The sequence below is a fragment of the Bos grunniens genome, chromosome 5 (genome assembly GCF_055505025.1).
Source record: "Bos grunniens cultivar Pamir isolate PY7600 chromosome 5, Bosgru_T2T1.0, whole genome shotgun sequence".
In the NCBI taxonomy this organism is placed as follows: Eukaryota; Metazoa; Chordata; class Mammalia; order Artiodactyla; family Bovidae; genus Bos; species Bos grunniens.
The window spans coordinates 102,877,799-102,949,887 of record NC_141169.1 but is presented as its reverse complement, the minus strand read 5'-3'; the positions used below and the strand labels follow the sequence as shown (position 1 = coordinate 102,949,887).

The window sequence follows — 72,089 nt, the reverse complement described above, 5'->3', positions numbered from 1 at the left end:
AGCAGATGAAAACATGGATCCTCTCAAAGCTATAGAGACTGTGGTAAATGTTGATCCTCTATTAGAAGATTTAAGGCAAAAATATTAGCAACAAACTATAAGATTCACAATAAATTTATAAACAGAATGTATGACAATGACAGCACCAAAGACAGGAAGAGGAAAGTGGAAGAAAAGTATAGTGACTGACATTGCAAGTTGTGACATAATATCATTTCAAGGTAAAATGTAATTGAAGATTAATAATTCAACATTGAGCTTTCCCGGTGGTTCAGTGGTGAAGACTCCACCTGACAATGCAGGAGACGTGGGTTCAATCCATTGTCTAGGAAAATCCCACATACCACAGAGCCACTAAGCCTGTGCACCACAACTAGTGAGCCTGCACTCTAGAGCCCAGGGGCCACGACTACTGAAGCTTGTGCACCATAGAGCCTGTGCACTACAGCAAGAGAGGCCACTGCAATGAGAAACTCATGCCTTCAACTAAAGAGTAGCCTCTGATCTCCACAACTAGAGAAAAGCCCATGCAGCAATGAAGACCCAGCCAGCAAAAAATAAAAATTACTTCAAAAATTAATAAAATTAAACATTATAATCACCTAAAACTCTTATACAATTAATAAACCAATACAGTATTTAAATTAAAATGATAAAATATACTCGAAGATTAAAATAAGAACAAAAATATAAAACATAGCAGCAGCTGCTGCTGCTACTGCTGCAAAGTCACTTCAGTCATGTCCGACTCTGTGAGACCCCATAGACGGCAGCCCACCAGGCTCCCCTGTCCCTGGAATTCTCAAGGCAAGAACACTGGAGTGGGTTGCCATTTCCTTCTCCAATGTATAAAAGTGAAAAGTGAAAGTGAAGTCGCTCAGTCGTGTCCGACTCTTAGCGACCCGATGGACTGCAGCCTAGCAAGCTCCTCCGTCCATGGGATTTTCCAGGCAAGAGTACTGGAGTGGGTTGCCATTGCCTTCTCTGACAAATAGCAGGCAAGTACACTTATACCCAATTATATCAATAATTACATTAAATAAATAACTTAAGTACTCCAAATAAAAAACAAGATAATCAGACCACATAAAATAAGACAAAACAATATACTGTCTACAAACTTATATGTGTTTAAATATAAACATAGAAACATATTAAAGAGGTAAAAATTACATACCATGCAAACACAAATCAGAGAAAACTCTATGTAATATCTAAATTAATATCATACAAAGTCAGACTATAAGACAAAGAATTCATTCAGAGAAAAAGAAACATTTTATGATAATAAAATACAAAAGAAATTATATAGTATTGAAACTGGTGGGTTAAAAATAAAGTGATGCTTAGAAGAAAATTTAGAACCTTGATGCTTCTTTGATGATTACATTAGAATAAAAATAGAAACAGAAGAAAATGATCCAAGACTCCACCTTAAGAATCTACAAAAGCAACCACAATCATAACTGAAAAAGAGGAATGAAAACTGAGCATAGAAATCAATTAAGAAGAAAGCAAATACATGATCAAGAAAATCAATACAGTCCATTAGTGATTCTCTTAAAAAGAACATTAACACTGATAATCTTCTAGCAAACCAATTAAGAAAAAAGAGGAACACATTAACAGCACCAGTAGCAAAAGGAGAAATATCATTGTAGATCTTCCCAACGTGTAAAGATATGAGATATGAACCATTGTCACTAATTTGAAAATTTTTTGTAAAATGGGCCAAGTCCTTTAAAACACATTACTTGTGAAACACAACTCACCAAAATGTGATACAAAAAAAGAGAAAAATATGAGTAAACTTATTTGTTAAATAAACAGAATCCATATTAAAAAATTTTTCCACTAAGAAAACTGCCAGCTACAAATGCTAGTACTTCCACAGAGCTGAGAAATGACTCCCACAACAGGATAAAGGAAGAGAAGGAGGGAAGGAATGAGGGCAGGAAGGAAGTGTAGCACAGAGGCTGTGGTGAATGTACGAACTGACCTGCATCTTTCCAACCCTCCCCTCCTGCAATCCTTGCATCTTCATCCCCTCACCATTTTGCACTTCAGTACTGTAGTCCCTGGTGGCTTAGAAGATAATCAAGACTCTGCCTCCAATGTGGGAGACCCAGGTTTGATCCCTGGGTGAGGAAGATCCCCTGGAGAAGGAAATGGCCACCCACTCCAGTATTTGTGCCTGGAGAATCCTATGGTCCATCGGGTCACAAAGAGTAGGACAGGACTGAAGGAACTTGGAACGCTTGCACCACAGTCCTTCACAATTTGTGTGTTCCCTCCCAGATCTTCCACCTGAACTCCATGAAATCTCATTTTTCCAAACAAGCTTCTCTACATTCTCCTCTGGTCTTTGTTTCCACTCTAGATTTCTCTTAAACACGGTACTTCACTTCCAGCAGTCCACTACTGAAGCTGGAATTTCTCTTCCATACCTGACTGCTAAGGTTGAGCAGAAGAAACTCCAAGAGTTTTGATTAAGATAATCAAAACACATGCTATTCTAATCTTATTTCTGCTATATCACCACCATTTTGACTTATCTTCACATCATTAAAATATGTCTGAAAATACAGAAAAAACAGACCAGGAGGAGGAAACTAGTGACAAAAAGAGAAATAGAAGGAACCCGGAACCGTTCATAAAAATGTGAGAGTCTAAGTTAGAGCAATGGTAGTCAGGGTGTACAAACCACAATCAGGGTTTAAATATTAGTTCAGTTCAGTTCAGTTGCTCAGTCGTGTCCGACTCCTTGTGACCCCATGAATCGCAGCACGCCAGGCCTCCCTGTCCATCACCAACTCCCGGAGTTCATTCAAACTCATGTCCATCGAGTCGGTCATTCCATCCAGCCATCTCATCCTCTGTCATCCCCTTCTCTTCCTGCTCCCAATCCCTCCCAGCATCAGAGTCTTTTCCAATGAGTCAACTCTTCACATGAGGTGGCCAAAGTATTGGAGTTTCAGCTTTAGCATCAGTCCTTCCAATGAACACCCAGGACTGATCTCCTTCAGAATGGACTGGTTGGATCTCCAAGGGACTCTCAAGAGTCTTCTCTAACACCACAGTTCAAAAGCATCAATTCTTTGGTGCTCAGCTTTCTTCACAGTCCAACTCTCGCATCCATACATAACCACTGGAAAACCATAGCCTTAACTAGACAGACCTTTGTTAAATATCAGAGCACTTCCAATTCTCTACTTCTAAGTATATCTTAACTGGAATTAATAACAAGACATCAGTTTTCTTAGGATAACATTGGGAGTTCTAATTTAACACAAAGTTTGAACATCACACACTCTATTTTCACTCAGATGCTGATTTATCAAAATATGGTAGCGACACCTGTAGTATTTCCACAAATTTATCTTCAGTTGGAACCATGATTATGACATTGTGACAATGAGGAAGGTTGCTTGAGATGCCAGAAAACAGGTTTGTTTAAAACAAAAGTTTCTAACTAAAATTCAAATTCACCTTGAAAATAATTATTTTTAATGAGAATGATAAAGAAAATGGAAGAAAACATTTTGAAGAGATGAATAGATTTATGACATAAGTGCTGTAGTGGTTTCACAAATGCATACTTATCAAGCAGTTTTGTATGTCAGACATACCTCAATAAAGTACTTTTTAAAAAGGAAAAGAATTTTTTCCTTAAGGGCATCAACTAGAATCATCAAAAATCTGCTGAAGGTGAGATTAGAAAAGATCACTTTTCCAATGATCTTCCTATACATAAATACCCAACAGCTAATTGTCTGTGGCTGTTAAGGACCTACTGCAGATGTCTTCAGGGCTCGCCTGTCCCACCATCCCATTAGATGGGGTGGTACTATCCTAAGACCAGCCTTCTACCTTAGGGAATTCACTGTGATAACTGACAATATCTTCCTCCAGTCCAGTTGTTCTGATGTGATTAATAACCTGGACATCCAATCTGCAATTGTGATAACAACTAGAAGCATCTCTGCCAAATACTGTGAGCACCCATTCACGCCCTGGTTTCACTTCTTTCCTGCATCCACCTTGGCATAGGTCAAACACACTTAGATAGCACTGAGTACTTCTTAGGAGTCACATCAGGTCCTCTTAGCTTCAATTCAGTTCAGTTCAGTTCCTCAGTCATGTCTGACTCTTTGCAACACCATGGACTGCAGCATGCCAGGTTTCCCTGTCCATCACCAACTCCTGGGGTTTACTCTAATTCATGTCCATTCAGTCGGTGATGCCATCCAACCACCTCATCCTCTGTCATCCCTTTATCCTCCCACCTTCAATCTTTCCCAGCATCAGGGTCTTTTCCAATGAGTCGGTTCTTCGCATGAGGTGGCCAAAGTACTGGAGGTTCAGCTTCAGCATCAGTCCTTCCAATGAACATCCAGGACTGGTTTCCTTTAGGATGGACTGGTTGGATCTCCTTGCAGTCCAAGGGACTCTCAAGAGTCTTCTCCAACACCACAGTTCAAAAGCATCAATTCTTCAGTGCTCAGCTTTCTTTATAGTCCAACTCTCACATCTATATAGGACTACTGGAAAAACCATAGCTTTGACTAGACCAGTCTTTTTTGGCAAAGAAATGTCTCTGCTTTTTAATATGCTGTCTAGGTTGGTCATAGCTTTTCTTACAAGGATCAAGCGTCTTTTAATTTCATGGCTGCAGTCACCATCTGCAGTAATTTTGGAGCCAAAAAAAAAAAAGTCCTTCACCATTTCCACTGTTTCCCCATTTGCCAGGAAGTGATGGGACCAGATGCTATGATCATAGTTTCTGAATGTTGAGTTTTAAGCCAACTTTTTCACTCTCCTCTTTCACTATCATCAAGAGGCTCTTTAGTTCTTTGCTTTCGGCCATAAGTGTGATGTAATCTGCATCTAAGGTTATTGATATTTCTCCTGACAATCTTGATTCCAACTTGTGCTTCATCCAGTCCAACATTTCCCATGATGTACTCTGCATATAAGTTAAATAAGCAGGGTGACAATATACAGCCTTGACGTACTCCTTCCCCAATTTGGAACCAGTCTTTTGTTCCATGTCCAGTTCTAACTGTTGCTTCTTGACCTACATACAGATTTCTCAGGATGCAGGTCAGATGGTCTGGTATTCCCATCTCTTGAAGAATTTTCCAGTTTGTTGTGATCCACACAGTTAAAGGCTTTGTCATAGTCAGTAAAGTAGAAGTAGATGTTTTTCCTGAACTGTCTTGCATTTTCAGTGATCAAACAGATGTTGGCAATTTGACCTCTGGTTCCTGTTTTTTCTAAATCCAGCTTGAACATCTGGAAGTTCACAGTGCATGGGCCACAGCCTTGTCTAACTCAATGAAACTATGAGCAATGCCATGTAGGGCCACCCAAGACAGACGGGTCTTAGTGGACAGTTCTGACAAGATGTGGTCCACTGGAGAAGGAAAGGCAAACCACTTCAGTATTCTTGCCTTGAGAACCCCATGAACTCTTAGCTTCACTGCCTCTTATATGTGGTGCGCTTCAGCTACTGTGTAGTAAATTAAAGACTTGATTTTCCTGCTCCCTCAACATCCCTGCAAATGTGGTGTGAGCTCCCCACTCAATTCATCAGGTACACCATTGTGATGAGATTTTCCCTGCCACAAGTCCCACTTCTGGCCTCCTCTGACTGTGACCTAGGGACATTTAAATGCACCACTGAATTTCTTTCACAGCTTTTCCTTGTGTAACTGCACCATGACTTCGGGTATGGTGACTTGTCCATGGGTCTTCACATGCCCTTTTGGGGTCACCATTGCTTGGTTGAGCCTGTTCTATTGGCACATCACCCACATATCAACCTGATGGAGTATGGTGACTCTGACTTTTAGGACCAATGAGGATAATAAACCTTGTTGCCTACAACTCTCCTATGACACCACCCTCCCATCAATGTAGCCACACCCTACTGACCATTATGTCAAAGAATACAGAACAATTACCATGCTGAGACTGTGTCACAGAGGTCAAATCCAGAAGCTAAATCTGTATGAAACTTTTGACATCACCTCTGCCTCCTGTCAGAGAAGGCAATGGCACCCCACTCCAGTACTCTGGCCTGGAAAATCCCACGGACGGAGGAGCCTGGTGGGCTGCAGTCCATGAGGTCTCGAAGAGTCGGACACGACTCAGCGACTTCACTTTCACTTTTCATTTTCATGCATTGGAGAAGAAAATGGCACCCCCTCCAGTACTCTAGCCTCGAAAATTCCATGGACGGAGGAGCCTGGTGGGCTGCAGTCCATGAGGTCTCGAAGAGTCGGACACGACTCAGCGACTTCACTTTCACTTTTCACTTTCATGCATTGGAGAAGGAAATGGCAACCCCCTTCAGTGTTCTTGCCTGGAGAATCCCAGGGGTGGTGGAGCCTGGTGGGCTGCCATCTGTGGGGTCGCACAGAGTCGGACACGACTGAAGCAACTTAGCTGCCTCCTGTGACACATCACAAAGACCCTTCACCCAAGTATCTTCTAAAGACTGTATCCATAATCTCAAATAATTATGGTAATAAGACAGAGGCTTTTCCTGCTAGAGATCCCCACACAAACCAGACAGGACTTACCTGAGCAGACTACTCCAGCATCCTCGTCGTGCGAATAGCTAGCATTACAATAGTCTTTAATATTAGAATGCCTACAGTCACTGACAGTTGACTCTACCCCTTCACATGAAGTATACGAAAGCCAAATGGGGCCAAGTCCTGGTCCAAAATAAGCCCCTCCAGGAAAACCAATGGCAGCTCCACACCCCAGCTGTCTGCACACTACAGATGCATCCTTCAAGGTCCATTCCAGATCATCCACTGTGCCCCATTCTCCTTGGTGCTTCACTTCCACTCTCCCCTCACAGCGGTGGGCTCCATCCTTCAGCCTCAGCTCCAGTACTGCAAAAGAGACACGCGACAGGAAAGATTTTAGGAGACTTAGAGTGGTATAATATTTAAAACATTAGCTCTCTGAGGAGCAAAACAGTGCATGGGATATAGTATTTCTTGACCTCTGTGGTATAAGCATTCCCAGCGTGGCTAACTCTAAGCCCCCAATGTGCCATCACTGAATACGGAGCAGGAAGGGAGACACCAGGTATTTCTCAGGAGCCTGTAGAGCCAGCTCCAGGGACACCATCGAGGACAGGTCTTCAGAGACTCTGGATGCTGCCCTCCCTGTAGATGTGCCCAAGGCTACTAGGGCCCAGCTTCTCCATCTCAGTTGCAGCTCATGGCCCGGGATCCAGGGAGGAATCCTCCCTCTCCTTCCCTGTGTATAGGAAGTATCTAATCCAGCTCAGGAACAGAGGACTGGGGTAACAGGCTCTAAAATGTCCTGGTTATTCCTGCCATCTGGTGTTCATGTCTTTGTGTAATTCCACACTCCAATATACCTGTAACACGCATCTAACAAATGGAATTTGATGAAAGTGATCAGATGTCACTTTAGCAATTAAGTCATAAGATGAATCTGGTTCTGCACATAAAAAGAAGTTCATTAGTAGGAACATCATAGATGGAGACATTCCCAGTGTTCAGTTCAGTTCAGTCACTCAGTCATGTCTGATTCTTTGAGACCCCATGGAGTACAGTACGCCAGGCCTCCCTGTCCATCACCAACTCCCAAAGTTTACTCAGACTCATATCCATTCAGTCAGTGATGCCATGCAAGCATCTCATCCTCTGTCGTCCCCTTCTCCTACCACCTTCAATCTTTCCCAGCATCAGAAGATTATTTAGGAAAAAAAAAAAAAGAACTAACCAGATATTTTGCAATTCTCTGATAACTCAGTTGGTAAAGAATCCATCTGCAATGAAGGAGACTCCGGTTCAATTCCTGCATCAGGAATATCTGCTGGAGAAGGAATAGGCTACCCACTCCAGTCTTCTCTTGTGGCTCAGCTGGTAAAGTATCAGTCTGCAATGCTGGAGACCTGGGTTTGATCCTTGGGTTGGGAAGACCCCCTGGAGAAGAGAAAGACTACCCACTCCAGTAAGGCCTAGAGAATTCAATGGACTGTGTACCCATGGGGTCACAAAGAGTCAAACATGACTGAGTGACTTTCACTTCTTCAATTCTTCAACAGATATTTTGAAGCTGAATAATAAATGAATGGGCTTCCCAGGTGGCACTAGTGGTAAAGAACCTGTCTGCAAGTGCAGGAAATGTAAGAGACTTGGGTTTGATCCCTGGGTCCAGAAGATCCCCTGGAGGAGTGCATGGCAACCCACTTCAGTATTCTTGCCTGGAGAATCCTATGGACAGAGGAGCCTGGTGGGCTACAGTCCATAGGGTCACAAAGAGTCAGATATGACTGAGGCGACATAATATGCACAATACAACGAGTAAACTGAAGAATTCAACACAGATTCAACAACCGACTTGACCAAGGGAAATAAAAAGAAAAAGGAATCAATGTGTTAGAAGAAAGATTAGTTGAAAGCATCCAAATAGAGGAGCCAAAAGAGAATGAAAGGAATATAGAAAGCCAGTGGACACCATAAAGAGAAACAATGTATGGACTGGAGTCATAACAGAAGAAGTGAAGGAGAAAAGAATTAAGGGCTGAGGAGGACTTAGGAGGACTTCCCTGGTGGTGTAGTGGTTAAGAATCCACCTGCCAATGTAGGGGACATGGGTTCAATCCCTGGTCCAGGAAGATTCCACATGCTGCAGAGCAACTAAGCCAGTGCTCCACAGCTGCTGAAACCTGTGCACCTAGAGTCTGTGGGCTCCAGCAAGAGAAGCCACTGCAGTGAGAAGCCCATGCACTGCAGCGAGGAGTAGCCCCTGCTTACCACAGCTAGAGAAAGCCCACATGCAGCAAGGAGACCCAGAACAGCCAAAAATAAATAATTAGAAAGAAAGACAAGCTGCGAATTTCCAAACCTGGGGAAAGATCTGGACACCTAAGTTCACGAAGCTAATAAGTCACCCCAAAATTTCAACCCAAAACAACCTTCTCCAAGACTCACAGAGTAAACTGTTCAAATGCAAAGAGAAAGAGAGAATTCTGAAAGTCTAAAGAGAAGAAAAAAATTCTGTCACCCAAGAAAACTCCCATAAGGAGATCAGCGGATTTGTCCAAAGAAACCTTGCAGACCACAACAGAACGACTGGTAACATACTCCACCCTCACTCAGTGGAAAGCAGCCCCCAGGGAGGGACAAGAGAGGGCATGAGAGAAAATGCTCCCTACAGAGTCACAGCAGATCCTGGGAGGGGAAAGGACCATCCCAGGCCCCCAGCACATCAGGAAATGAGTCACGGGGACTGGGGCAGGGACTTGGGAACTTATACACATGGGGCTGCACATCAACTGATCTTTACAAACAGATGGACAAGTCGTTCATTGGAAGGACTGATGTGGAAGCTGAAACTCCAATACTTTGGCCACCTGATGTGAAGAGCTGACACATCTGAAAAGACTCTGAAGCTGGGAAAGAGAGAAGGTGGGAGGAGAAGGGGACAACAGACGATGAGATGGTTGGATGGCATCACTGACTCAATGGACATGAGTTTGGGTAGACTCTGGGAGTTGGTGGTGGACAGGAAGGCCTGGCATGCTGCGGTCCATGGGATCGCAAAGAGTCAGACATCAGTGAGCAACTGAACTGAACTGAACTGAACAGACAAGAGGTCCCCTCTCCTGGATGCAGGCTTCTCTGCTCCCTAATGGACACCTGGTGGGAACAGGTAAGACCAGCAGGCAGAGCCTCTCACAGAGCCCAGTGCTTGACAGACATGGCAACAAGCAGAGGGGAGCCCGAGAGATGGGGGAGAGGAGCCAGAGAGAGGCCGGCGGGTGTATGATTATCTCTGATCCAGTTACATGCAGCGGCCATGACAACCAGCCCTGTGGACACCCCGTGTGCTTTACAGACCAACGGACTCACTCCCTGCTCAGCAGCTCTGTTCCTCTCACACAGGCAGGTTCCACCTCCCCTCACACACATACACACACACACACACACAGGCTCACACAGCCTCACACACCCTCCCACACTCCTCACACACTCCTCACTCACCCACACTCACCCACATATACTCTTCACACAACTTAATACATCATTTGCACACTCCTCACACACTCCACAAACACATACACTCTTCACACCCACATACACCCTCACACATACACACGCTCACACACTCACACACACATACTCTTCATACCCTCACATACACACACCCTTACACACTCCTCACCTACACACATACACACACATAACACACACATAATCACAGAGCCTGCAGGAGCGAAGACACAGGAAACACAGGGACCCAGGGGCAGTGCTCACACACCAGGCACGTGGAGCGTGTGGGAACAGCCCAGAGTCCCAGCTGAGGTCAGTCACTGGAACTTCCATACACTGGGAGCCACTGGGACTCCTAGAAGCTCCCTGAAAACAAGGGAGACCGTGGAGGGGACTCAGGCTGACCCAGCTTGGTCCAGACCAAACCTCACTGCTCTGTAAAATCTGCCACTATGACCAATGGACCCCCCATAGGAGATGGACCAGTATTCACATCAGCATGGTTCTTTTTTGGTCAAAAACACTGAGGCTCTGCTCCAGAACTCCAGACACCTTTCCCTTCACCAAGGCATGCACTGCCTGGTTTGGACCCAGGACAGAGGGGCAGCTCTTACCTTGACCACCCACCATGGTGCCGAGGAGGAGGACACAGAGTCCCCGCAGGGAGAGATGTCTGCCCAGAGCCATCCTGACCCTATGTCCTCAAGGTCACAGTCCCAGATGCAGGATCAGCCTGTGAGGAGGCATCAGAGTGCCGACTGGGGTCTATATAGACCACCCTTTACACCCTCTCCTCCTGAGAGCCAATAGCAACACATTTCACCATTTCAGGCACTATCGGAGGCTGCATCTGCCCCTTTCTGAAGCTCAGACACCAATGAGCTTCTGAATCTTCAAAATGTCCTTATATGAGCAACACGGTCCTTTGAGCTCCTGCTTCCATAGTCCTGAGAGCTGGGTCCCACCACTGGGACTGGGGTAGAAACGGTTCATCAAAAATCATGAGTGCCTTTCTCTCCCCTGATCACCCTGGTCAATATCTGCAGACTGTGAGATCTCACAGGGTCTGGGTGTGGGATCTGTTGACCCTTGGAGAATAACTTTTGTAGAATCGAGCATTGATCTTCCCCGGCACTGAGCTCAGGGTGAAAGCAGAGAACTACAAGAAGTCTCGAAATACAAGAGTATTTATCAGGTCAGTATAAAATGAGGACCAGGAGTACAGGAATTCACAGGTGACTGTGAAAGCATGAAGTGAGACCCATCAAGTTGGGAGGATGAGATTACAGGGTTTTCCCCTTTCTCAGAATGAACTGGAGACTTGGTCCTGGAGCAAGTGCCTGCATGCTCAGTCGTGTCTGACTCTTTGCAACCCATGGACTGTAGCTCGCCAGCCTCCTCTGTCCAACGGATTTCCCAGGCAAGAATACTGGAGGGGGTTGCCATTTCCTTCTAAAGGGATCTTTATGACTCAAGGATCAAATCTGCTTCTCCTGCATTGGCAAGTGGGTTCCCTATAGGGACATTCAGACGTGTTAAATAACTTTCCCTTTACTGCATTTCATTTTATGTGAAGTATCTCTTTCAGCTAGTCACTAAACGAGGCTGACAGAGAGAAAGAGATTGCTATTAAAGGAAACAAAGAGAAAGTAGGAGTCCTCATTCAACTCTAGCCCACCAAAATAGGAGCAGGGATCTCTAGAAGAAAACATGGGGCTTCACTGATGGCTCAGTAGAAAGGATCCGCGCACAAAGCAGGAGATGTGGATTCGATCCCTGTGTCAGGAAGATCCCCTGGAGAAGGAAATGGCAACCCACTCCAGTATTCTTGCCTGGAGAATTCCGTGGACAGAATGGCCTGGGCAGCTACAGTCCATTTGTCGAAATGAGTTGGGCACGACTAAGTGACTAAACAATGAAAACAAGAAGAAAATGATACTTTAGAAAGACTAAAGTTTTCTAAACTTCACATGTACCTCCTTTATATGCTGAGAGTATGGTTTGATAAGACTCAGAATACATTTGTATTATAAAACCATAACTAAAGAAGACACAAAATATAATTTAAGGGAGGAGATCCAGAGAGATGGGGAAATAGAAAGTCTGCTACATGATAGCTGCAGGCAGGGGGCAAAGAAGGGGTGAGTGAAGCAGATGAGAGAAAGGGGTTCATGCTGCCTGAAACCACCAATGAACCCACTTCCTCTGTTCTGCATTTAAGAGGAAAGTTGGTGGCAAGAATGGAATCCCAGTGGGTTAAGGGGACAGATCCAAGCAGAAAGGATGATGTCCGATGTAGTCATTGCTGCCTTGTTCTGTTTCCACTCATCACAGAAGCTCCCAGAGGCTCCCCTAGAAGGTACCCCAGGGATGAATAGAGAGACTGAGAAGGGCCATAAGTGATGCAAGATAGAGCTCCCCCATCGAAATTCAAGGTCACTAAAGTGCTGCCCCCTTTCCTCATGCCCCCCTCGGGCTCAAGATTCCCATGATGAAGCCCTGCGGTCCACACAAGCCCACCCTGATGCCCCCTCACCCTGACTCCATCTTTTCAGCACAGACGTGGAAGGAAGCATCTGTGACACACAGGCCCCAGGGTCCCCACCGGAGCTCAGAGACAGCTTCAAGAGCCACCCACGGCCCACCTTAAGGTCTCAGTAGGGCCAACACTGAGGGCAGCTGCAGGTTAGTCCACAGCCCTGCCACATCCCACACCAGAGGGACCCCTCATCCCAGTCAGCAGACACAACTTCTCTGTCCCGCCATGCCTGTTCTTCCTACTTGAGACGGGAGAAAAGACAGTTGAACACATGCTTTTCTTCCTCTAAATATGCTAATATATATCCATTATTTATAGAAGAATCACTTCCTTGTCATCTGGTCCTGTCACTCTCAAGCCCCGTGACTGTACCTGACCCCGTCTCCTTCTATATCTGGCCTTTAACACGCTAATGATAAAAACTTATTATAAATATCAAAACCAAAATTTACACTCAGTTGCTGAAGTAAGACCAGGATCTGCTCAGTCACTTAGAATTGACGCTCTACTCCCTCTGGGCCCAGAGTCATCATTCCTCACCCAGTTATGGAGTCCACACCATCACCAGAAACCACCAGCCAGACACCGAGAACACAGGACGTGCTTCCTGAGGTCCAGTCATCCCTCCCACAGGATGACACAGGGATGTGTTTACTGAACCAGCTACATATACACATGGTCTCAACTTGGGATGGAGATCTCACAGGTAAGATGCTGTTAGCAGCTCCAGACCCTTTATAGAAAGGGATAGGCTATAAGGAGCAAACTCAGGGCTGGCACCCTGTCCCCACAGCACCCTCTACCCCAGAGCTGGGGGTGCAGGATCAACATGGACCAACTCACCCTTGGATGAAGCTACATCTTTCTGACACATAAAGAAATCTCAGTATCCAATCTCATCAAAGATTTGAAGGAGGAAAGTTTTAGGGAGGACACTAACCCAGCTGTGTCCACAATGAACATGAGAGAGTGCAGTACAGGGTCAGGAAAACAGGCTCGAGAGCCAGACTGCCTGGTCTTGACTCACAGTTTAGCCACACGTCAAGTGTGGGCCTTGAACAGGGTTCTTACACTCTCTGATTAGTAAAAGGAGGGTTATGATCCCACCAAGATGACTGATTTTGGTGAGGATTAGGTGAGTTGGCATTAGCGTGTGATATTACAACACCAGTTAACAGTAGTACGTGTGCTGATGCTGATGTGCTCAGTCGTGGCCAGCACCTTGCGAACCAATGCCAGGTTCCTCTGTCCATGGAACTTTCCAGGCAACAGCAGTAGTGCATAGTCGTAGTATTATGTACTACTGTTAACTTGCTTTCCTGATGGCTCAGATGATAAAGAGTCTGCCTGCAATGCAGGAGATCTGAGTTCGATCCCTGGGTCAGGAAGATTCTCTGGAGAAGGAAATGACAACCCACTTTGGTATTCTTTCCTGGGAAATCCCATGGACAGAGGAGCCTGGAGGGGCTACAGTCCACGAAGTCACAATGAGTTGGTCACAGCTGAGCGACTAACACGCACACATACTTACACACGTAGTAGTAGTAGAGAAGCAGTGTTAGGGCATCTCCCACCATCTCATCCCAGGAATCCCAGGACTCTAGAGCAGGAATTCAATTCTGTGACCTGGAGCCTTGACTGAGGCTGTCAGAACTCTCCCAGGAACCACATGCTGTGATGGTCATTGATACCAATCAGAGTTGTGAGTCTTCCACACATCACTCCTTCTCTCTGTGCCCCATGTAACTGCTCAAGAACCTCGACCTTACCATTGGTGAGCTTTTGTGAATTAAGTTGTTTACTTAATCATTTTACTTTATAAACTCAAATATACTTGGTAAAACATTTTGTGTCTAATTCACCTCCATATCCCCAGTGCTTGGCTAACTAAAAATTGTAATGATGTCTCTTGTATACCTGAATGAATGAATGTCAGCCTGGTATTTTATAAAAATCATTTCAATCAAAAAGAAATCCTTTGAGAAATAATTTAACTTGTTATGAGGATGTAACAGCACAATGCAAGCTGTATCATTTGTTTTAATGATATTTCAATACTGTTAAATGGTATGAGCTATATATGGTTCACTTCAACACCTTTATGCAATGAATGCAGTAAATTTCAATAACTAGAAACAACCTAGCCCCAGTACAAGAGCAGTGCTGAGACAGCCAGTTCTAAACACGTAAAAATGCTGCAAATTTCTTCGTATATCTGAAGATAAAGAAGACAAACCACAGAACACTGACAGGTGAAGACCATGAAGCCTCCTGTTCTGGTCTTAATCAGATATGGCCAAGTGGTCAGGATGTTTATGTATTTATCATTTGGCATATTTTCAATTCAAACCACACACAACTGTAACAGGAAGAAATTTGGTTATAAAAAGATTTAAACATCTTCCATGTTGAATTAGAAGTACAGAAGAAAAGAGCAGAAAGAATCTTGTTCTTTTACTTAGGCTAACTATTTGTCCTTATGGATTCTAAAGCAATACAATATGTAGCATTATTATTCCCAAATCACCATGAGAAAATGGTGGTCAGAGGTTCACTAATCTCTTTGCTAGGCAAATTAATAATTAAACCTGCTTGCTTGAGGAAAATTTCCTCAGGACCAATAAGACAGACTAAAATACAAAATATTTGTAAATTAAAAAAGAGGTATACAACTCTAAAGGAAAATGATTAACTGAGTTGTTACACCAAAGCGTTGGAGACCCCCTTCACCATCTGCGTTCCTTGCATGGATAGGACCAAGGTTAGTAAAGACTCCTTTACCAAAGACCAGTTCATCACAAGAGCATGAAGGAGAGAGCAAGGTCATGAGCTGGCTGAGGTCCAGCCCATCACCTCTGTTCAGCCCTTTACAGTCTGTACCCATCAAACAAAGAGTGTGGCACTGAATTGGCCTCATTGCACTATGGAGGAATCTCCATAGTGCAACATCAGATACCCAGAGACAAGAGCAGATCAAAGCTAAGAAATCAAAGACAAGCAGATTCTAAGTGGAGAGCATGCAGACAAAGGGTATTCCCTGCTGCTGTTGGAAAGAAGCCCTCCCACCCCAGGCACCACCTGTGGGAGGAGAGACAAGAAGATGCCTCCTGAAATAGAGGAAAACCAGTCTCAGCAGGGAGCTTGAACTAGAAATGACAAGACAGTTATTACCATGAACCCGAGCTAAGTTGAGGGATAAATTTTAAATGGGAGAGTCTGTGTTAACTTTATGGAACTTTCAGTCCACATAAATATCCCTTGCTAGTGCACAAGATGAAATCGGTGATAAAAATAGAGAATATTACATTTATGCATATTTCAATTCTAGAGGACACACTTTTAAGTCCATTACAGAAAGAAAATTCATAAATCTTCTCTTGTTTTTAAAAGCACAAAGTTGTCACATCTGTGAACTCTTTCTAATTCCTTCAGCTCAAAATTACTGCTGTGTTTATTTAATCTGTAAAACCTTGCTCACTGTCTCTAAAGTGGGGGCTTCTTAAGAGGAAGTATTGTGTCTTACTCTTCAATATCTCTTTAAAGTCAAGTAAAGACACATAGAGAGAGCTTAACAAATAGCGGATAAAGAAATGAATGCATAAACAAATGCTGAAAATCACCCTGCACTTAGTGATACTGAGTGGGGAGGGTGGTGGGGGCAGGGGAGACACGAATCTGACTATTCCCACTCAGCACAGACAGAAGCTGAGTAAGGAGCCAGAGACACACCAGATGAGGGAACCAGATACAGAAAGTCTTCTTCAGATCCCATTCTGGGGATGGTCTAATGACATTTAATTTCCACACAAAATTGTACCTCAGAAACTTCACCAAGGCAAGAAAAAAAAACTGACAGCCTTGCTACCAAGGACGTGGCATCAATAGTAATATTCATCAAATAGCTGTTTTTCTGTCTCCCAGTGACTCATTCTGGCCAATAAAACGTGGGTGTTGTCACCTGTGTCACTTCTGAGTAGAGGCATGAAAACCCCATGCGACTCTCTGGTTTCTCTCTTTCCTGCCCCAGAAGCTGCGTGTTCCACTTGGTACACGTGTAAGCTAGGGGAGCCCCACTGACCACAGCACGTTTGCAGGTTGGTAATGAATGTGTGTATGCATGTGTGTGTTCCTTCTGAGATTTGGGAGTCAGTTGTTCCAGCATCAGAACAGAGCCTATTCTGAAGATATGAAAGGAAGACAAAATCTGCCACATGAAGCAGGTACTTTTCTGGATCTCCTCTTCCTTCTGTGTCTTCATCCCAAGCTGCTCCCTCAGGTCTCAACTTGATGCCTCTCTGGGGCTTAGTTGATTCCTAGTCACTATCACTGATTGACCAACAACTGGATCCAAGCTTCTGCTTAAGAGCATCCACACCTGGTGCAGCTCCTCCTCCCTTTGCATCAGTCTGTGCTGACACTTGTGCTTCTATTTCCCCATTTTTGTCTCTGAGCATCAGGACCTTCATCCTTAAACAGCTCTCCTTTGCTCTGAGTTAGTCAGTTCATCTTTGATCTTATTTTTACATTCCACCAATCCTGTACTAATGAAAAAGCAGCATGTACTTTCCAAACCTCTTCTGTTTCTTCTTGATTTCTGGAACAAATCTGATTCCTGGATTTAGTCCTCCATGTAGTTAATTAAATTCCTCACCTTTGGATAAGAAATAATTTTGCTGAATTTTTTTTTCCCTCAACTGAAGCAAATGGCACATTCAAAACCTCTCTCCTTGTGACCATGTAATCGAAAGGTATGTGTGAGGGGTCCGGCTACTAACCACTCAAAAGCCAGTATACAGGGCAAGTTGGTGGAAAGGAAAGTTTGGTTTATTTCAGATGCCAGCAACTGGCGGGGATGGTGGTGGACATCTATACAAGGGCCGATTCCACCCACCCCATGACAAGAAGAGGGTGAGAACTTCTATAGACAGAGCTGGAGTGGGGGGAGGTTATATGCAGAAACAGCACAGGCATCTCTAACAGTCATCTTCAAATTGGTCATCAGTGGTCTGATTAGCATCATCTTGGCTGTTTTCAGTTCATTTCAGTCGCTCAGTCGAGTCTGACTCTTTGCGACCCCATGGGCTGCAGCACGCCAGGCTTCCCTGTCCATCACCAACTCCCAGAGCTTGCTCATACTCATGTCCATCAAGCTGGTGATGCCATCCAAAACATCCACTGGTTGTTTTAGGTACAGTTGATCTTTTTTGCTTGGGTGTACTTGTTCCTATGTCCTTGTGGTCAGTTCTCAGAATTGTGGATGCTCAAGTCCTGGGTACAGTGTGGTCATCATGTAGTTCACTGCTCCGCCTGGTGTTTTGTATCTATAAGACAGCTCACAGGACATGGCTCAGAATATCATCTATAACCCTTGAGAAAGAACTAAAGGTTCTTGACTGTGCTTAATGACTACATTATTATTTAGTCTCCTCTGACTGTTTTCCTTTGTTTCCACATTTCTCGCTTCTCCAATTAAACATATTCTTTGACTAAAGTTTTCCACAGGCAAAAGGCAGGCAGAAGACACGGTGAGGGGACAAGAATCATAGAGTCCTCTCTGCTTCAACCACAACCCTAGGGACCCCCTCGGGACTTGGAAGGGGCTGGTGCAAGGAGAGGCTCTGAAAAACATGTTTCATTAACTTCATGATTAACCCACCTCTGCTCAGAGATGATGTAATTACCAACTGCAGAGCTATTGAGTTCTTGTGGGTGGTGATTCTTAAACCACTGCAACTGAAGGTTAGTGCCTCTGGGGTGGCACTCAGAGTTCAAAGCCTGAGTGATTGCTCAAAGTCTATGAACTGAGACTCTATTGCACATGGAGCTTTGGTGCAGCTGAGTCCTGTCCGAGACCAGCCTAAGAACACTGGAAATACAGCAAAATGTGTTCCTCCTTTAACATCAAAGACTCTGTGAACAGATTCTCTTCCTTATCATCAAATTCTTCCCAATCTGGGCATGCTAACCAAGGCTCCTGCAGTCTGCAGGCATCTTCTGAGGCCTGCCAGGGCCCAGGATTGGAGTGAGGCCTATACCTGTGTATAAGCTCTGTATTTCCCCTCTGTATAACTTAATAGATGCTCAGCTAATATTTATTGAATGGCTGAGTGGCATTGTACTAAATGTTGAAGAGAAATTGTCTTAAATATAAAGAAATGTTTCTGAAAACATCATTTAGCTAATATTTTTGTTTTAAAGGCAAATGTTTCTGGCAATTAGCAAGGCAAAATTTGATTTTCAAAAGCAAGCAGCTTATCACCAACAAATACGTCACAACTAACACCGCAAATCTCTATCTCTAAGGATACACGAGATAAACCACAACATACTAACATGTGGATTCTTACTAAGTCTTAATCAAACGCGATTGAGGAAACAGGATATTCATTCATATGATTTATCATTGACAGTTTTTTCATTAAAATCACACAGCAATATCACAGAAAGAAAATTGGGGGTTAAAAACGTACAGTTACACCAACTATATGATATAAGAAAGGAGATGAGGTGCAGAAAGAGTTCTTTTGCTTAAAATAACAAACAGCTTAATTAGTCTTTCACTTTGCAAAGGAGAATCTTTGCAGGATTCTCCTCTGGGGCTAATCTTGAAAGATGATGTGGAGACCAGGACAGCTCAACTGTTCTACACAACAGTTAGAATTGTGAACTGATAATTTTGGATAATGTTGCACTTTGATTCCCTTCTCTTTACTTTTTGTGAATCTACTGTAGGTTTTTACATTTTTGTTGCCACATGGGTCACATAAGACATCTTACAGAGACAACAGTATATACCACACTGATAACAAATTAATTTCCATGACATACAAAAGCTCTACCTTTTTATCCCTTTCTACACTTTTTGTTTTTGATGTCAGAATTTACCTCTCTTTATATTGTATATCCACTAACAAAATATTTTTCTCTATAGCTGTTTTAATACTTCCTTTAGACTAGAGCTAACTGGTTAGCACACTACCATACTACAGTTTAGAGTATGCTGAATTGGATTCAATATTTACATTTACAAGTCTGTTATATATTTTCACTTCTTTCATATAAAAATTAGCATCCTTCATTTAGTTTGAAGAACTCCCCTCAGCAATTTTGTAAGCCAAGCCTAATGTTGGTGAATTCCTGCAATTGGGAAAGTCTTTATATCATCTTCATTTATGAAAAACAGCCTTCCTGAGAAAACGTATTCTTGGTTGGTAGGCTTTTTTTTTTCATAAGTTTGAATATATCATGCCTTTCTCTCTTGGCCTGTTGGGTTTCTTCTAAAAAGTTCACTGACATTTTTAAGGGAATTTCTTTTTTGTGAGCATTTACTTTTCTCTTGCTGCTTATAAAATTCTCTCTTTTTCTTGATTACAAGCAATGTGTCTTGGGGATGATCATTTTGAATGAACTCTGAGGAGTGAGCTATTAGCTACATGAACTTGGATGTCTAAATCTCATCAGATTTGGGACTTATCTGCTATTGCTTCTTTAAGTACAGTCTCTGTCCCTTTCTCCCTCTCTTCTCCTTCCGGGACTCCAATAATGTACGAGTTGTTTCTGTAAATGTTACCCCATCTTTCACACAGGTTATTTCACACTTGTTCAATAATTTTCTTCTTTGTCCCCTGGCTAGATAACCTCAATAGTCCTGCCTTTTAAGTTACAAAGTCTTCTGCTGTTGTTGATGTTCTCTGCAGCATTTTTCATTTTGCTGCATTTCAATCATTGTAATCTTAAGCAACTGATCCAACCAGTCAATCCTAAAGGAAATCAGTCCTGAATATTCATTGGAAGGACTGATGCTGAAGCTGAAACTCCAATACTTTGACCACCTAATCCAAAGAACTGACTCATTGGAAAAGACCCTGATGCTGGTAAAGATTGAGGGCAGGAGAAGAAGGGGATGACAGAGGATGAGATGGTTGGATGGCATCACTGACTGAATGGACATGAGTTTGAGCAAGCTCCAGGAGTTGGTGAAGGACAGGGTAGCCTGGTATGCTGCAGTCCATGGGGTCACAAAAAGTCAGACACGACTGAGCCACTGGACTGAACTGAACTGAATCTTAAGCAACTAAATTTGTTTGGTTCATTTTTCTGTTTGGTTCCTTCTGTTATTCTCTTTGCCTCACTGCAAAGCTTGAGGGATCTCAGTTCCTTACCGGGATTAAATCCAGACCACAGCAGTAAATACATCAAATCCTAACCACCAAACCATCAACAAACTCCCTGTTTACTTCCTTTTTTATGATTTCTATCTCCTTAAAAAAAAAAAATCTGAATTTATTCTAAAGAATAACTCACCCTAGCTCAACAATTACTGAGCCTGAGCTCTAGGACCTGCAAACCACAAATAGGAGGCAGCCTGCTGCAACCCCTGAAGCCCAGGTACCTAGAGCCTATTCTCCACAATAAGAGAAGCCTGTGCATAGAGAAGCCTGCTCTCCACAAATAAGAGTGGTGCTTGCTTGCTGCAACTAGAGAAAGCCCATATGCAGCAACAAAGACCCAATGCAACCAAAAATTAGAAAGAATAATAATGATGATGAGAAATATTTTTTAATCTTATTTTGTTCATATATTTTCTTCCTGAACTTGTTTTGTAGTTTATCTGAGTTTTCTTGGAGTTCAGTGAGCTCCTTGGTGTGTATGCTTTATTTCATCATATGTCATTTATTTCACCATTTCCCAATGGTGAATAGCCATGTAAGCTGCCCTGGGAGAAGCCCTGGGCATCTTCCCATCCCCAGGCACAGCCTAAAACTACGAACCTGCAAGCATGAGTGTAGTTTGGAGCCTTCCAGAGTCATCAACCAAGTAACCAGGTGGGTCCAGCTCACAACCAGCCCAGCACTCTCAGGTCTTATATTAGTTCAGCAGCTTCTCCATGATCTCCACAATGGAATTGGTGTTGGTAGGGGTTGGGGTGTGGTGTATACGTAATCTTTACTTGGCCACTCCCACATGACAGCTCTCTTTACCCTGAGGAATCATGGCAGGATCACGATTACATTTTCAGTAGTAAACAGATTAAAACAACCTTGAAACAATCTTGAAACATCTGAAAATAGATGTTTTCAAAGAAGCCCATTGGTCTGAAATTCTTCCTCTAAGAGATCAGTTATATCAGACCCCTCCATCCACATTTCTGAAACATAAATAACCAACTGTTCCTGATCTTTCTGTCTACATCCATTCTTCTAGATCCCCTCTGCCTAGGTCTCCACTTTTTCCCTCTTGTCCCACCTGAATACAGGGTGTGGGTGAGCATCAATTTGCCCTCCATCAACTTGAAGATATATATGAGCTGATATAATTCACTTAGAAGGAGAGATATTGGAGAGACAGCAGCATACCTGAAGAAATAGCAGCATCCTGAAGAAATAGTAGGAAGGGATGGAGAGGAAATGAAGGATTTATAAAGATTGGATAATCAACTAGACGAGGGAGAAGAGCAAAGAGGTGTCTGTATCCACTTAAGGAATAAATGAGAGATGAAAAAGGAAGATGTGGCTGTGTACAGTTAGATTTTAAACTGGCCTGTGCACATTTAGGCAGGATAAGGAAAGTTGTATCCATTCTCTCCTACCAGCCAACCTTCCACTTTGAAACTCACACCCAGTCTGGTGCCCGATAACAGGTTACAAACAGGTGATGTGACGTCTCAGGGAGAGCACCCAGGAAAGTTCAGGATTGGGTTTTTTCCCATGAGTTCATCTTGTTAGGAAGGAGTGTGTGAATGTGGACCAAGTTTACATCCTTTTCTAAATAAGAGTGACCTGGAGCATTTGTGATCCAGGGTAAAATCATGCTCTCATTAGCCTCTAAGACAGGTGAGAGAGCAGGTCAGCTCATTCATCTTGTATTTCCTGTAAGGAAAATGGTGTTTGAGGACCAATCCTCTAAAAGCATTTGACATGGAACTTGCTAAATTATCAACACAGCAAAAAGTTACTTTATTCAGAATATTTCATTTTGGACAATTTCCATATAAAACAGTTACAGGTCAGCACTACTCTACTGAAATACAGGCAATTAGAATATCTGAGGCTTCATCTCATATTTAATACAAGATCATGGGAAAGTTACTGGGGGTGTTCCCAGGGTGCTTAGTTCAACGTCATCATACTCAGGGTCCCCTTTCTTCCCCTGGAGCAGCCAGGGGCTCTCTTCTCCTTCCCCAGGATCAGCCACCTCTCTGGAGAAGTTCAGAGAAGAGCCTAAAATAGTAAAGAGAAGTTTGATTAGAACTGAGACATGGGGACAGGACAGAGCCCTACGGTGGAAGGGAGTCAAGCAAGTGGTTATGACAAAGCATCCCTGGGACCCAGGTGTGGGCAGGGAGGCTCAGGCTATTTCACATCAGTTACAGTGAGGATGGATCCCAGCTGGCCTCTCAGATCCAGTTCATGTAGTTTCTGGGGCCTCAGCTCATGTGGAAATCCTGCATCACAGGAGATCTGTGCTCACACAGGAGCCCTGGGAAGACCTGTTTCCAGGCTACACAGTACCAAGGAGATGCCCAACAATAGTAAGAATCATAAAAAGGAATTTAAATCTTCTCCTTTCACAGGTCATAGGTGCAAATTCACAATAAGAGGGAGACTGGAGACAGGAAAAATCTGAATTCCTCACTCACAACCCAAGTCTGCTCTTAGTTGACTTGACCTCTGATCCCAAATGTTCACAAATAGTATCACAGGTGCAGCCACAGATGGCCCCTCCCCAGAGACTACACAGGCCCTCAAATGGAGAAATATTCTTTTCTAGTGAATGAGTGTCTTCTCCTGGCTACTGAAATAACTGGAGCAAATTAGACCTTCAGTTCAGTTCAGTCACTCAGTCGTGTCCGACTCTTTGCGACCCCATGAATCGCAGCATGCCAGGCCTCCCTGTCCATCACCAGCTCCTGGAGTTCACTCAAACTCATGTGCTTCAAGTCTGTGATGCCATCCAGCCATCTCATCCTCTGTCGTCCCCTTCTCCTCCTGCCCCCAATCCTTCCCAGCATCAGGATCTTTTCCAATGAGTCAACTCTTCGCATGAGGTGGCCAAAGTATTGGAGTTTCAGCCTCAGCGTCAGTCCTTCCAATGAACACCCAGGACTGGTTTCCTTTAGGATGGACTGGTTGGATCTCCTTGCAGTCCAAGGGACTCTCAAGAGTCTTCTCCAACACCACAGTTCAAAAGCATCAATTCTTCGGCTCTTAGCTTTCTTCACAGTCCAACTCTCACATCCATACATGACTACTGGAAAAACCATAGCCTTGACTAGATGGACCTTTGTTGGCAAAGTAATATCTCTGCTTTTTAATGTGCTATCTAGGTCGATCATAACTTTCCTTCCAAGGAGTAAGGGTCTTTTAATTTCATGGCTGCAATCACCATCTGCAGTGATTTTTGGAGCCCCCAAAAACAAAGTCTGACACTGTTGCCATTGTTTCCCCGTCTATTTCCCATGAAGTGATGGGACCAGATGTCATAATCTTAGTTTTCTGAATGTTGAGCTTTAAGCTAACTTTTTCACTCTCCTGTTTCACTTTCATCAAGAGGCTCTTTAGTTCCTCTTCACTTTCTGCCATAAGGGTGATGTCATCTGCATATCTGAGGTTACTGATATTTCTCCCAGCAGTCTTGATTCCAGCTTGTGCTTCTTCCAGCCCAGCGAACTGATCACAAATGCTGAGTCTATGATCCACCACCATGGCTTAATGTTAAGGTCACCATGTATCATAGACTTTGTACTTGTTAATGTTAACATATAAACAGAGCTCATCTGAGATTATAAAAATGTTTCACCAAATTCAATACTGCAATATATATTTTTAAATCTCTACCTTTCATGTATCAGTTCAGTTCAGCCACTCAGTTGTGGCTGACTTTTTGCCACTGAATGGACCGCAGCACTCCAGGTTTCCCTGTCCATCACCAACTCCCGGAGCTTACTCAAACTCAGCTCCATCGAGTCAGTGATGTCATCCAACCATCTCATCCTCTGTCGTCCCCTTCTCCTCCTGCCTTCAATCTTTTCCAGCATCAGGTTCTTTTTCAATGAGTTAGTTCTTCACATCAGATGGCCAAAGTATTGAAGCTTCAGCTTCAACATCAGTCCTTCCAATGAATATTCAGAACCGATTTCCATTAGGATTTACTGGTTTGATATCCTTGCAGTCCAAGGGACTCTCAAGAGTGTTCTCCAACACCACAGTTCCAAAGCATCAATTCTTTGGCACTTAGCTTTCCATATAAATATGCTCAATTAATCAATAAATTTCTCTTTTGGCCATGACACAATGCTTGTGGGATCTTAGTTCCTTGACCAGGATTGGACCTGGGCCCTAGCAGTAAAAGCACAGACTCCTAACCACTGGACCACCAGGAAATTCTGTAACCTATAAATCTTAATGCAAGTATATCACATATAAAATGATAAGTTTATGTCACATTAGGGAGACATAAATGCCAAAAGTAGAGTGATTCCTCACTCCTTGCAAGGAATCTAACAGCATTAAAGATGGCATATGGTCAAGATGATGCTATCAAATGTATGAGATTACCTATATTTTGAATCTCTAGGGAGGCCGGGAATTGAGGAGCACAAATTCACCCTTTCCACATAGAAAAATAGTAAATCAGCTGACCCCACTCACCTTTCTGGGAGGACCTCACCCCATCCTCCTTCTCTGGGGGTACTTTCTCCTCACTCCCCTGAGAGGCAGGAAGAGTCCCAGGCACTGATACCTCTTCAGCATCATCATAATTTTCAGCAGGGACATCAGTCCTCTGATCTGGGGGTTCCAAGAGAGACAAGGGGATTTGATGAAACCACAGTAAGTGGGTTGGTCTGGGAAATATCTAAGATCCCCTATGATCAAGAGTTTCTGAATTGCTAAATAGAGGCACCAGTCACTTCTTGATTTAAAAGACTTTTTCTCTAAGACCATGTTTCATTTTGATGTACCCATAAACCAAAACATGATTTTATATATCTTAACATTTCCTGAAGGAAGCTACATATCTCAAAGCTACTCTTATGCCACTGAACATTACTAAAGTACTTCAACAAATTGTGCTTTACAGATGTTATTTTTTAAAACATTGTGTGCCTGTTGTGATTCTGGACACAGAGAGCCCGGCCCCAATGTGAGACATCACAAAACAGCCAGAGAAGGAGAAGGATGGACCCCATCTGGACACAGGGTTGCCTCTGGTCCATCAAAGGAAGACTGTTCCCCTTGCATCTCGTCACTATGAGGAGGGAAACTCTCCTCCCCAAAGCCCAGCCGAGGTGGGTTCACCTCTATTACCTGGTTCAGATCTGTAGTCACTGTACTCCTCACCGTCCCTGGTGTAATATGGCAGTTTAATCACTGAGTCATCTGACAGGAAGCCTAACATGGAGATAAATATCACACAACACACAGAATGACCCTCCCCACACCCACGGGACCTATGTTAAGGTTGGGAAGGGACAGGCCTAGCTCCTGCCATGTAGACAGAGGCTGGGGGCTCATGGGGCTCGAGAGGCCACCCTGCCACTTTGGAGAGCCACCTCTGTGAGCCTGGGGCACATGTGGGGTCTGTGGATGCTGAGAAGACCCACACACCCATTAAGTGGTGACAACCAGAGGTCCCAGGAATGCAGACAGAGACACCCACCTGGGCTACCAAGAAGACTCTCCTTCCGAGTCACAAAGTCATCAAGCTCCTCATACACGGCTTCAGCAAGAGATTCTTCATAGCTGGATAAAGCTGAGAGATCCCCCAGCAGGTCAGAGATGCTGCCCCAGACACCCTAATCCAGCCACCCACCTTCACCTCCCCAGTGCTCACATGGGGGCTGCCAGGACCTCGGCTTAACCTCCCACCCCATTCACCGTGTCAGCACCTTCTCCCTTCATCTGATCTGAATCCACAGCTCAGCCCCAACTTGTCTGGTCTCAAAGGAGAGGACATGACTTATGAGAGTTCACACCCCAGTCCTAAGAACTTCTGTCTATTCAGCCCTTAGAGCTCAGCATGGAGCACATGGAGCTCTACAGACTCAGAACAGAGACCTGGCCCAGCTTCCCCTGTTCACACCTGCCCCATCTCCTGCCTCCACACACTCTCCCTGGTCCCCAGTTCCCCCTGCAGTCCACCTCTGCGCTCTGCTCTCCATCTGAGCAGCTGAGTCACCAGGATGACGAGGACCAGGAAGAGAAGGGCCCCCAGGAAGAGGCAGAGGACCCCAGGCAGGGAGAAGATGCCAGGGAGAGGATTTGAGGTTGTTTTTGTCCCTAAGGAGAACAAGGGAAGAGGGTTGGAGAAGGTCACACAGAGAAACCCCTGCCAGCATTTCCAGGGAGCTCTGGATGATGGCATCCCAACCTCAGACACAAGTACACTAACAGACTGGGCTCCTCTGGGTCTCGTCCTGAGACAAGTCAACTCCACTCTGGCCAGTGTGGCCCCAAGGCAGAGATGGGGATTGTCAGGGAGCTGCCCTGCTGAGACAGCCTCTGAGGACCCAGCTCATCCCTTCTCCTTGGGCTTCAGGAGACAGAACATCAAACAGTCCTGGGACCCGCACCTCATTGATGAAGAGCAACACACAGGGGCAGGTGGGAGATACTTCGATTCTGCAACATGGAAACCAGACTCACTTGGACCCCCAGGCATGAGAACATTTGACCCTGGGAACCAAGGCAGGGGATTTCCCCAAAGTAATGCCCTGGCTCCTCCCCAACAGCCACGAGCTCCTCAGGCTCTTTCTTCTCCTGAGTTGTCAGAGAGCCCACAGAACAGGTCCTCAGAATCTGAGTATTCTCCCCTGTCCGTGGATGGACCACAGTACCTGCTGTAGTCAGGGGCAATGTTGTCCTTGCACCTAAAGAGAAAAACAGCAGTTTGGAGCACGGTGATTGGCCAGAATGCAGGGCAGCCCATTTTTCCCTTCTGAGCCTGAAATCACCCCTCTCAGTCTCCACAGCATCAGTGTCCAGTCCTCCAAGCTCCCCTGTCCTAGATCAGAGCCCCAGCACCAAGATGCTGTCTGGATACAAACTCCCAACCACACCCGGCTCAGCCTGTTACCCCGTGCTGCCCCAGCTCACCCAGGGTGGACCCCGAGCCCCTCACTCACCAGAGCACCTCACACCAGCATCCTGCTCGTGCTTGCAGTCGCTCTGCCCCCAGGGCTCTGCAGCACAGTCCCACAGGGAGGACTCCCGGCCCCAACACCGCACCTCGTCCAGCCAGATGCTCCCATTTCCAGGGCCAAATGCCGCGGCCCGCAGGGCTTCCAGGGCCCTGCCACAGCCCAGCTGCTGACACACCACTTCAGCCTCTGCCAGGCTCCAGGAGTCATCGCACACGGTGCCCCAGGAGCCGCTGTGCCAGACCTCTACCCGCCCTGAGCACTCGCTGTCTCCTCCCCTCAGCCGGAGCTTCTCTCTGTCTGAAAAGGCAGCAGCCCCTCCTGTGACTGCCCTGGTCTGAGGAAGGAGCCCCTGGGAGCCATGGGGAGGGGGCAAGGCCGACATACCTGTGCAGGGGGCAGCAGTTGGACAGCTCTTGGGTCTTCTTCCTGCAAACAATGAACAAAAGACTGAAAATACATATACATAAGAATTGAAGCTGATAGAAATAAATACAAATTCAAAACAACACACACACACACACAATGAGGGTAAATAGAACCTGTCATAAAATATCAAAACTTGTATATTCTTTCCAGATCATCCTATCAAACCTCCTACCCACTCTATGCAGAGAACCTCTGAGAAAATGATGGCAGGACCTCTGTGAGGGGGTTGCTCATTTTCATGGTCAAAGACTTTACCACCTCCCAGTTTACGGGGTTTAATTGTAGGGAAAACATCATCAATAAAAGGTCTAACAGTTTAATGCCTCTTTGGCCTCAAATGGAAAAGACAAAGAGATGAAAAAAGAGAGGCAAGGAAGGGAATGAGCCTCTGCTTTTGAAGTATCTCTCGCCACATTCTTAGCTGTGGGTTTGTGTATGTGGAGGGGGAGGGAAGGAGAGAAACAGAGAGAGAAATGTAGAAGGAATAAAGTGCTTTGGTTTGACTATTTGTCGCCCTCCCCAACATTTATTTATTTCATTCAACATTTACTATCAAAATCTCAATTCCTAATATAACAGTATTTAGTGGTAGAGCCTTCTCAAACTCTTCCAAAAACAAAAGAAAGGAACACCTCCAAATTCACTTTATGAGGCCAACATTATTCTGATACCAAAGCCAGATAAGGACACCATGAGAAAAGGAAATTATGGGCTAATACTCTGATAAATATAAGTGCAAAAATCCTCAACAAAATATTAGAAAACTGAATTAATTTGACAATGTGTTAAAAGAATCATACACCATGATCTAGTGATATTTGTTCCAAGGATGCAAGGATAGTTCAACATTCACAAATTAATCAATGTGATACACCAAATAAACAAAATGAAGATAAAAATCGTATCCTTAAAGGATGAAGAAAAAGTGACAAATTCAACATCCATTTATGGTAAAAATTCTTTTACAAAGTAGGTATAGAAGGATTTCATCTAAGCATAATTAAGGCCATGTGAGAAATTCACAGCTAATATCATACTTGACTGTAAAAAAACAAAAGCTTTTCCTCTGAAATCAGACACAAGACAAAAATGTCTATTTTCACCACTTTTATTCAACTTAGTTTTGGTAGTCCTATCCAGATCCATCAGGCAATAAAAAGAAAATCAAGATATCCAAATCTGAAAGGAAGAGGCAAAATTGACACTATTTCCAGATTGAAAAATGAAAGTGTTAGTCACTCAGTCATGTCTTGTCTCTTTGTGACCCCAAGGACTATAGCCCACCAGGCTCCTCTGTCCATGGGTTTCTCCAGGCAAGAATACTGGAGTGGGTTGCCATTTCCTCCTCCAGGGGATCTTCCCAACCCAGGAATTGAACCCAGGTCTCTTGCATTGCAGACAGATTCTTTACCATCCAAGTCATGAGGAAAGAAACTCCCAAACACTAAAGACTTCACCAAAAATATGAGAACTAATACAATCAGTAAAGTTGTAGAATGAAAAATCTATATACAAAAATCAGTTGCATTTCTACACACTAACAACAAACTGCCATAAGGAGAAAACAATTCTATTTACATTTGCATCAAAAATGGATAAAAAAATCTAGTAATAAATTTAACCAAGATTGTGAAAGACCTGTACACTGAAAACTATAAGACGTTGATGAAAGATACTGAAGATGACTCAAATAAATGGAAAGATATTCTGTGCTCGTGGATTGGAAGATCTAATATTATTAACATGCCCATACTACCCAAAGCAATCTACAGATTCACTGCAATCCATTTCAAAATTCCAATGGAAATTTTCACAGATACAGAACAAACAATCCTAAAATTTGCATGGAATCACAAAAGATGCTGAATACCAAAGCAATCTTGAGAACGAATAACAAAGCTAGAGGAGTCATGCTTCCTGATTTCACACTACATTACAAAGCTATATTAATCAAAACAGTATGTTGTTGGTATAAAAATGGACACAGAGATCAATGGAACAGAATAGAGAGCCAAGAAATAAACCCACATTTCTATGGTCAATTAACTTTTGACATGGAAGCCAAGAATATACAGTGGGGAAAGGACAGTGTTTTCAGTAAATGGCATTGGGAATACTGGACAGTCACATGCAAAAGAATGAAACTGGACCACTATCTTATACCATTCACAAAAATTAACTCAAAATAGATTAAAGACTTAATCACAAGTCCTGAAGCCATAAAATTTCTACAGAAAAAAAAAAAAAAAAAACAGAAAATAAAGTCCTTGTTGTCATTCTTTGTGATATTTTTTGGATCTGACACCAAAAGCAAAGGGAGCGAGAGTAAAAACAAGCAGTTGTGATGACATGAGGCTAAAAAGCTTCTGCCCAATTGAGGACACCATCAACAAAGTGAAAAAGCAACCTATGGAACTGGAGAAAATATTTGCATATTATATTTCTGTTAAGGATTATTATGCAAAGTACACAAGGAACTCAAACAACTCAGTAGCAAACAAAAATCTGATTTTTAAAAAATGGGCAGAGAACCTGAATAGACATTTTCTTAAAGAATACGTACAACTAGCCAATAGGTACATGAAAACGTGCTCAACACTACTAATCATCAGAAGATACAAATCAAAACCACAACGAGATATGACCTCATATCCTCTAGAAAGGCTTTTATCAAAAAGAAGAAATAACAGGAGTTGAGGAGAATGTGAAGAGACAAGAAAGCTTTTGCACAGTTAGAGGGAATGTAAGTTGATGCAGCCCCAATGGAAACAGTATTGAGGGTGCATCAAAAATTAAAAATAGAACTGCCATATGATTTAGGAATTTCACTTTGGGATATTTATCTGAAGAAAACAAAAACACTAACTTGAAAACCCAATGTTCACTGCAGCAACATATGTTCAGTTGCTAGGTTGTGTCTGACTCTTTGCAACCCCATGGACTGCAGCATGCCAGGCTCCTCTGTCCTTCACTAACTCCCAAAGTTTGCTCAAATTCATGTCCACTGAACTGGTGATGCTATCTAACTATCTCATCCTCTGTGGCTCCCTTCTCCTTTTGCCTTCAGTCTTTCCCAGCAGCAGGGTCTTTCCCAATGAGTCAGCTCTTCTCATCAAGTGGCGAAAGTACTGGAGCTTCAGCTTCAGCATCAGTCCTTCCAAAGAATGTTCAGGGTTGATTTCCTTTAGGGTTGATTGGTTTGATCTCCTTGCTGCCCAAAGGACTCTCAATTCAATTGTGGTGTCCAAGCATCACAATTCAAAATCATCAACTCTTTAGAATTCAGCTTCTTTATAATCCAACTCTCACATCCATACATGACTAATGGAAAAACCATAGCTTTGACTATATGGATCTTTGTCAGCAAAGTGATGTCTCTAGTTTTTAATATTCTGTCTAGGTTTGTCATAGCTTTCCTTCCAAGGAGCAAGCCTCTTTTAATCTCATGGCTGAAAACAGCATTGGCAGTGATTTTGGAGCCCAAGAAAAGAAAATCTGTCACTGTTTCCACTTTTCCTTGCCATGGGGCCAGATGCCATGATCTTAGTTTTTAGAATGTTGAGCTTTAAGGCAGCTTTTTCACTCTCCTCTTTCACCCTCAACAAGAGGCTCTTCAATTCCTCTTCACTTTCTGCCATTAGAGTGGTATCATCTGCGTATCTGAGGTTGTTGATATTTCTCACAGCAATCTTGATTCCAGTTTGTGATTCTTCCAGCCAGGTATTTCCCATGATGTACTCTGCATATAAGTTAAATAAACAGGGTGACAATATACAGCCTTGACATACTCCTTTCCCAATTTGGAACGAGTAGGTTGTTTCATGTCCAGTTCTAACTGCTGCTTCTTGACCTGCATACAGGTTTCTCAGGAGGCAGGTATGGTGCTATGATATTCTCATCTCTTTAAGAATTTTCCACAGTTCGTTGAGATCCACATGGTCAAAGACTTTAGTGTAGTCAGTGAAGCAGATGTTTTTCTGGAATTCTCTTGCTTACTCTATGATCCAGGAAATGTTGGCAATTTGATATCTGGTTCCTCTGCCTTTTCGAAACCCAGCTTGTACATCTTCGAAGTTCCCAGTTCACTTACTGCTGAAGCCTAGCTTGAAAGACTTTGAGTATAACCTTGCTAGCATGTGAAATGAGCACAATTGTGGGGTAGTTTGAACATACTTTGACATTGCCCTTCTTTGAGATTGGGATGAAAACTGACCTTCTCCAGTCCTGTGGCCACTGCTGAATTTTCCAAATTTGCTGACATATTGGTTGCAGCACTTTAACAACATCATCTTTAGTATTTTATAGCAATATTTACAAGAGCCAAACAATATAAGTCTTCACTGATCGATGAATGAATAAAGAAAATGTAATGCAGATATATATCCACCCATAAAAAAGAAGAAAATCTTGCCAGTTTCAACAACATGAATGGACATTGAGGGCATTATGCTAAGTGAAACAAATCAGAGAAAGAAAACAACATATGATCTCATTTATATGTGTAATCTTAAAGCAAAAAGCAAGTTCATAGATGCTGAGTAGTTCGTGGCTGCCAGAGGTGGAGGATTTGGTGTGGGCAAAGGTAGTCAAAAGGTATAAACGTGAGTTATAAAATTAATAAGTGAAGAGAGCATGGTGACCATAATGAATACCATATTGTCTATTTGAAAGATGGTGAGAAAATACACCTTAAACATTCTTATCATATAGGAAAAATATTTAGCTACATATATGGTGATGGATATAACTAGACTTACTGCAGTGATCATTTATCAATATACAAAAATTCATAACCACTATGTTGCAATGGCAAACAATAGTTATGTCAATTATATCAAAAATTTTTAATAAAGAAAGTTTGAAACATGTGGATCAAATTAGCTCCATCCAAAATTCATTTTATAAACTCAACTTAAACCCATCACTTAGATTTTAAAATATGAAATCTCACTAATAACATCCTACAGGGTTGGGACAGACACAGAAACAGACATAAGTCACCTGCACATGAGATGTAGGCTTCCTCCTTTGGAGAGCATGAACTGTATTTCCAAGGGTCAGAAGGACACTGCCAGAGAGAGGTATCCGTCTTCCGACATTGGATTAGATCTACCCACCGGGGTCTAGAACCTTCCCTGAGACCAACAGAAGAGTTGAGACTTCCACTGTCCCCACAGCCAAGCTGTCTGCAGATGATGGACACGGTGACATCGTCCATGGGGCTGCGGCAGACACTGCCCCAGGTCCCGTTGTAGAAAACTTCCAGCCACCCAGCACACAGCTGGTCCTCGCTCACCATCCTGAGGGCCAGGAACTCTAAGATTGAAAGAGAGGAGACAGACACAGTGAGCACTCCACTCAGTGCTCTGGGTTTTCCTCTCTCCCCAAAATTGTGAACATTTATCTGTGACCCAGCTGAGGAAGCAAATCCATTAGATGACCAGAGTGAAACTTGTCTCTTTTCTATCTGACTTTGTCAATTTGTGTCTGTCTTTCTAAATATTTCTACCACCATGATGTAGTGGATATGAACTGAGAGGAAGACCAACCTGGACACCTGCAGGGAGAGGGAGCTGACTCCTGCTTCCTGACAAAACATCTAAAAGAGTGTATGAAAGGGATGTGATGTGGACAGTGTGGAGGCAGATGGAATAATGGATCTGTGACTGTTTCCTTATCTGGCAAAAGGGACTTTTGATTAAGGTAAGGACCTTGGGATGGTGAGATTAACCTGAAATATGGTGGATTAACCACCTGAGCACAGCCTAATCACATTCTTAGACTCACTGTCCTTTAAAGGGGAATACTTTTCTTCAGTCTGGCTAGAGGGAGATGTGAATATGGATAATGGTTAGAGAGGTGGAGCGTTGGTCGTCTGATGATGAACAGAATGGGGTTATGAGTGAAGGAAGGCAGGCAGTTTCTAGAAGCTTGACAGGAAACAGACTCCCAGAGGCTCAGAAGTGTTGTGGCCCTGCTGATACCTTGATCCCAGTCCAGTGAGATCCCTGCTGGACATCTAAGCTACAGAAGTGTAAGGAAATAAATATGTTGTTTTAAACCATTAACTATGTGGCAATTTGTTACAGAACAAACAAAAATTAGCACCGTGGCTTTAAGACTTCTCTACCATATGTACCAGAAGGGTGAGCCCTGATTTCAAGAAAAACTGTGAGAAAAGGCTCTCACAGAAAAACTGTGAGAAAAGGCTGCCAGGAAACACTATGGAGAAGAAAGGACCAGATTGTCAGCTGCTGCAGGAGGAAATAAAAGCACCTCATCTTCTTGTCTGCTGGAAAGACAGGCTCCATGGAAGGAAGCCTCCTTCTCTGGTCCTTTCAGCATCTCTCCCTTGGGGCTCAGATCCCCGTCCTCCAGGGCGCCATCCCTCCCCCTGCCAGTGGACAGTGTGCAGCGCAGACCTGAGCAGATGACCCCCGCGTCCTCCTTGTGTCTGCAGTCATGCCGCCCCCAGCCCCGGGAAGGGCACCTCCACACATGGGACTCATTTCCTGTGCAGTTCAGGTCGTCCAGCCAGATGGGCCCTGATCCTGCCCCAAAGTGAGCAGACCTCGTGGCATTAAGGGCTTCTCCACAGCCCAGCTGCCTGCACACCACGCGGGCATCGTCCAGGTCCCAGCCGTCATCACAGATGGTGCCCCAGGAGCCCTGGTCAAGGATCTCCACTCTCCCGGCGCAGGGACTGGCTCCACCCACCACGCGGAGCTGTCTGCTGTCTGAGGAGAGATAAATGGGACAATGGGGCGTCGACCTGGGGAATGAGAAGGGTCTTCTGTCCTGTGGGACCCTCACCTGAGCAGTTGGGAGCACTCTCCTCTGAGGCTGCAGACCCTGCCGGTTCAGACACGGAGTCGTTGCACTGGGGCAGCACCTGGGTCTGATTTCCTGAAGAAACAGCAATGATTAGACGGTTGCAAGGGTTGAACAACAGGAAACTCAGTTAAACTAAATAATTTTTGGGAGGGGAGGGGAATTTGGGGGAAAATGGATACATGTATATGTATGGCTGAGTCCCTGGCTGTACACCTGAAACTATAGTAACACTGTTAATCGGCTATACCCCAATATAAAGTAAAAAATTTCAAAAAAAAAAATAATAATAATATTAATAATGACCCAATGATGGAGCTGAGATGAAAGCTGCAACATACCAGTAAAGTTATCATAATTTTAGTACTTCCTTTCTCTATGAAGAGCCCTGATACTGACAAGGCCACAATTCCTGTTTTAAGCCAAGCTTTGCCTTAAGAATGGGTTTAAATAAGTTGGTCTGTCCTTAAATCTATCCCTTAAACAGAAGAAACAAAACAAGATCCTTTCTGAAGGATTTGTACAATTTCTCATCTACAGTGTTTGTGTTTTTAAAAATATGTATATATAAGAGATTTCATGGAAAACCAAGAGGAAAAAAAAACATTAGAAAATTTCCCAGGGTATTTGGCTCTTAGAGTTACCTAACAGATAATTTATTTTATTTATTTTTATTAATTTTTATTTGAGTATAATTGCTTTACAATATTGTGGTAGCTTCTGCTGTACAGCAAATTTAGTAAGTTATACATATGGGCTTCCTAGATGACTCAATGGTAAAGAATCTGCCTGCCAAACAGGAGACTGCGGTTCCACCCCTGGGTTGGGAAGATCCCCTGGAGAAAAAAATGGCAAGCCACTCCAGTGTTCTTGCCTGGGAAGTACTATGGACAAAGGAACATGGCAGGCTGCAGTCCAAGAGGTCACAAAAGAGTTGGACACAACTCAGCAACTAAACAATAGCAACAACATACACACACACACACACACACACACACATATATATATATATATATGTATGTATGTATGTATATCCCCTCTTTCTTGGATTTACGTCCTATTTAGGTCACCACAGAACACTGAGTAGCGTTCCCTGTGCTATACAATAGGTTATTATGTGTGTGTGCATGCTAAATCACTTCAATCGTGTCCGACTCTGTGACACTATGGATTGTAGCCCGTCAGGCTCCATGTCTACGAGATTCTCCAGGTGATATCTATTTTATACTTAGTATCAATAGTGTAGGGCTTTTGAGTCTGGTGGCTCATACGGTAAAGAATCCACCTGCAATGCAGGAGACCTGGGTTTGATCCTTGGGTTGGGAAGATCCCCTGGAGAAGGGCATGGCAACCCACTCCACTATTCTATCCTGGAGAATCCCCATGGACAGAGGAGCCTGGAGAGCTACAGTCCACAGAGTCACAGAGAGTTGGACACGACTGATGGACTAAGCACAAAGCACAGCACATCAATAGTATGTATATGCCAGTCTCAATGTCCCAATTCATCCCACTCTTCATTTTCCTTCTTAGTATCCATATATTTGTTATCTATGTGGTGTTTCTATTTCTGCTTTGCATTAAGTTCATCTCTACCATTTTTCTAGATTCCACATATAAGTGATGTTATACAATATTTGTTTTTCTCTTTATGATTTACTTCACTCTACATGACAATCTCCAAGTCTATCCATGTCTCTGCAAATGACACAACTTTTTTTCCTTTTTATGGCTGAGTAATACTCCATTTTATATATGTATCACATCTTCTCTATCCATTCCTCTTGTGAGGGACATTTAGGTTGCTTCTGTGTCCTGACTGTTGTAAATAGCACTGCAGTGAACATCAGGATGAATGCATTTTTTTGAATGATGATTTTCTCCAGGTATATGGCCAGGAGTGGGATTGCTGAGTCCTACAATGGTTCTATTTTTAGTTTTTTGAGGAACCCTCCATACTGTTCTCCATAGTAGTTGTGCCAATTTACATACCCATATGTAGGAGGATTCCCTTTTCTGTGCATTCTCTCCAGCATTTATTGTTTGTAGATTTTTTTAATGATAGACATTGTAACTGGTGTGAAGTAATACCTGACTGTAATTTTGACTTGCATCTCTCTAATAATTTGTGATGTTGAACATCTTTTCATGTATTTGTTACCCATCTGTATGTCTGGAAAAATGTCTATTTAGGTCTTTTTCCCATTTTTTCATTGGGTTGCTTGGTTTGCTGATATTGAGTTGTTTGTGTATTTTGAAGATTAATCCCTTGTCAGTTGCTTCATTTGCAAATATTTTCTCCCATTCTGAGAGTTGTCTTTTTGTTTTGTTTATGGTTTCCTTTTCTATGCAAAAGCTCTTAAGTTTAATTAGGCCCTACTTGTTTATTTTTGTTTTTATTTTCCTTACTCTAGGAGGTTGGTCAAAAAAGACCTTGTTGCAATTAATGTCAAACAGTGTTCTACCTATGTTTTCCTCTAGGAGTTTTATAGTCTGACAGAGAATTTAAATAGCCATGATTAAAGTTCTCAAAGAATTAACACAATGTGTATCTTGGCAGAGAAATGACAACAAAATCAAATGAAAATTCTACAGCTGTAAAAGTTAATAACTGAATTAAGAACTAGAGAAGGCGTGTATCAGCACATCAGATCAACATAAAGTAGAAACAGTAAAATGCAAGATCAGAGGATAAATATTCCTCTATTTAGAAATGCTAGTAATATGGTAAGTGCCTGTTTAATAATACTGTATAACAAAATTTCCCCCAAACTTAGCAGTTGAAGGGCTTTTTTTTTTTTTTTTTAATTTTGCTCATGATTTCCTGGGTCAGTAATTTGGGAAAGATTCAACTGAACTGTAGTGTTGGAGAAGACTCTTGAGAGTTCCTTGGACTGCAAGGAGATCCAACCAGTCAATCCTAAATGAAATCAGTCCTCAGTATTCATTGGAAGGACTGATAATGAAGCTGAAACTCCCATACTTTGGCCACCTGATGCAAAGAACTGACTTATTGGGAAAGACTCTGATGCTGGGGAAGACTGAAGGCAGGAGGAGAAGGGAACGACAGAGGATGAGGTGGTTGGATGCCATCATCAACTCAATGGACAGGAGTTTAAGTAAACTGCTGGAGTTGGTGACGGACAGGGAGGGCTGGCATGCTGCAGTCCATGGGGTTGCAAAAGGTCAAACATGACTGAGCGGCTGAACTGAACTGAGACTTACTGTGTGTGCTTAGTCACTCAGTCATGTCAAACTCTTTGTGACCAAACAGAGTGTAGCCCACCAGGCTCCTCTGTCCATGAGGGTTCTCCAGGCAAGAATACTGAAGTGGGTTGCCATGCCCTTCTCGGGGGGATCTTCCCAACCCAGGGATCAAATCCAGGTCTTCCACAATGCAGGCAAATTCTTTATCATCTGAGCCACCAGAGAAGGTTCAAGACTTATTGAAGTTACAATAATTGAGAAAATGTGGTACAGGTGCAAGGATAGAAAAATGATACAGTGGAACAGAATAGAGAGTCTAAAAGAAGTGCTCAGACATATGTGCCCTTTCACTTATCACAAAGCTGACACTGCAGTGGGGAATAGTCTTTTCAGAAAAAAGATTCTGAGTCAACTGGATGCCCATATGAAAACATGACACTTGACCCTATCCTACACAGATATAATCCTAGAAGCAGTGTACAATTATATGCAAAAGATAAATAATTACACTTCTGTGAGATATTCTCAGAGAACATTTTTGTGATTTTGGAGTAGACAAAGTTCTTTTCAGAAGGATATAAGGACCTCTGTGGACTGGAACAATGGACTGGTTCAAAACTGAGAAGGAGTACTTCAAGGTTGTATATTGTCACTCTACTTATTTAACTTCTATGCAGAGTACATCATGTGAAATGCCAGGCTGGATGAAGCATAACCTGGAGTCAAGATAGCTGACAGAAATATCAGTAATCTCAGATATGCAGATGACACCACCCTTATGGCAGAAAGTGAAGAGGAATTAAACAGCCTCTTGATGTAAGTGAAAGAGGTGAATGAAAATGTTGGCTTAAAACTCAACATTCAAAAAACAAAGATCATGGCATTTGTTCCCATCCCTTCATGCAAATATATGCAGAAACAGTGGTAACAGTGACAGACTTTCTTTTCCTGGGCTCCAAAATCACTGCAGATGGTGACTGCAGCCATGAAATTAAAAGATGCTTGCTCCTTGTAAGAAAAGCTATGACCAACCTACATAGCATATTAAAAAGTAGAGACATTACTTTGCCAACGAAGGTCCAACAAACCTTTGGTTTTTCCAATAGTCAAGTATGGATGTGAGAGTTGGACCATAAAGAAAGCTGCGTGCTGAAGAATTGATGTTTTTGAACTGTGATGTTGGAGAAGACTCTTGAGAGTCCTCTGGACCGCAAGGAGATCAAACAGTCAATCTTAAAGGAAATCAATCCTGAATATTCATTGGAAAGACTGATGCTGAAGCTGAAGCTCCCATTCTTTGGCCACATGATAAGAAGAACTGACCCGTTGGTAAAGACTCTGATGCTGGGAAAGATTGAAGGCAGGAGGAGAAGGGGATGACAGAGGATGAGATGATTGGATGTTATCACTGACTCAATAGATATGAGCTTGAGCAAGCTCCAGGAGATCATGAAGGGCAAGGAAGCTTGGTGTGCTGTAGTCCATGGGGTCGCAAAGTGTCGGACATGACTGAGTGACTGAACTGAACTGACTGACTGAAGGAGCACTACATGTACAGAGAAAAAGTTGATAAGTCAAACTTAAGATTAGCAACTGGCTCATTGAAGTACAGCATACCATTAAGAAAATAAAAATATAAGACCAAAAATTAAACACACAAAAATTATAAAAAATATTTCTGCCAAAAGTCATCGTCATGGTAATTTGCACCATTGTAATAGTCAAGAACTGGAAATAAACTCAAATCTCTGCCATCACTTGAATGGATCAGTGTATGGTCATGTGATCATTCAAAGGAATACTATATAACAATAAAAATGAATAAAAATGTTGCCATAAACAACATCATGAGTGAATCTCAAACACAGTTTTGAGTCAAAGACATTAGACTCAAAATAAAACATACTGTATGGTTTTACATAAAGTTCACAAACTGACAAAATATTCTATGGCAGTACAAGTCTTAGGTAAGCAGTCTTCCCTGGAGAGGAGGAGGACACAGCTATTGGGAGGCAATAGTGATTCTGTGGTGCTGTGAATGTTCTCTTTGTAGATCTGGGTTGGGGAATATGACCTAGGTGTACACTTATTGTTTGTACTTTGTTCTCTATTATTATCCTTAAATAATAATGTTTCATAAAAAATATTATTCATCTAGGCATTTCTTTCCCTGACATAGCACTTCTTAGCATTTCTTAGCACTTATTTCCCCTGAAAAAATGAGTGAACAATGAGAATGTTATGGAGCAGGACCTTACGGAGCCTTCTCAGGACAGCCTACCCTTGTGTCCTCCACGTGCCTCTGTTTGTAGAAAAGCCTAGCCAAAGAATAAATTTAATCACAGAAATGAACAAAAATCAGAAACGAAGGAAAACAGTCAAATAGGACAAAATAATAATAGTTTGAAAGTGAAAATGACATCGCTCAGTCGTGTCCGACTCTTTGCAACCCCATGGACTGCAGCCTACCAGGCTCCTCCGTCCATGGGATTTTCCAGGCAAGAGTACTGGAGTGGGCTGTCATTTCCTTCCCCAGGGGATCTTCCCGACCCAGGAATGGAACCCAGGTCTCCTGCATTGCAGACAGATGCTTTACAGTCTCAGACACCAGAATTCTAGCTTGTGCTTGATCCAACCCTACGTGTAGCGTGATGTACTCTGAGTATAAGTTAAATAAGCAAGGTGACAATATACAGTCTTGACATACTCCTTTCCCTATTTGGAAACTGTCTCTTGTTCCATGTCCAGCTCTAACTGTTGCTTCTTCTTGACCTGCATACAGATTTCTCAAGAGGCAGATAAGGTGGTCTGGTATTCCCATCTCTTGAAGAATTTTCCAAAGTTTGTTGTGATCCACACAGTCAAAGGCTTTGGCATAGTCAATAAAGCAGTAGATATTTTTCTGGAACTCTCTTGCTTTCTTGATAATCCAATGGATGCTGGCAATTTGATGTCTTGTTCCTCTGCCTTTTCTAAATCCAGCTTGAACATCTGAAATCTCATGGCCCATGTACTGTTGAAGCCTGGATTGGAGAATTTTGAGCATTACTTTACTAGCATGTGACATGAGTAGTTGTCACACACTACAACTACACAAACTGTGCTGTAGTTTGAGTGTTCTTTGGCATTGCCTTTCTTTGATATTGGAATGAAAACTGACCTTTTCCAGTTCTGTGGCCACTGTTGAGTTTTCCAAATTTGCTGACATATTGTGTGCAGCACTTTCACAGCATCATCTTTTAGGATTTGAAAGAGCTCAACTGGAATTCCATCACCTCCACTAACTTTATTTGTAGTGATGCTTCCTAAGGCCCATTTGACTTTGCATTCCAGGATGTCTGGCTCTAGGTGAGTGAACACACCATATTAGTTATCTGGGTCATGAGGATCTTTTTGTATATTTCTTCTGTGTATTATTGCCACCTCTCCTTAATATCTTCTGCTTCTGGTAGATCCCTACCATTTCTTTCATTTATTGTACCCATCTTTGAAGATTTCCCTTGATACCTCTAATTTTCTTGAAGAGATCTCTAGATTTTCCCATTATATTGTTTTCCTCTGTTTCTTTGCATCAATCACTGAAGAAGGCTTTCTTATCTCTCCTTGCTATTCTTTGGAACTCTACATTCAAATGAGTATTTCTTTCCTTTTCTCCTTTGCTTTTTGCTTCTCTTCTTTTCTCAGCTATTTGTAAGGCCTCCTGAGACAGCCATTTTGCTTTTTGGCATTTCCTTTTCTTGGGGATGGTCTTTCTCACTGCTTTCTGTACAATGTCACGAACCTCCACCTATAGTTCATCAGGCACTCTGTCTATCAGATCTAGTCCCTTAAAGCTATTTCTCACTTCCACTGTATAATCATAAGGGATTTTATCTAGGTCATACTTGAATGGTCTAGTGGTTTTGCCTACTTTCTTCAATTTAAGTCTGAATTTGCCAATAAGGAGTTCATGATCTGAGCCACAGTCAGCTCCCGGTCTTGTTTTTGCTGACTGTATAGAGCTTCTCCATCTTTGGCTGCAAAGAATATAATCAGTCTGATTTCAGTGTTGACCATCTGGTGATGTCCATTTGTAGAGTCTTCTCCTGTGTTGTTGGAAGAGGGTGTTTGCTATGACCAGTGCATTCTCTTGGCAAAACTCTTTTAGCCTTTGTCCTGCTTCATTTTGCACTCCATTTTGTACTCCAAACTTACCTGCTACTCCACGTATCTCTTGACTTCCTACTTTTGCATTCCAGCCCCCTATAATGAAAAGGACATGTTTTGTTGTTGTTGTTAGTTCTAGAGGGTCTTGTAGGTGCTTCATAGAACCTTTCAACTTCAGCTTCTTCAGCATTACTGGTTGGGGCATAGACTTGGATTACTGTGATATTGAATGGTTTGCCTTGGAAACAAACAGAGATTATTCTGTCATTTTTGAGATTACATCCAAGTACCACGTTTAGGACTCTTGTTAACTATGATGGCTACTCTGTTTCTTCTAAGGGATTCTTGCCCACAGTAGTAGATATAATGGTCCTCTGAGTTAAATTCACCCATTCCTGTCCATTTTAGTTCACTGATTCCTAAATGTCGACATTCACTCTTGCCATCTCCTGTTTAACCACTTGCAATTTGCCTTGATTCATGAACCTAACATTCTGGTTTCCTATGCAATATTGCTCTTTACAGCATCAAACTTTGCTTCTATCACCAGTCACATCCACTACTGTGTGTTGTTTTTGCTTTGGCTCCAACTCTTCATTCTTTCTGGAGTTATTTCTCCACTGATCTCCAGTAGCATATTGGGCAAATATCTGCCGACCTGGGGAGTTCATGTTTCAGTGTCCTGTCTTTTTGCCTTTTCATACTGTTCTTGGGGTTCTCAAGGCAAGAATACTGAAGTGGTTTGCGATTCCCTTCTCTAGTGGACCACATTTTGTCAGACCTGACAAAACCTCCACCTGTGCACTCCTGAAATTTCAATTAAAAAACTCTTGCCTCTGATCATCAAGAAGGAGCTGGTTCTTGGTACATTAATCCTCTGTCTCCCCAGAACTGCTGATTTCCTCAATAAAGCTGTCTTTAATTTTACCCCGCACTTTTCTCTCAGTATTGGATTCTTGAGTAATGAGCAGCTAAAACCTAAGTTCAGTAACAAGAATAAACATTTCACTACAGAATATCTTCCTTTTTAAGCCTGTTTTCCCTTACTTTCTGCTTTGGGGACATTTCACTCCAGGAGCATCCAAGGTATAGTAGACCTTCCCTCTCTTACCTGAGCAGATCACAGAGGCTGTGTTGCCATGGGAACAGTCAGGAACACCCAGGGCAGTCACAGGGCATTTCCACAGGAAGGACTCAGTCCCTGAGCAGTGAAACCAGGCTTTCCAGAGTTGATCACTTCCTTCTGCTCTGTTTGGAGTGGAGATGGCGACTCCACAGCCGAGCTGATGACAGACAACATTGGCATTGGCGAGACTCCAGTGGGAGGCACAGAGCGCTCTCCATTGTCCAGAAATGTTCATCTCCACCTGCCCCTCACAACTAGAGGTGCCATTTTTCATGAGCCGGATGTCTGTGTACACTGATAGAAAAAGACAGGATTTCAGCAAAGTCTTATTTATTTATTTATTTTTAGCTGAACCGACTTTACATGGAAGTTAAGTCTTGCCATGAATCTCACCTGAACAGACAACCTGAGCAGCTCCACTGTGGTGACAAGTGCCCCCTGGACAGGGCACTCTGGGGCAGGACCAGAGCTTAGGCTCCTCCCCCTCACACCTGAACTCTTCAGCCCAGACCCGGCCATTGGACTCTCTGAAGGGCATATGTCCCAGGACAGACACAGCCTTGCCACACCCCAGCTCTGCACAGATGACCTGAGCAGTGGAGAGTTTGAAGTTTCCATCAGACACTGGGATCCAGGCTTCTCCGGAATGCACTTCAACTCGCCCTGAGCAGGGCCCATCCCCTCCAGCCAGACGCACAAATCCTAAGAGAAACAAAGAACAAACCCACTGACTGTTCATGAAACTGGCTTAACAAATGGAAACAACACCTCACAGGCAATGGTGGGAAAGCTTTTCTTTCCAGCAGTGGAATAAGAGGGGATAAGAAGAGAGAATTTGACTGTCATTGTCAAATTGCATTTTCATGAGCAAGTTTCTGAAGAGATATCCAGAAGGATTGCAGGGTCAGTTTGGAATGGCTGAATCCCAAGAATATATATTGGTTAGGAATGTTAATTCCTATCTAGGGGCCTGGAAACTACAGTGCCCAAAGAAACTGCACAGTGGTAGACATTCAAACGGGTGCAGAGCTGAACTAACTGAGAGTGAAAAAAGACCATGGGATTCAAGAGGTTAGAGGCCTAAGAGCCAGAAAAGTTTAGAAGGTCATCCTGAGATTTCTGGGGCTAGAATTCTGGCCAGTTTTCTCTCGGAGCCAATGTTCAAGTCACTGAGGACAGGAAACATCATGAGGGCTGGATATGAGTACAGGCATTAGGTCACAATTAGGTAATTTAATTGTGAAAGAAGTTGTTCACTTAAAAGTTTGGAAATGATGAAAGCTCAGAGAGTCATAGGAGAGGGAAGGAATGGTCCTAGCCATCTTTCTTAAAAACCTAGGATTTATAAACACCCCTGAGAGAAAGTGAAGTCTCAGTGGGATTATGCAAGACAACTGAGTTAGTTGATTACTTCATACTAGACATGAGATACTTAGCAAATGTGAAGGAGTGATGATAATTGTATTCTAACCCTAACTATATGCAAACTGCACATGCCTTTCCTATTTGGATTTCTGAGATAAGCCAGCAAGCTATAAAAAAGGAGAGTGAGAGGAAGAGAGCAGAGAGCAAACAAGCCATATATATTTTCGTGATTTCTAAATTGCAAAAGACTCAATAGGGATGAAATATAGATTTGGAAACCAAATACCTGGCCAGCAAGATTTTAACACCTTTTATCCCCTGTGCTCCTCCCATTTTCCACCTAACAGTGCTACCCTTTCCCATTTCCCTCAATGCACAAAAGAATAAACAATCTTAAGAGCTGTTTCTAGCTATTTGTAGCTAGATAGATAGAAAGGACAAATAGATAGAAAGGATAGATAGATAGATAGAAATAGATAGATAGACAGAAATAGATAGATAGATAGATAGATAGATAGAAATAGATAGATAGGACACTCCAAAAGGGAAGAACTTCTGTAGGGAGAGGTGGGGTGAGTTAAATGGGGAGTGGATGGAGTATGAGAGAGAGACCAAGGAAAAGACTCTTGATCATGATTTCATCCTTTAGCGACCCTATTTAGATACAGAAATGGTAATCCAATGAGAAACAATCCCTGCACGTCATAAAGAACAACTTTTTAAATAATTTGCATGGTTTCTGAGTGTGCTCATGGTTATTTATGTACATGGTGGAGTTTGTCCTTGCCAAGGACTCTGATTGCATAAGTATGTGAACTTTGAAGTCTCAAAAAGAATGATGTAACAGAATACAAATGTACTGTAGAGATCAGGAGAGAACAGAAAAGATACCACAGAAATTAAAGAATTGAAGGATTAGCTTGACCACTGATATAAGAATGAATGATGAGAGAGAGGATGATCTCTTTGCCTTTTATTATTTATCCATTTCCATCTCCCCAGAGAGGCCCACAGTTTATTGTGATCCACACAGTCAAAGGCTTTGGCATAGTCAATAAAGCAGAAATAGATGTTTTTCTGGAACTCTCTTCCTTTTTCCTTGATCCAGCAGATGTTGGCAATTTGATCTCTGGTTCCTCTGCCTTTTCTAAAACCAGCTTGAACATCTGGAAGTTCATGATTCACATATTGCTGAAGCCTGGCTTGGAGAATTTTGAGCATTACTTTACTAGCGTGTGAGATGAGTGCAATTGTGTGGTAGTTTGAGCATTCTTTGGCATTGCCTTTCTTTGGGATTGGAATGAAAACTGACTCTTTCCAGTCCTGTGGCCACTGCTGAGTTTCCAAATTTGCTGGCATATTGAGTGCAGCACTTTCACAGCATCATCTTTCAGGATTTGAACTAGCTCAATTGGAATTCCATCACCTCCACTAGCTTTGTTCGTAGTGATGCTTCCTAAGGCCCACTTGACTTCACATTCCAGGATGTCTGGCTCTAGGTGAATGATCACACCATCGTGATTATCTTGGTCATGAAGATCTTTTTTGTATAGTTCTGTGTATTCTTGCCACCTCTTCTTAACATTTTCTGCTTAATGTTAAGAAATGGCCCATACCATTTCTGTCCTTTTCAAGCCCATCTTTGCATTAAGTGTTCCCTTGGTATCTCTAATATTCTTGAAAAGGTCTCTAGTCTTTCCCATGCTGTTGTTTTCCTCTATTTCTTTGCATTGATGGCTGAGGAAGGCTTTCTTATTTCTCCTTCCTATTCTTTGGAACTCTGCATTCAGATGCTTATATCTTTCCTTTTCTCCTTTGCTTTTCACTTCTCTTCTTTTCACAGCTATTTGTAAGGCCTCCCTAGATATCCATTTTGCTTTTTTGCATTGTTTTCCATGGGGATGGTCTCGATCCCTGTCTCCTGTACAATGTCACGAACCTCCGTCCATAGTTTATCAGGTACTCTGTCTATTAGATCTAGTCCCTTAAATCTATTTCTCACTTCCACTGTATAATCATAAGGGATTTTATTTAGGTCATACCTGAATGGTCTAGTGGTTTTGGTACTTTCTTCAATTCAAGTCTGAATTTGGCAATAAGGAGTTCATGATCTGAGCCACAGTCAGCTCCCAGTTTTGTTTTTGCTGACTGTATAGAGCTTCTCCATCTTTGGCTACAAAGAATATAATCAGTCTGATTTCGGTGTTGACCATCTGCTGATGTCCATGTGTAGAGTCTTCTCTTGTGTTGTTGGAAGAGGGTGTTTGCTATGACCAGTGCATTCTCTTGGCAAAACTCTATTAGCCTTTGACCTGCTTCATTCCGTATTCCAAGGCCAAATTTGCCTGTTACCCCAGGTGTTTCTTGACTTCCTACTTTTGCATTCCAGTCCCTATAGTGAAAAGGATCTTTTTGGGGTGTTAGTTCTAAAAGGTCTTGGGGGTCTTATAGAACCATTCAACTTCAGCTTCTTCAGCATTACTGGTTGGGGCATAGGCTTGCATCACCGTGATATTGAACGGTTTGCCTTGGAAATGAACAGAGATCATTCTGTCGTTTTTGAGATTGCATCCAAGTACTGCTTTTCGGACTCTTTTGTTGACCATGATGGCTACTCCATTTCTTCTAAGGGATTCCTGCCCACAGTAGTATATATAATGGTCATCTGAGTTAAATTCACCCATCCCAGTCCATTTTAGTTTGCTGATTCCTAGAATATCGATGTTCAATCTTGCCATCTCCTGTTTGACCACTTCCAATTTGCCTTGATTCATGGACCTAACATTCTGGGTTCCTATACAATATTGCTCTTTACAGCATCAGACCTTGCTTCTATCACCAGTCACATCCACAACTAGGTACTGTTTTTGCTTTGGCTCCATCCCTTCATTCTTTCTAGAGTTATTTCTCCACTGATCTCCAGTAGCATATTGGGCACCTATTGACCTGGGGAGTTCCTCTTTCAGTATCCTATCATTTTGCCTTTTCATACTATTCATGGGGTTCTCAAGGCAAGAATACTGAAGTGGTTTGCGATTCCCTTCTCCAGTGGATCACATTATGTCAGACCTCTTCACCATGACCCGCCCTTCTGTGTGGCCCCACATGGCATGGCTTAGTTTCATTGAGTTAGACAAGGCTGTGGTCCATGTGATTAGATTGACTAGCTTTCTGTGATTATGGTTTGTGTGTCTGCCCTCTGATGCCTCTCGCAACACCTACCGTCTTACTTGGGTTTCTCTTACCTTGGACGTGGGGTATGGACTTTGGTGATGGACAGGGAGGCCTGGTGTGCTACAATTCATGGGGTCGCAAAGAGTCAGACACAACTGAGTGACTGAACTGAACAGAGAGGCCCAGGTTAGGACCCTTAGTCCTCTGGCTGGGAGTTTGGTCACAGGCTACACATTCTAATTAAAGCATTTTTATTTAACTGGTTGTTTTTGTTGCTCAGTCACTCAGTTGTGTCAGACTCTTCGTGACTCCATGGACTGCAGCACACCAGGCTTCCCTGTCCTTCACTATCTCCCGGAGTTTACTCAAACTCATGCCCATTGAGTCAGTGATGCCATCCAACCATCTCATCCTCTGAAGTCCCCTTCTCCTCCCATCTTCCACCTTTCCCAGCCTCAGGGTCTTTTCCAGTGAGTCAGTTCTTCTTGTGGAGGAACTTCTTGTGGCCAAAGTATTGGAGCTTCAGCTTTAGCATCCATCCTTCCAATAAATTATTCACGGTTGATTTCCTTTAGGATTGACTGATTTGATCTCCTTGCTGTCCAAGGGACTCTCAAGAGTCTTCTCCAACACCACCATTCAAAAGCATCAATTCTTCAGTGCTCAGCCTTCTTTATGATCCAACTCTCATGTCCACACATAACTACTGGAAAAAAACATAACTTTGACTATATGGTATGGACCTTTGTCACAAATTAATGTCTCTGCTTTTAATATACTATCTAGGTTTGTCATAACTTTCCTTCCAAGGAGCAAGCATCTTTTAATTTCATGACTGCAGTCACTATCTGCAGTGATTTTGGAGCCCAAGAAAATAAAGTCTGTCTCTGTTTTCATTTTTTCCTTATCTTTTTGCCATGAAGTGATGGGACTGGATGCCATGATATTAGTTTTTTGAATGTGGAGTTTCAAGCCAGCTTTTTCACTCTTCTCTTCCACTTTCATCAAGAGGCTCTCCTCTGTTCCTCTTTACTTTCTGCCATTAGGGTGGTGTCATCTGCATATATGAGGTTATTGATATTGTTTTATTAATTCTATGAGATTAAAAATTTAGAAAGAATAAGAAAGGAGTACTTCTTGTATTCTGTTTTATATACCCTGATACATGTGAAATATTCAAACATATGCTGAATAATCAATAAAGTCTTATACATATCAAGATAGAGACTTCTGAGATATAATGTGTCATTTTTATTTTATACTTGATTTTAAAATTTACATGGAAGAATAAGTGTGGGAATATTCCAAGAAAACTATTAAATAGAAGTCTGATGTGAGTAAAGATATTAAATATAATAAAGATATATCCTTGTCTAGTCTCTTTCTATGTACACATCCTGTGTCCTTAGGCACATGCAGCATTCTTCACACCACACCTGGTGCCTCAGTGCTGCTCAGAGAACCTCACAGTTACCTTCATCAGCTCCCATTGCCATTCTCCTTCCTCCCAGCTACTATAAAACCTTTTCCACCTTCTTCAAAAATTATATTTGTCCACTTTTTCCAAATAAGCCCCCAAATGCAATTCTCTTATATCATTGAAGTCATCAAGTATAAACTATATAATCTCTTAACATAAAACAGAAATTCAAGTTTTATTGCCTCCACCTTTGACCTGTCAGTACATGGCTAAGTGTTCCTCAAAAGTTTCATTTATACAGATATTTTAAAGGAAAAATTGGAGAGAGAGACCTTTCTAGTAACAATGGAAGAATATATGAGTCAGAGCATTTCATCAACAGTTCTCTACCATCAAAGAACTATGAACATTTATGTCTAAATTTGCAAAGGAAACTTGAAATCTGGCACAAATCCATAAGAATCTCTGATCTGTTAAATGATAACCCTTGTAGGGATACCCTCTATACATGTAAATGATATCCTCCTATAGTAGGAGTAGCCCCCACTCTTACTAACCTAGTGCAAAATAATGTCTCACACTGTTTGTATAGAAACAACTCCACCCAGGAAAGTACATCCTAATTTTTGTCCCTGCCTCTTATAGCCTTCCTGTGCAAAGAGAGTGTGTATGTGGCTGTTAGTAAATGTTTCACTCTTACAAAAAGTGAATTATGAAAAAAAAAATTATGAGGATTTATTTTAACTGGGATAATAAATAAAGCTATTTTAGTGTCAGGTAAGACCACTGGAAAAGAAAAGAATAGCAGAGACTTGTAAAAGGAAAGTGTATGAAGCTCATTGCTCACAGCTACAGGGCACTCAGGGAAGATGGGTAGTTGTCTCAGTCCTCTCTAGCCCACCCATCCCTTATTGTCCCTCTGATCAGACACCAGCTTTCTTGGAACTTTCCATTCTCCCAGCTGGTGGGCAATAAACTGATCATACCTGCTGGGAGCCAGTGAGAGACATTCCACTCGTGACAAAGGTCATGAGGAAGGAGGCTCAGCATTCGCAAAGGCGGGATCGAGCCTCGGGAGTCCCCCCCCCCACCCGATATTCTCGAGCATCTACCCCCAAAAAACCAGAGTCTGCCTACTTTATTGCTTTGTGCTCTCACTTCTGACTTTACTGCGGGCTGTCCCCCCCCACCATCTCGCTCTCTCTGTCAAAGAGTTAACTTACAGCTCCAATTAATAAAGTTCCTGGGCAACTAGGAGTGTTTAAATCCAAACCCCTCAGATGGCTCTCTAACTCGCCTGACAAGTTTACCCGCACACCTACAGCTATGCATATGATTGTTTACAGTCTCCCACCCTCGAGAGGCACAGAGATATTCAAATAGCTTAGAGCCTCTCAGAGAGTTAGAAACTGTCAGAATAAAACTAGTAAAAGACTTCATTGATGAGCCAATGTTTGTTGCCAAGTTTCCACATCCCCTGAATTGTATCCTTGAATGTGTATTAATTAATATAGTTGGTATGTAGAAAAAATAAGTAGTGGCCTTGGTGTTAGTAACTTTAGACCCTTAAGGTAATAAATTCTTTCCTTTGTTGTAAACCCATTACACATCCGCCCTATAGGAATGTAATTTTATCTTCAGAAGATGGCGCCAAACCTTAAAATAATTACTCTTAGAGAAAATAAGTCTTTGTTGATAAGTCTTTGTCAAGAGTCATAAAATGTTAATAGGCCTTCTGGCCAGAAGATGATGTAAATCACCTAAACCATTTGTATACGATAAATTTGCAGGAATGAAACCCTGGTTTTTGATAAGGATCAAAGACTGCTGACTTTGCATCCCCTATTATCCTCTATGTGTAACTTAGGGTATATAAGCCCCTGCTGAAAATAAAGCTACGGGCCTTGCTCACCAAAGCTTGGTCTCCCCATGTCATTCTTCCCCTCAATTTCCAGCTGAGTCTCCATCTGGAGCGCGAATATCCTCTGCGACCATTTATTTGCCTGGGCTTCTAAGACCCACTTGAGAAGGTGTCTAAGGTGGAGCACCTTCCGCTATTCGAGAGGGCACCTGCGGCCTCCGTGGTCAGAGCTAACCTGGTGTCACAGGTTATATTGATCTTCCGAGTAAACCAAGCTATTCAGCTTCTTTTCTCCACTGAATTTTCCTACTGAGCTATCCTCATTCTATTACTCTTTATATCTTTGATGAATAAATAAATAAATAGGTTGCCTAAGCCATCTCTCCTTCAAATACCCTGTATCAGCCAGGGCTGGACCCTGGCACATACCTGAGCAGATGACTCCTGCATCCTCACTATGATCACAGTAGTGCTTCCCCCAGCCCTGGGAAGGGCACCTCCGCACGTGGGACTCCTTTCCTGTGCACCTTACGTTGTCCAGCCAAATGGGCCCTGATCCCGCCCCAAAGGAAGAAGAGACAGTGGCATCGAGGGCTTCTCCACATCCCAGCTGTCTGCACACCACGCGGGCATCATCCAGGTCCCAGCCGTCATCACAGATGGTGCCCCAGGAGCTCCGGTAAAGGATCTCAACTCTCCCGGCGCAAGGACCGCCCCCGTCCACCAGGCGGAGCTGTCTGCTGCCTGAGGAGAGAGAAATGGGACAATTGGGCGTTGACCTGGAGAATGAGAAGTGTCTTCTGTCCTGTGGGACCCTCACCTGAACAGTAAGGGGCGCTCTCCTCTGAGGCTGCAGACCCTGCTGATTCTGAACTGGAGTCATTGCACTGGGGCAGCAGCTGGGTCTGGTTTCTTATAACAGTGGCAAGAGAATTAATAAGGTTGAAAAATAGGAGGAAAATAAAACAGGAAATATTAAGTTGAAAACACTCTAGAGAGTAGTCTGAAACAGAAGGTGTTACAAGGTCATATCAGAGTTAACATTCTGATCTGTAGAGTTCTGCACAGCATCTGAGAAAGATTTACAGGAAATGTTGGTCTATCTTCCCAGAGCAGTTAAATGAGTTCAGAGTCACAGGAACGAGTTGGCAGCTGGATGGATTCCTTACAAACCACAAACACTTTGACGCCATTGACCTAAGAGTTAAAGGGGTTGATTAAAGGGAGTGGAGTCAGGAACTGGCCTCATCAGATGCCTCAGAAAGCAGTTATGAATCATCTACCATTACAATCCTTCTCCTTGGTATAGTCATTCAGAACTGAAAAACAAATGGATTCTGAGATGTCTTGGCTTACCCCCAGAATATTTCACTTTTGGTTCTAAGCTTCAGACTTCAGATCTGGATACTTAGCTTCAAAAAATGTGATCTTTTGAGTGGATAGAACAATTTGCATGAGAGATGATGTCAGGTAACATTGATTGACATTGGCCAGATTCCATTGGGAATCGGAGAATGTTCTTCTGCTCCCCTAAACATACAACCCTTTCTTAGACTTTGTGTCAAGAATCTCTGTTATTCAAATTTTGGAGTTATGTGATCTTGAGGGGGAAATAGTGTGTATGTGTGCTTAGTCGGTTCAGTCATGTCTGACTCTTTAAGACGCTATGAACTGTAGCCTGCCAGGCTCCTCTCTCTATAGGATTCTCCAGGCAAGAATACTGGAGTGGGTTGCCATGCCCTCCTCCAGGGGATCATCCTGACCCAGCAATCTAACCAGAGTCTCCTGCATTGCAGGTGGATTCTTTACCACTGAGCCACTGGTGAAGCCCTTCTGGTTCTATCACTGAGCAGAAATAAGTTATATTCCTGTTCTGAAAGCCCTTGAACAAATAACATTAACAGACTCAGTGTATTCTTCTCTCCTTTTATATATAAAAGTGATGTAAAGAAAGGTTAAATAATGTCTGTCAGTGCTGCACTTTAAGTAAATAATGAAGTATAGAATTAACCCTAAAATTTTCCACTGCCAGAGAGAATGGGGGAGTTCACAGCTGGCCAATGTGTCTTGCTGGGTCTTGCTGGATACAACTTGAAAAGCTGGGAAATGTTTTTTACAAAACCGTAAATGTATTTGACATTTGTTAACACAACATGGACTAAATATGCTAAAATTCTAAAGAGTGGAGATTATTTCAATGTTAGTCCAGGATCTATAGCTTCTTTTTATCTGTGGGAATTTGTCATTTCATTGCATAATTTAATGATTCAGAATCTGGGCTTGGGCAAGCAGAGGACTACTGTTGTGACAGGAAGCCAGCATAATTTGGGAGTTACCTGGTGCTGGAGTAACAAAACTAGAGTCTTGAGAGCCTCTCTCACACAGCACGTTTTCTCCTCAAATATATTCCCAGTATATAAGCTGTGAAGGGCAGGAAGCTAAAGAACTACATAAAAAGACTTGGGAAGCAGAGTCTTTCTCATTCTCTTGGATACTGAGCTACCAAAGAATCCAGTCTCTGAACTGAAATCTCTGAAAAGTCCATGTCACAGGGACAGAGAAATCAGAAGTGGACTGAGTGCTACCAAAACTGCAACCCACACTTGTTACAGCTCAGTTTTAGGTTATATTTAGATGTTTGAGTGACATATAGCCCTTCTCCCTACCTGTCTAGCAAAACAAAGGGTAAATCTTTACAGGTGTTAGAAAATGTATCGGGAATAGCTTACTTTTTCATATATAATTTATAGCACTCAATAAAAAATAAAATGATATTTGACAAGCTAGGATAACACAACAAATTATAAAAGTGAAAAAAAGAAGATAAGAAAATGCAAAGACACACAAGATAGAAATGTTGGACTTGGCAGATAAAGATTTTAACTATGATCAATGTATTTAGGGGAAAAGAGAGGACAGAATAAAAAGATGAAAAAATACCAAATAATCATTAATAAATAAAAATATCAAGGGAACCAGTGCCAACCTTAAAAAGTGAATGAATAAGTTAAAAGAATTTTAGATAGAACCCAGATATAGTGACTTCAGTTCATTTCAGTTCATTCGCTCAGTCGTGTCCGACTCTTTGCGACCCCATGAATTACAGCATGCCAGGCCTCCCTGTCCATCACCAACTCCCGGAGTTCACTCAGACTCACGTCCATCGGGTCGGTGATGCCATCCAGGCATCTCATCCTCTGTCGTCCCCTTTTCCTCTTGCCCACAATCCTTCCCAGCATCAGAATCTTTTCCAACGAGTCAACACTTCGCATGAGGTGGCCAAAGTACTGGAGTTTCAGCTTTAGCATCATTCCTTCCAAAGAACACCCAGCACTGATCTCCTTTAGAATGGACTGGTTGGATCTCCTTGCAGTCCAAGGGACTCTCAAGAGACTTCTCCAACACCACAGTTCAAAAGCATCAATTCTTCACCGCTCAGCTTTCTTCACAGTCCAACTCTTGCATCCATACATGACCACTGGAAAAACCATAGCCTTGACTAAACGGAGCTTTTTTGGCAAAGTAATGTCTCTGCTTTTGAATATGCTATCTAGGTTGGTCATAACTTTTCTTCCAAGAAGTAAGCGTCTTTAATTTCATGGCTGCAGTCACCATCTGCAGTGATTTTGGAGCCCAAAAAGATAAAGTCTGACACTGTTCCCACTGTTTCCCCATCTATTTCCCATGAAGTGATGGGACCAGATGCCATGATCTTCGTTTTCTGAATGTTGAGCTTTAAGCCAACTTTTTCACTCTCCTCTTTCACTTTCATCAAGGGGCTTTTCAGTTCCTCTTCACTTTCTGCCAGAGGAGTCCTAATGTGTTCCCTGATAGCTCAGATGGTAAAAGCGTCTGCCTGCAATGCAGGAGACCCGGGTTCAATCCTTGGGTCAGGAAGATCCCCTGGAGAAGGAAATGGCAACCCACTCCAGTACTCTTGCCTAGAAAATCCCATGGATGGAGAAGCCTGGTAGGCTACAATCCATGGGGTCGCAAAGAGGCAGAGATGACTGAGTGACTTCACTTTCACCTCTTTCAGAGGAGTCCTAAAGATGAGAGATGAGAAACAGAAGAAAGAGGAGGAGAAGAGGGAAAAGAGATCTAGAGACAGAACTACAGAAGTCATATTTGAAGACATAATGATAGATAATTTTCCAAAAAAAATAAATGGACGAGTATGAAAACGCCCACTCCTAGTAAAGCTGCTGAAAATCAAAAGGAAAAAGGAAAATCTGAAATAATAACAGATTTATTTAATACTAAAGAAAGAAATAAAAGGAGAGAAAAGGGAACATAAAGCAGGTTGATCAATTAAGAAAACAGGGAAATTAAGGAAAAAAATCCATTCACCATTGCAATGAAAATAATAAAATACTTCAGAATAAATCTACCTAAAGAAACAAAAGACCTATATATAGAAAACTATAAAATAATGATGAAAGAAATCAAAGATGACACAAATAGATAGAGAAATATACCATGTTCATTGATCAGAAGAATCAATATAGTAAAATGAGTATACTACCCAAAGCAATCTATATATTCAATGCAATCCCTATCAACCTACCAATGGTATTGGTAGAACAAATAATTTCACAATTTATATGGAAATACAAAAAAAAAACCTTGAATATCCAAAGCATTCTTGAGAAAGATGAATGGAACTGGAGGAATCAATCTGCCTGACTTTAGAATATACCACAAAGCTATGGACAGAGGTTCATGACACTGTACAGGAGACAGGGATCAAGACCATCCCCAAGAAAAAGAAATGCAAAAAACCAAAATGGCTGTCTGAGAAGACCTTACAAATAGCTGTGAAAAGAAGAGAAGCAAAAAGCAAAGGAGAAAAGGAAAGATATAAACATCTGAATGCAGAGTTCCAAAGAATAGCAAGGAGAGATAAGAAAGCCTCCCTCAGTGATCAATGCAAAGAAATAGAGGAAACAGACTGGAAAAGCCTAGAGATCTCTTCAAGAAAATTAGAGATACCAAGGGAACATTTCATGCAAAGATGGGCTCAATAAAACACGGAAATGGTAGGGACCTAACAGAAGCAGAAGATATTAAGAAGAGATGGCAAGAATACTCAGAAGAATGGTACAAAAAGATCTTCACGACCCAGTTAATCATGATGGTGTGATCACTCACCTAGAGCCAGACATCCTGGAATGTGAAGTCAAGTGGGCCTTAGGAAGCATCACTATGAACAAAGCTAGTGGAGGTGATGGAGTTCCAGTTGAGCTCTTTCAAATCCTAAAAGATGGAGCTGTGAAAGTGCTGCATTCAATATGTCAACAAATTTGGAAAACTCAGCAGTGGCCACAGGACTGGAAAGAGTCGATTTTCATTCCAATCCCAAAGAAATTCAATGCCAAAGAATGCTCAAACTACCACACAATTGACTCATCTCACACACTAGTAAAGTAATGCCCAAAATTCTCCAAGCCAGGCTTCAACAGTACATGGACTATGAAATTTCAGATGTTCAAGCCGCATTTAAAAAAGGCAGAGGAACCAGAGATCAAATTCCCAACATCTGCTGGATCATCAAAAAAGCAAGAGAGTTCCAGAAAATCATCTATTTCTGCTTTATTGACTATGCCAAAGCCTTTGACTGTGTAGATCACAATAAACTGTGGAAAATTCTGAAAGAGATGGGAATACCAGACCTGCCTCTTGAGAAACCTGTATGCAGGTCAGGAAGCAACAGTTAGAACTGGACATGAAACAACAGACTGGTTCCAAATAGGAAAAGGAGTATGTCAAGGCTGTATATTCTCCCCTTGCTTATTTAACTTATATGAAGAGTACATCATGAGGAACACTGGGCTGGAAGAAGCACAAGCTGGAATCAAGATTGCTGGGAGAAATATCAATAACCTCAGATATGCAGATGACACCACCCTTATGGCAGAAAGTAAAGAACTAAAGAGCCTCTTGATGAAAGTGAAAGAGGAGAGTGAAAAAGTTGGCTTAAAATTCAACATTCAGAAAACTAAGATCATGCTATCTGGTCCCATCACTTCATGTGAAATAGATGGGGAAACAGTGGAAACAGTGTCAGACTTTATTTTTTTGGGTTCCAAAATCACTACGGATGATGATTGCAGCCATGAAATTAAAGACGCGTACTCCTTGGAAGGAAAGTTATGACCAACCTAGACAGCATATTAAAAAGCAGAGACATTACTTTGTCAACAAAGGTATGTCTAGTCAAGGCTATGGTTTTTCCAGTAGCCATGTATGGATGTGAGAGTTGGACTATAAAGAAAGCTGATATGGACTCTGTGGGAGAGGGAGAAGGTGGGAAGATTTGGGAGAATGGTATTGAAACATGTAAAATATCATGTGTGAAATGAGATGCCAGTCCAGGTTCGATGCACGATACTGGATGCTTGGGGCTAGTGCACTGGGACGACCCAGAGGGATGGTATGGGGAGGGAGGAGGGAGGAGGGTTCAGGATGGGGAACACATGTATACCGGTGGCAGATTCATTTTGATATTTGGCAAAACTAATACAATTATGTAAAGTTTAAAAATAAAATAAAATTTTTTTAAAAAGTTAAATAATTAAAGTGGACAACTATAATATAATCCAACCATTGGACTACTTATTCATCTGAGGCATGTAAACATATTTTCACCCTAACACTTGTTATGAAACTTCATGTCAGCTTTTTGTTTTGTAATATCCGAAATTGTAAACAACAAAAATGTTCATCAAGAGAAGAACAGAAATAAAAGCAACTTTCAATATAAAAAAAAAAAAAGAAAGCTGAGCACAGAAGAATTTATGCTTCTGAACTGTGGTGTTGGAGAAAACTCTTGAGAGTCCCTTGGACTGCAAGGAGACCCAACCAGTCCATCCTAAAGGAGATGAGTCTTAGGTGTTCATTGGAAGGACTGATGTTGAAGCTGAAACTCCAATATTTGGCCACCTGATTCAAAGAACTGACTCATTTGAAAAGATCCTGATGCTGAGAAAGATTGAGGGCAGTAGGAGAAGGGGACAACAGAGGATGAGATGGTTGGATGGTATCACTGACTCAGTGGACATGAATTTGAGTAAACTCCGGGAGTTGGTGATGGACAGGGAGGCCTGGCGTGCTGTGGTTCAGGGGGTCGCAAAGTGTTGGACACGACTGAGTGAATGAACCGAACTGAACAAAGGTACAGTCATCAAGACAGTATGGTACTGGCACAAAGACAGAAATATAGATCAATGGAACAAAGTAGAAAGCCCAGAGATAAATCCATGCACCTATGGACACCTTGTCTTTGACAAGGGAGGCAAGAATATACAATGGAGAAAAGACAATCTCTTTAACAAGTGGTGCTGGGAAAACTCGTCAACCAACTCTAAAACAATGAAACTAGAACACTTTATAACACCATACACAAAAATAAACTCATGATGGATTAAAGACCTAAATATAAGACCAGAAACTGTAAAACTCCTAGAGGAAAACATAGGCAAAACACTCTCCGACATAAATCACAGCAGGATCCTCTATGACCCACCTCCCTAAGTAATGGAAATAAAAGGAAAAGTAAACAAATGGGACCTAATTAAATGTAAAAGCTTTTACACAACAAAGGAAATGATAAGTAAGGTGAAAAGACAGCCTTCAGAATGGGGGGAAATAATAGCAAATGAAGCAACTGACAAAGAATTACTCTCAAAAATATATAAGCAGCTCATGCAGCTCAATACCAGAAAAGTAAACAACCCAATCAAAAAATGAGCCAAAGAACTATACAGACATTTTTCCAAAGAAGACATACAGATGGCTAACAAACACATGAAAAAATGCTCACATCACTCATTATCAGAGAAATACAAATCAAAACCACAATGAGGTACCATCTCACATCAGTCAGAATGGCTGCTGTCCAAAAGTCTACAAACAATAAATGCTGGAGAATGTATGGAGAAAAGGGAACCCTCTTACCCTGTTGGTGGGAATGCAAACTAGTACAGCCACTATGGAGAACAATGTGGAGATTTCTTAAAAAACTGGAAATAGAACTGCCGTATGACACAGCAATCCCACTGCTGTGCATACACACCAAGGAAACCAGAACTGAAAGACACATGTACCTCAATGTTCATCATAGCACTGTTTACAACACCCAGGACATGGAAGTAACCTAGATGTCCATTGGCAGACAAATGGATAAGAAAGCTGTGGTACACATACACATTGGAATATTACTCAGCCATTAAAAAGAATACATTTGAATCAATTCTAACTAGGTGGATGAAACTTACAGAGTGAAGTAAGTCAGACAGAAAAATACCAATACAGTATATTAAGGCATATATATGGAACTTAGAAAGATGGTAATGATGACCCTGTATGTAAGACAGCAAAAGAGACACAGATATAAAGAACAGACTTTTGGACCCTGTGGGAGAAGGTGAGGGTTGGATGATTTAAGATAATAGCAATGAAACATGTATATTACTGTATGTGAAATAGATCACCAGTTCAAGTTTGATGCATGAAACAGGGCACTCAAAGCTGGTGCACTGGGACAACCCTGAGGGAGGAGTTGGGGAGGGAGGTGGGAGGGGGGGTTCCGGATGGGGACACATGTACACCCATGGCTGATTCATGTCAATATATGACAAAAACCACTACAATATTGTAAAGTAATCAGCCTCCAATTAAAATAAATAAATTATTTTTTTTAAAAAGCAAATGGTAGATACCAACACATCAATATCAGTAATTGCATTTACAGTAAATAAAGATAAAACAAAATTGACACATATTACATAATGCTCACCTTATATTATGATAGCAAAGAAAGGTTGAAAGTAAAATGATGGAAAAAATGTACTAACTGTAAGAAAACTGGAGTAGCTATATCAATGTCCCAGAAAGTAGACTTTAAGCCAAGATATACTAATTGAATTAAAGAAGGAATTTTCATGATTATAATGAGATGCACCCTTAAAAAAGATATTATAGACAACAAAATTCAAGAAAGGTAACAGAACATAGCTTTGAAATATACTTGACAGGTTGAAAAGAAGAAATAGACAAAATCACAATCAAAATTTGGGATTATTACTGTATCTTTTTCAGTAGCATACAGACCAAACATACAAAAAACAAAGAATACAGTAGATGTACAACAACATAATCAGCACATTTAACTAAGTAACATATGGAGCAATGCACCCAACAATGCAAGAGTTCACATTACTGTAAATGCATTAGGAACATTTACCAAAATGACCATATAATAGGACAAAATCTTTTACTCTTTGAATTCATACAGAGTATTTACTCTGACCACAGTGGAATAGAATTAAGAATTAATAAGAAAATGTTGTTACCCATCCCTATTTGGGGAAATTCAGCAACACCCTTCCAAAAAAAACCCCTGAATCTGGGAATAAATTTAAAACTTACAAAATATTGTGAAATAATGATAATAAAGATTGATAATAATGATAATAAACACAAAATAATGATATGATAATAAATTCTTCTAATGAAATCCAAGTAGTGCCTAAGGGAAATTTATATACCAGATTTAGAGAAGAGGAAAGACTGTGGAAAGTGAAAAAAATGTAAGCTTCCAATTAAAAAACTAGGAGATGAGAAAGTCTAAAGGATGTAGAATGTTGGGGTTAATTTTAAAAGGAACAAAAATTAATGGAAAAGAAGGTAAGCATAAGTTAGAAAACATAGAAGAAAGCTCTTTAAACATGGCTCATTGAAAATTGATGAACAATGAGCAACGCTTAAGAAGAGCAGAGAGAAAATAAAGTTAACAATTCCAAGAATGAAAAGGGACATCACTATGAATCATACAGATTTTTTGGTCATAGTTTTTGTGCTGTTGTTTGTTTGATTTTTGGCTGTGCTGTGGCTCGCAGTTCCCAGGTCAGGGTTGAATCCGGACCCATCACAGTGAAAGCCCAGAGATTTAATCCCAGGATTGCATAGTTTTATTAATACAATTTATACCTTTAACATGGATAAGTACACAGAAAGTGTCAATTTCTCCACAATCTTGCCAACACTTAAGTGTCTTTAAAAAAAAAAAAAAAGTCATTCTGACATGCTGCTGCTGCTGCTAAGTTGCTTCGGTCATGTCCGACTCTGTGCGACCCCATAGGCGGCAGCCCACCAGGCTCCTCCGTCCCTGGAATTCTCCAGGCAAGAACACTGGAGTGGGTTGTCATTTCCTTCCCCACATTCTGACATGTGTGAGATGGTATCTCTTTGTGGTTTTGATTTACATTTCTCTGATGATTGACAATGTCAAGCATTTTTTCATATACCCATTGGCCATCTGTATGTCTTTAGAGAAATGTCTATTCAAGCCCTTGGTCAATTTTTTAATTGAGTTATTAGGTTTGGGGGTTTTTTTCTTGAGTTGCAGGAGTTCCTTAATTTTTTGGAAATTAAAACCTTATATCATTTTTGCTAGCTTGCCTTTTCACTCTGTTGATGTTTCCTTTGGTTTGCAGAAGCTTCTCAGTTTGATATATCCCCACTTGTCTATTTTTGCTTTGTTGCCTGTACTTTTGATATCATATCCATGAAATCATGAAACAATGTGTTTTTATTTTGTGATGGGGCTAAGATATCATATATCTAAAATGTAATTCCTATCTGGTGATGATGTTGCTTTGAGATGAAGAATGGCATTTGAAACACTGCTTTAAAGGCAGAAATGAAAAAAGTAAAACATTATAGATTTGATCACATAACCCCCTATACACATATACAACCTTAAAAATATATGCAAAAACTGGGGGAAATATTTACAAAAATAAGTAAGAAAAACAAGAAGTGTTGTTTGTTTATAGAGAGTTCCTATAAATAAATAAATAAGAAGTTTTAAAACATTCTAGAGAAAAATATTGATATGTAAGATACCTTGAAAGAGTAATATAGGAAAGAAGATAACTTTTGTATATAGTGTTTATGTGGATAAAAACAATGATGAATGCTCTTATGTCAAGACTATGAAGAAAATAATACTCTTTTTTTTTTAATTAATTATTTATTTGATTGTGCTGGGTCTCAGTTGCAGCACGCAAATTCTTACTTGTGGGATCTAGTTATCTGATCAGGGTTAGAACCCAGGTCCCCTGCATTGGGAGCATACAGTCTTAGCCACTAGACCACCAAGGAAGTCCTCAAAATAATACTCTTTTAATTCCATTAATGTTGCTGAGAATATTGAAAACTACTGTGCTGGACAATTAGGCAATACATATAGAGGGAGGCCTTTAAATTGGCTATCTTGAGGAAAAAATAATGGCTTTTCTATTAAGTCAATGTAGATGTTCATAAGAACTTTATCACAGCATTGTATTTGAAAATATTAATGTACAATAAATAGGATTAGATAAATAAGTTATGATTCAATGAATGGGATAACTGAAATACTGGCAACCATCCAAATGGCATAGAAGACATTTTAATGAACAAAAAGAAATTTAAAATATATTATTTTGAAAGTGGATATAAAATGATATTGGAAGAAAAGCTATGACCAACCTAGAGAGCATATTAAAAAGCAGAGACATTACTTTGCCAACAAAGGTCTGTCTAGTCAAGGCTATGGTTTTTCCAGTGGCCATGTATGGATGAGAGAGTTGGACTGTGAAGAAACCTGAGTGCTGAAGAATTGATGCTTTTGAACTGTGGTGTTGGAGAAAACTCTTGAGAGACCCTTGGACTGCAAGGAGATCCAACCAGTCCATCCTAAAGGAAATCAGTTCTGAATATTCATTGAAAGGACTGATGCTGAAGCTGAAGCTCCAATACTTTGGCCACATGATAAGAAAATCTGACCAATTGGAAAAGACCCTGATGCTGGGAAAGATTGAAGGTGGGAGGAGAAGCAGATGACAGAGGATGAGACGGCTGGATGGCATCACTAACTCTACGGACATGAGTTTGAGTAAGCTCCGGGAGCTGGTGATGGACAGGGAAGCTTGGCGTTCTGCAGTCCATGGGGTCGCAAAGATTCAGACATGACTGAGCGACTGAACTGAACTGATGATCCAATCGAGTGTGTGTGTGTGTGTGTGTGTGTAGGGACTGAGATTTAATACAGAGATTGTGTTCAGAAAGAATATAAAGGGAGCTGGTATATCCTGCCTTGTACTTTAGAGACAAGTGCAAGCTCAGAAAATATTTAATGCTCTTTGGAATGATCATACCAAAGTTATGCCCCCCATACCAAAGTATATGGGGGCAAATTCATGTGAACTGAGTTCCTTAGTGTGTGAATATGTGCTTTAATAATATGATGCTACAGAGCATTCTCTATGAGGAAACATGCTTGTTTGAGTTAACTGTGATTTCTCCTTAGCCTAATGAGAAATTCCTTCATTGTTCTTGTATCTGGAGAGGCCAAAGGGGAATCAGAGAGCCAATTTTATATTTCATTCAGAGAGTCTACCTCTATTCTTAACAGCCTGCAAAGCCTGAAAAAATGACAACCACCATTATAATATGTCCCAAACCCAAGGAACTGGAAGTTTCGTTTTGCAGGGTTTTTTAAGATTTTTTTTTTTTTTGATGTGGATCTATTACAATATTCCTGTTGTTCTGGTTTTTTTGCGGGGAAGGCGGGTGCTGTGAGGTATGTGAGATCTTTACTCCCCAACTGGGTATCGAACCTGCACCCCTTGCATTGGAAGATGAAATCTTAACCCCTAGGAAGACGAAATCTAACGCCAGGGAAGTCCCCAACTAGAAGTTGAAAGAAATATAACAAGGGAATGAAGAGCAGAACTTCTTGCTCCTTTGGGGAGGAGTGGAGTTTCCCAAAGAAGAGAGACAGAGACTTCTGACAGGGTGGGCGGAGGAGGGGGTGGGGCTTGAAATAAGGAGGGAATGTGGGATCAGGAAGGGATGGAGAGATGACCTTTGCTAAAGCAGACAGGAGCAAGGGCTAACCTGGAAAAGCTGACTTTCCAGGCATGTGACTAGCTCATTCTAATTTCAGGAACTCAAAGCAGGTATCTGGGACTCTCCTGATTTAAGGGCACAGTGAAGACCAAATTTCATACAGCATCTGTGCAAACAACAAGTGAGAATATTCACCACAGGGACATTCACAAACACAGAGTTCCTGCTAAATATCTGACCCATTAAGATGTCACAGAACAAGCTTGTGCTCTCCACTGAGACAGGGAAAAACTGACCTGCCTCAGTGGGGATCATCAAGTCTCTAAGACTAAATCCCTCTTCTGCCTTCAATGCATCAGTCCATTGATGGCACCTGCATTTGGTGTTAGTTTTTTTCCTTTGCACAGCGGGGTTAGAGAACCACTGATCCAAGAGGTAGGAAGGGAAAATATTACAGGCAGGAAGACAGAGTCCTGCCGAATCCTATGCTAGGGAAAGACTACAGAAAAGCAGAAAAACGTCTGAGCTGTGGGTTGTTTGTGGGGGAAGAAAAAGAAACTCAGAGTTCGAATGCAAATGCAGCGTTATCCAGAGGTGTGATTACAATTTCTACTGAGAGGGCTTTCCTCACAGAAAGGAAGATTTCCATATTTGCCCTCACCATACATACATACACACATATCATCACCACCATTACCATTGCTACCACCAAATCCAGCAGTCTGGCTTAGAGAGTATGAGTTCTATGGAAAGTAAAGTGAAAGTGTTAGTCATTTAGTCATGTCCAACTCTTTGCAACCCCATGGACTGTAGCCCACCAGGTTCCTCTGTCCATGGAATTCTCCAGTCAAAAATACTGGAGTGGGTTGCCATTTCGTACTCCAGGGGATCTTCCCATCACAGGGATCAAATCCAAGTTACTGCACTGTGGGCAGATTCTTTACCATCTGTGCCACCAGGGAAGTTCTATGGACTCCTATCTAAATAATCAACTTCCACTGGGCAGATTTATTTCTGTTCACACATTTAGCCTATACGTACTCTTCTAATTCACCTTTACCCATTCCCTTATCTCACATATACAGACACATACACATGCACACACATATGTATGTTGTTGTTTATTTATTAAGTCGTGTCTGAATCTTTGTGACCTCATGAACACCCACCAGGCTCCTCTATCCACGGTATTTCCTAGGCAAGAACACTAGAGTGAATAGCTGTTCCCTTCTTTAGGGGATCTTACCACCCCAGGGATCGAACCTGCATCTCCTGCATTGCCAGGCAGATTCTTTATCACTGAGCCACCGGGAAGTCCACACATATGTGCATACACTTAAAGAATACATACATAAACACACATGTGCACACACACACACATGTCCACAGTCTAAAAGATCCAAAATACTGAACTGGTGGGGAGAGATGTAATATAAAGTATGGGAAGGACAGATCAGAGACCCAGACAGAGGCAGTCCCTCAGCTATAATCCATTAGAGGAAAACTGAGAAGTGGTCAGACATTTTCTGAGCTGTTAGGTGTACTTGGGGAGGGCTAAAAACACAGAGTTAGGTCTGTGAATAGAATTTATATGTCTGCAGCATATTACTGCTTAACTTGAAAAACTGAGCCCCGAGGGAGAAAAATCAGCACTCACTGTCACTAAGGATCACATTTGGTCAAAACCAAATGGTCAACAAATAGAAAGGTATTGTCCTTACAGTCCCACAATCTTATAGCTAATCCAGTGTGTCTACTGAATTTAAGAACACTTACCTTGAGCACGCGATAGGACGCTAAAGAGCAGAGAGACAAGTCCCTGGAGAAAGTAGTGTCCGTTCATGGTTCTCTGATCCTCTTGTCTTTGGGTAACAGCTTCAGTTTCCCCAAACTACATGAGGAGTCCTCTGGGCCCTTAATGGAGGCTCTTACAGCAGAAAGGGGTTCATATAATCCCATCCCCTGACACTGCCATCTTCCGAGCCAATAGAAACGCTTTTTAACATCTTCTCTGCCATCAGACACTATATAAAAGGAAACTTTCTGAAGTTCAAACACCAATTAGATGCTGAATCTTGAATATCTCCTTATATGAGATGCAGGGTTATCTGACGTCAGGTGTCATTCTGTCCGTTAAGCTGATGCAGAAAAGCTATGTTAAAAAATATATATATATGTGGCTTTCTTTTTCTCCATGCCAGGTGTCCCGCTCAATGGCTGGTTCAGCTCAGCTGGCGGGATCAGCCAGAAACACTTTCTGGGTCAGTTCTACCTCCTCCAACTCCTCACGAACCCTGGGAAAGATGAGTTTTGTTTCATTGGGTGGAGGTCTGCAGTGTCAAGTGACTGACCTGTTGTGGCTGCAAAGAAACTAAGTAACTAATGGAGAGAACAAAAGGTCATATGAGCACAAAATCAGGATAAGAAAGGTGAAAAATTCTTAATTAAATGAAAAAAAGGTGAGATGAACATCAAGGGGACCAGATTACTGGCTTCATAGGGTGAGTCTTCCCCCACTTCCATTTCCCCTTGGTGATTGGAAGCCTGGTAAAGATCCAGGGCTCCAGAGACTCCTGAGCAGGCCTGCCCTTTTCCTGAAAACCAGTATGCCTTTCCTATTCTCCATCTAAAGGATAGTCTTCTCTTCTCTGCATTGAATCAGTTGTGACCTCATTTCATCCTAAAGAATCAATCAACTTCAGCCCCCAGTTACCCCAAAAGGCCTTCTTACAACTATCTTCTTGAAGCCTGACAAAGCTTGCCCTGCTCCTAAGACAAAATTTCTTCAGTAAATGTAGGGCTATTTTTCTTCTTGATTTTGTTTTGATATTGTGTGTGTTTTTTTTTTAAGAAATTTATCTACTTTATCTAAACTGTTAAGTTTATTAGCATATAATTGTTCATAGTGTATTTTCATTATCATTATAAGGTCTGTTGTATCTGAATGATTACTTTCACTTTTGATATTGATCTTCTGTTTCCTTTTTAAAAATTATTTTTCCTATGATTTGGTCAATTTTACTAATTTTTGAAAACCCAACTTTTACTTTGCTAATGTTTGCTTTTATTCTTCTAGACATTTACCTTATTTTTTCATTTATTTCTACTTGTTTTAGTTTCAGTTTGCTTAACCGTGGTGCTGGAGAGGACTCTTAACAGTTCCTTGGACTGCAAGATCAAACTAGTCAATCCTAAAGGAAATCAACCCTGAATATCCATTGGAAGGACTGATGCTGAAGCTGAAACTCCAGTACTTTGGCCACCTGATGCAAAGAGCTGATCATTGGAAAAGACCCTGATGCTGGGAAAGATTGAAGGCAGAAGGAGAAGGGTGTGACAGAGGATGAGATGGTTGGATGGCATCACCAACTCGATGGACATGAGTTTGAGCAAGCTCCGGGAGGTGGTGATGGACAGGGAAGCCTGGTGTGCTGCAGTCCATAGGGTCACAAAGAGTCAGACACAACTGAGTGACTGAAGAACAACAGCTTCCTGAGGTTAACCATTAATATTTTAATATTTTCTTATTTCCTTTTTTGGGCAGTACCATGCAGCATACGGGCTTTTAGTTCCCCTACCAGGGCTCAAATTCATGTCCTCTGCAGTGAAAGCATGGGGTCTTAACCACTGGACAGCCATGGAAGTGACTCTTTTCTTGTTTTCAATATAGGTATTTAAAACTAGGCAATTTCCTCTAAGCAAATCTTTAGCAGGCTCTCACAATTTTTAATATATTTTCTTTTCACTATCACTTAATTCAAGATATTTCCTAAAAATGCTTGTGATATATTCATTACTTTTGGATAATTTTTTAAAGTATTTTAAAATTTCCTACTATTTATGGAATTTCTAAGTATATAATTTTTTAAACTTGTTTTTTATTGATCAAAAATGCAAGAAGTAGCAAGCATTGGTAAGGATGTGGAGAAAAGACAACCCTCATACGTTGTTGGTGGGATTGTAAATTGGTGCAGCCACTTTGGAAAACAGAATGAAGATTCTTCAGAATTTGCTATACTCTCAGAGTGATGGAGATGCCTGTTGACCTGGTAACTGAAACCAGCTTGGACATGATATTCTGCAACGATGAGACTTCCTTTCCATGGCAAAATGCATATACCCTAAATCAATCACACAAATCAATTATCATTGTATGGTTACCCATGATATACCCAACAGTAAGAATACACAGATCCAAGAATCAGTGGAAATTGGAATGATTATGCTTTTTTAAATTTAAATTTATTTAAATTGGAGGCTAATTACTTTACAATATTGTATAGGTTTTGCCATACATCAACATGAATCTGCCACAGGTGTACATGTGTTCCCCATCCTGAACCCCCCTCCCACGTCCCTCCCCATACCGTCCCTCTGGGTCATCCCAGTACACCAACCCCAAACATCCTGTATCCTGCATCAAACCTGGACTGGCGATTCATTTCTTATATGATATTATACATGTTTCAATGCCATTCTTCCAAATCATCCCACCCTCTCCCTCTCCCACAGAGTCCAAAAGACTGTTCTATACATCTGTGTCTCTTTTGCAGTCTCGCATACAGGGTTATCGTTACCATCTTTCTAAATTCCATATATATGCGTTAGTATACTGTATTGGTGTTTTTCTTTCTGGCTTACTTTTATTCTCAAGGTCCACTTGAGGAATTTGGGCTTCCCATATTCCAAGTCTAGGCTTTATGGATTTATCTCTGGTTCACAGAAGGAAAAGTGACTTCACCAGGGGACACACATAGTAAGTGTCACCTTAAACTTTAAGCCATGACTGCTTCCCAGTCATCCTAGGATCTTCATGGCAAATTATCAACAAGCAAGTAAACAATAAGCTTTTTTCAACACTAGAATACCCTAGGCATCAGAAAGAGAATTGCTGCATAACAGGTGTAGGCAAAAACCTATCTGAAACCCAGGCAATCTATTTGGGATCTCTTGGCACTCCCTTGCTCCATTTTGATAATAAATATGAGTGCACCAGCCACAGCGTGAGAAGTGTATAGTGGCCAGGGTTTCAGATCTCCCAGGGTGAGGGTGTAGACCACTCCACCAAGTAAGCTGCCTAGACCAGCAGAGGTGCTAAAAGATGGTGAAGGAAATCTAGAATGTGGTAAATGAGGGAAATGATGATTTATAGCTGTGGACGCAACACCCAGCTGCAGTGGTGGGGTCTGTAGCTTGTCTTAACTAACCTTCCTCTTACAAGTTACCCCAGAAAAAGAAGAAGCATATAAAAATCCAACAAGAATAAACTCTCAAAATTTAATGTAAAATATATACTTAACTTGGGCTTCCCAGGTGGTGCAGTGGTAAAGAATCCACCTGCCAATGCAGGAGATGCAGGTTGGATCCCTGGGTTGGGAAGATTCCCCGGAGGAAATGACAACCCACTCCAGTATTCTTGCTTGGGAAATTCCATGGACAGAGGAGCCTGGCATGCTACAGTCCAGGGGGTTGCAAAAAGTCGGATACTACTGAGTACACCCACACAACATACTTAAATAATGAAGTAAATGAATTAAAGGTACAAAAATGAATGAGCAGTAGGAAAGGATGGATGCCGTGGTATGACCCTCTGTCTGACTGCAGTGCTTGCTTCTCAGGAGCTATAGGTGATGATGGCTGTTCCTTTCTTGGGGAGCATCCTCATTCAATGACTCTTTAGTACACAAATATATAAATTCAATCCCTTTCCCTCCACTTAGGACAAATATAAAGGACCACTCCAGCTCACCATGGGGTTAACTGAGCCTTCGTGTGACTGCAGGATAGTTCCAATTCTCCCTCTGTTCAATATGCCTCCTTTGGTTTCTGTGCCAGGGCAGAGAGTCCTCCCCAGAGGCCAGCACTTGTTACTGTAAGAAGACAACAAAGGAGAAAAGGATGCTACAGTGAAGTGGAGTGGAGAGGCCTGAGCTCTGGCTTGAAACTCTATACAGGAGAATTCATTTTGAAAGCTTGGAGGATGAGGTATGTACTGGATTGAATAGTGCTCCCCCATCCACATTCATGTCCAACCAGAATTTTTGAATGTGATCTTATTTAGAAATAGTGTCTTCATAGATGTAATCACAAAGGAGATCAAGCAAGTCAATCCTAATAATCCAATTCAGGAAATCAACCCTGAATATTCATTGGAAGGTCTGATGCTGAAGCTCCAGTACTTTGACCACCTGATTCAAAGTGCCAACTCATTGGAAAAGACCCTGATGCTGGAAAAGATTAAGGGCAGGAAGAGAAGGGGGTGAAGAGGATGAGATGGTTGTATGGCATCATCGACTCAATGGACATGCATTTGAGCAAACTCCAGGAGATGGTGAAGGACAGGGAAGCCTAGTGTGCTGTAGCCCATGGGATTGCAAAGAGTTAGAGACAACGTAGAGACTGAACAACAAGATGAAATCAAGTTCAGATGAGGTTTTACTGGATTGGTGTGGGTACTGTCCTTACAATAAAAGGGACATTTAGACACAGACACAGAGAGAAGACACCATGTGAAAACAAGAGACACAGGAGAACACTCCATGTGATGATGGAGGCAGAGATTGAAGCAGAGCATCTGTAAACCAAGGAATGTCAAGGATTGTTGATAAAAGGGTTGTTGTCAAGGATTGTTGATCAAGACTGGAAGAGGCAAGGAAGGACCCTCCCCTAAAAGCTCCAGAAGTAGCACAATCCTGTTTACACCCTGACTTTGGTTTTCTAGCCTCCAAATCTGTGAGAAAATAAATTTCTGTTAAAAATTATTAATTTGTCATAGTAGCTTTAGGAAACAGGGTAGCAATGTAAGAAATTGTTTTTTTTTTTTTTTCAAGTACTGTTTCACGGGCTTCCCTGGTGTCTCAGTGGTAAAGAATCCACCTTTCAATGCAAGAAACATGGGTTCAATCCCTGGTCTGGGAAGATCCCACCTGCAGTGGAGCAACTAAGCCCATGTGCCACGACTGCTGAGCCTGTGCTCTAGAGTCTGGGAGCTGCAACTACTGAAGCCTGAGCACCCTACAGCCTGTGCTCTGCAACAAGAGAAGCCCCCTCAAAGAGAAGCCCGCACACCGCAAGGAAGAGTAGACAGTGAACTCCACAACTAGAGAAATGCCCGAGCAGCAAGGTAGACCCAGGACAACCAAAATTTTAAAAAAAAAAAAAATGTAACTAAGAAGTATTTCTGTGGGCTGTAAATGTTCTTACACTGGGTGGGACTATGGCCTGAACTGCTGGGTTTCTCCAGGCACTTTTGGAGGGATACCTAGAGTCTCCGGGGAATACCGGGTGAGGGAGTCAGGGTGCATATCCTGGTGATGTTTGGACATTCTGAGATTCTTTGATGTCCAGACCATAGGAAAAATTTGCCTGGTGGTATTTTAACAGTTACAATTTTCCATTCCTTCTGTCTTATGTGACAGGTGAGTTAGTCAAGATTCTTTCTGGTGCACACATTTCAGAGGGGACTGAATGTGCCCTGAGGGGACATTCAGAAAGGGATCAACAGTCTCTGCTTAGGGAAATTTTCCCTCCCTCAGTTTCACTTGAGGCAGGAAAGTTGGGGAAACGGATCCCTCTCCATATACATGGATGCCTCTCCCTTCGAGGATGTTCTTTTCCTGAACAAGAGTGCCCTGAAATTCCTCTCTCTCTGTTCTGATATGGGCAAGCTCTCTCCCTGGAAAGGGACTGGGTGTGGTGCTTCTGAACTATGAGTCTGTGACTGTTGGAAAGCTTCTTGATATTCCTTAGCATTCTCTCATTTTAAAACTGTTTATTGGATACAGTTGCTTTACTCTGCTGTACAGTAAAGTGAACCAGCCATACATATACACATATCACCTCCATTTTGGATTTTTTCCCATTTAGGTCACCACAGAGAGCTGAATAGTATCCGCTGTGCTACACA

General features: G+C 42.0%; 1 protein-coding gene across 2 annotated transcripts; it reads right to left on the bottom strand.

Annotated features, from left to right (window-relative positions):
• Positions 1–22,516: 22,516 nt before the first annotated feature.
• Positions 22,517–66,800, bottom strand: LOC147372816 (antigen WC1.1-like). Of its 2 annotated transcripts, XM_086402103.1 has the most exons (15): positions 65,960–66,800; positions 51,716–52,030; positions 43,860–44,168; positions 43,452–43,760; positions 34,970–35,062; positions 34,579–34,893; positions 33,158–33,472; positions 28,115–28,156; positions 27,713–28,027; positions 27,425–27,457; positions 26,730–26,867; positions 26,248–26,340; positions 25,896–25,979; positions 25,239–25,376; positions 22,517–22,808 (listed from the first exon to the last, which is right to left on the bottom strand). In XM_086402103.1, exons 1-15 carry the CDS (start codon positions 66,024–66,026, stop codon positions 22,663–22,665), a joined length of 2,712 nt encoding a protein of 903 aa, XP_086258229.1. In that variant the 5' UTR covers positions 66,027–66,800; the 3' UTR covers positions 22,517–22,662. The 2 variants fall into 2 exon arrangements, with proteins under 2 accessions (XP_086258229.1, XP_086258230.1); XM_086402104.1 differs by lacking the exon at positions 26,730–26,867 and having other exon boundaries at positions 65,960–66,770.
• Positions 66,801–72,089: the final 5,289 nt, after the last annotated feature.

Coding starts and splice junctions, on each gene's coding strand:
- LOC147372816 (XM_086402103.1), bottom strand. CDS start 66,026: ATGAACGGACACTACTTTCTCCAGGGACTTGTCTCTCTGCTCTTTAGC. Junction 43,761..43,859: donor TGCTCAGGTTGTCTGTTCAG/GTGAGATTCATG, acceptor TTTTTCTATCAG/TGTACACAGACATCCGGCTC. Junction 25,980..26,247: donor GAGTCTTCTTGGTAGCCCAG/GTGGGTGTCTCT, acceptor TCTCCATGTTAG/GCTTCCTGTCAGATGACTCA.